A 72,089-nucleotide genomic window follows, 5' to 3' on the forward strand; every position below is an offset into this window, starting at 1 on the left:
CAAAAGATCCCAAAGAGCCAAAGCACTGTTGAAAAAGGAAAATGGAACTGGAAGAATCAGGCTTCCTGACTCTCACTTTTTCAAAGGCATAGTCATCCAAACCATATGGTAATAGCACAAAAACAGAAATATAGATCAATGGGACAGGATGGAAAGCCCAGAAATAAACCCAGGCACCCATGGTCAACTAATCTTTGAGAAAGGAGGTGGGAACATACGGTGGAAGACAAATAATCCTTTTAATAAGTGGTGCTGTAAAAACCAGACAGCTACATGTAAAAGGATGAAATTAGAACACTCTCTCACACCACACACACACACACACACACACATACACAAATAAAAAACCTTAAGTATGACATGATATTTTGTCATACTCTGTGCCAGGACCCAGTCTTATTAGAGGAATAATACACGTTAGGAGTTCCTGTTGTTGCTCAGCTGGTTAAGAACATGACTAGTATCCATGAGGATGTGGGTTTGATCCCTGGCCTCACTCAGTGGGTTAAGGACCTGGCATTGCCACAGGCTGCGATGGAGGTCACAGATACACCTCGGATCCGTTGTTGCTGTGGCACTTGATAACACCTCAGCTGCAGCTCCAATTTGATCCCTAGCCTGAGACCTTCCATATGCTTTAGGTGTGGCTCTAAAAAAAGGGAAAAGGAAAAAATAATTCACTTTGGGAGTGGGATCTGTGCAATTTTCATAAAAGAAATTTTAAAATGGAGTGGGCATGCATCAGTCATCCCAAGCCAATAATTTCTCTCGGCTTATTATCAGGCGAGAAAGAGAGATACCCACTTACACATGCTATGCATTTGTGCTTTCAATCATTTTCATATTACACATATTTCAAAAATTCCTATTTAGGAGCTCAAGTCTGTAAGCTACTGTGCTACCTACTACAAAAGACACAAACCTTATACATTGTCATCTAAAGGAGATTATAGACCAAAATAGGACCATATTATCATACGTGGCCAAGTGGGGCCAAGAAGAATAAATAAACTGGTAAATGCTTGAAATCGGTGAGCACTCCTATCTTCTTTGAGAGGATCTGTAAATGTATCTTGGAAGTTGTAACATTGGAGAGAGAGATTGAGAAAATGATACCAGGTCAATGTTAAATGAAGATGGAGCATTTGAGTGGAGAGGATTCTCTGTGGAGGGACCTCTGTGAGCAAAAGCATGAATGGGACAGAGAGATAGGTTTGTCCAGAAGGCTTTCAGTAACTCAGTTTGGGTATAATGTAGATCCACAGGAGAATTGTGGAGGAAGGGCCTTCCAAGTTAAACTAAGTTAAATCAAGTTTTTATTTGAAAGGATTTCAAATAGCGTCAGAGGGAACAAATGCCGAGTGAAGTTTAAATCAATCAATCAATCAATCAATCAAAGGTGTAGTACATATTACATTCCTTTTTTTTTCTTTGTTCTCAGAAGAGTGAACCCATTTCCTTCCTGTTCTGCCATTTATCTTTTTCCCATGCCCATTGCTACTTAGTTCTTTGAGCTAAACTTTTGGCCCTTTTGGCCCTCAGAATTAGTGAAGATGTTGAGAATACCAGCAGCAAACAACATAGGCAGAAAGGGCCTCAGAAGGCATCACAGACAATGAGATGGAACGCTAGGCTTCTAGCTCCTCATAGAAACACAAGAGTTAAGAGCATCCTCTCATGGTTTGGCCTGACCTTCACTGTCTTAAACCCCTTGTCATGTTTTCCTCATTGCTTTCCTATTCTGTTTATTTCTCTGTTGGGTATGAGAGATGAATCTCCCAGAAAGTGGGTTCACCATGAACCAAATATAAGATCTTTGGATGGTTGGCAAAATTTCTACAATTTATGTTTGTTCACTCAACTACAAACATGCCCACTCTGTGGAGCTAAATGAGGTATGACTCTTCAGGCTGTACAGCTATATTACTATCAAGCACCTCAAACTCAAGTACTTTTCAGAGGCACAGCACTACTTTAATGCTTCCCAACTGATTAATAATTGTATTTATCAAGCCATAATGAAAAATATAAAGACAGTTAAAATATTTTCAAGTTAATTTCTGCTGAAGTTAATTTAGTGTGGCATGAACACTTGATGAAATGGCCTCTCTGTTTTGCAAAACATACACAAGTATTTTAAAGAATTTATGAGGCCCTGATATTTGAGGACATTAAAATAACAGGACAATTATGATGAAAGAAAATGTTAAGCACTAATCTACACATAACAATATGTAATCTGTTCAAGTTTGTTTTCCTTTCATGTAAAGGAACACATACTCTTCTTCCATCTAAATTTTCCCTCAAAAACTTTTCTCACTGCATCTATGACTTTCTTGTTTCTCAGGCTGTAGATGATTGGGTTTAAGAAAGGGATTATGACAGTGTAAAATAGAGAGTCAATTGCATCTTGATCATCTGCTTGTGCAGACCCAGGGCGCACATACATGAAGAGAAGAGGCCCATAGTATAAAGAGACAGATAGGAGGTGGGCTCCACAGGTGGAGAAGGCCTTCCTTATACCTTGTACAGACTTCTTTTTTAAGATTGTAAAGAGTATGCATGTATAAGAGACAAGAACAATGAGAATTGTGAACACCTGAATTGAGCCAGAGAAAATAAACATCATCAGAACATTAATAGAAGGATTTGTGCAAGAAATTTTAAATAATGGCATGATGTCACAATAAAAGTGATGTATTGTGTTAGAATTACAGAAGGTTAATCTGAAGAAAAAACCAGTATGAATTAAGGCATGAAGAAGACCACCTACAAATGATGAGACCAGCATTCTCAGGCATAGTCTGTTAGTCATAATCACTGGATAGAGTAACGGGTTGCATATGGCTACATAACGATCATATGCCATTGTTGCCAGCAGAAAACATTCTGTGGATACACTGACTCCAAAGGAAAAAAATTGTACCACGCATTCATGGAGAGATATCATCTTGTCCTTGGTAATGGTGTTGACCAGCATCTTGGGGGTCACTGTGGAGGATAACCAAGTATCCACAAATGCCAAGTTCGCAAGAAATAAATACATGGGGATGTGAAGGTGAGGGTCATTATAAATGAGAGTAATCAGACCAAGGTTCCCCATGATCGTGATGAGATACAGCATCAGGAAAAGCAGAAACAGTGGGATTTGCCAAGCTGGTGGATATGTCAGTCCTGTGAGAACAAACTCTGTCAGTTCTGTTGCATTCTTGGTTCCCATATCCTTAATGAATGGCCTCTGAAATAAAATGAAGGAAATGAAAAAGGCAATTATTAATAATTTAGCAATTAAAATTTGGTGAGGATAATTTAAATAATACCCTACACAAGCCTAAATGTCCTTTATGTTATTTATTCTTACTAAAAACATGAAGGTATTATGGAAATTGTTATATTGAAAACATGCAGTTGTTGTATTTCAAAATATGTGTAGGAATGGACAAATGTAGAAGAGAAGCAAGCCATTCTGAACATGAGCAAATGTATGGGGAAATTTTTTCATGACGTAGAGAAACCCTGTTTAGTTCATGGAAGTAGCATTGAAAGTGGATTTTAGAAGGGCCTGGATTTTTAAGTGAATTGAATTATATGTAAAAGAACTTGAATTTTATTCTTCATGAAATAGGAAAACCCTGAAAACTTCTAAGATGGGAATCGGTACTTGCTTTTTTAAGTAAATAATTGGTCGTAGAATAGAGGCTGCCAGGTGAAGAACTTGGGGTCAAAAATACTAATCAAGAAGATGGGACCATGTTCCATTTATTCCAAAAACCAGATTACACATCATAGTTTTCTGAGTGGGTTTTGGTACAAAATGCAGATTCTGATGTATTGCTATAGAAATAGATTCAGTAGGTCATAAGTGGTATCTAGTAATATGTGTTTTATAAATAATTCCCAGGTAGTTAACATGCATGTGAGCTTCTTAGTCCACGTGTGATAGGACATTAGGAGTTCTGAGGAAGGCAAAGAGATAGATCAAAATAAATCAGAATATAGACCCCTTAGGACTTGGTGACATCTTAGATGTGAAGGGTTGGTTCCTAAAGGTGAAACATTCTCTTGGTGTCTGGGCAGATTATCAAGAAAAATTGGGATTGAGAACTCAGAGGCAGCAACCACTTTTTGCAAAGAATACCTTGTAAACATCAAATTGAGAGAAACTTAGCAATATTATCCTACAAATACTTAATAGAAATAATGGCTTGGAAGTCACTGAAGTGTCTGAAAGCATAGTATGTATGACCTATCCAGTGGACAATGTGCATGAGGTTAAAAATAACATAATGAAAATAAGTGAGAGACAGTGATATTAAATTAAAATGTATGCACATCATTTATTAGATAACTTCCACTACTCTTTTCTGCCACCTTATTCTTGGTGGTAGACATGCACTGTGATTCACTCTAGAACCAAAATTCTGAAAACTGACTTTCTTACTCCTCTTAAACCTCGAGTGAGGGGACCAGATCTAGGGTTAGCCAAGCAAACTCACCTACACTGGATTTGGAATATGAAGAGGGGGGAAAAATTCAAATGTGGACCGGAGATATTTTGGTTACAAGAGATTTTTGGTTGCAAGCAAGAAGTATCATGACACCAAAATGCATGCTCTTCCCACAAAATTAGCCTGATCAGTGTGAGCTGTAGCATTTAAATTTAGCAGTAATAACAGCAACTCATAATGAGCCAGAGCTGGGACATGCTTTTGGCTGTTTAAATAGATTTTTTCTATGTGTTTCAGTACATTTCTCCAATGAATTTCTCTAACTTATTTAGCATTAATTTTTTAGAGACATTTCCCTTCAGTTAATTCTTTGTCTCTTCTACCCAGAAATCTCTTCTACCCAGGATCACATAGAAAGAAGGGAAGGAAGGAAGGAAGAAAGAGAGAGAGAAAGAAAGCGAGAAAGAGAGAAAGAAAGAAAGAAAAGAACAAACGAACCAGAAAAAAGGTACTGAGCAGAATGATCAAAGAAGAGGGAGGGAACTGGAAGCCTCAGTGTTGGGAACTCAAAGAAAGGAAAATAATCTGAAGGACAAAGAGAATGCCATGCTTAAAGGAAAACAAATGCTCTGACAGGTTACACAGTGAACAAATATCACTGAGAGTAGGATTTAGGAGACTTTTAGTGGCTTTACTAAGAGCAGTTTTCAATTTGTATTAGAGATGAGTCAGCGAATAATGAAAAGTGAATGGGAAGCCAGTGGCACAGCAGGGTGGAGAATGAAACAGAGCATCTGAGATGTGGAGAACAGAGGTGAATTTCTTGTCTTGCGGAACAATGTCATGAAAGTTGTTGAAAGAGAGGGGGGCAGGTGTTGATAGGAAAGAGGATAAGCAGTGAAATGGGAAATTGAGGGAGGAAGGGAGAAATCAAGAAGCAGGAAGAGATGAAAGGACATTGATGGATACTTGCAGGAAAGAGAAGGCATTGAAGAGGGAGGGTGGGAGGTACCAGAGAAATGGTTAGATGAAATAAGGAGAAACACTTAGAAGTAGGGCTCAAATATTCATCTTAACTCTGGTTTTCATTGGATCTGGCATTGCTGTGGCTGTGGCATTGGACAGCAGTTATTGCTCTGATTACACCCCTAGCATGGGAACCTCCATATGCCACAGATGTGGCCCTAAAAGACAAAAAAAGACAAAAAGAAAAAAAGGTTGTCAGCACTGGGAATCCTTTCTTTTTCTTTTATTCAAAATTCTCAATTTATTTTCCCATGGAATTTATATATGAAATGGAGACATTCATTTTAATTTTACTTAATAAATTTGTATTGTTATTAAATATACTACCACTGCCTCCTTTCTTTGCTATTCTGTGATGAGAGCTGACTCTCCCTAGAAATCCTACTGAATTTACTGGACAGATTTTGCCTTTCCAGCAGTTTGACAGCAGAAAATAATTGAGCCAAAGACTGCAACTGAATACAAGCAGTTTAAGTAAACAATATCAATAATTGCACTGTTAAATTTAAATTTATTTGAAATGGGCTTTCTTTCATGCACTCCCAAAACTAAACAGTCAAATTTTTCAATTCAATGTGTGAGTACTTACTAAGTCATAATGGTGCAAAGAGCACTGGAGAAACATTTTCTGATATTTTCCATATAGGTACTTTTTTCAATGACCTTATGGTTGGAAGTGGGTGAAAGGAGAGAGAGGGGTACTATTTAAGTAAACTAATTTAAAATTTTATCATAGAATGTGAGTAAATCAATGGAATAAGAATTTCAAAGATTTCTAATGTAGGAAATATAATGCCCTATTTCTGTAAAATTTTTAATGTGTTTGACATTCTAATACACCAAAATGTATCCTATGGAATCATTTTAATTATTCTAATGAGGTCATTGTATATCATTAGAGAGTAGGGTATAGTCTTAGAGCTATTTTTCTTATCCAGATTTCATTCACAATAATAAAATATACACATTATTCAATATTTTCCATTTTCAACTGGCTATTTTGATATTATATAAAACAAATCAAATTTGTTATACATTTACTAGTATTTTACTATTACAATAATGAATATTATAGAATAATTCTCTCTTACCAATGTTTGTTAAGAAATTGTTGAGATCCTTTCAGTGTTCTGTGTACTGAAGTAGAAAACAGTATAATGGCACAGCAATGACAATAACACAAGCTACAGTATTTTGCACACTGATTTGTCTTAGAAGCTTTATTTTCCATGCTCAGGAAAATGTTGTTTATATGAACTTGTTTTGAATACAAAGTCATCCAGTTGTACAACTGTTTGTTTTTGCCAGGAGAATGGAGAAGAACTGAAATTCCCCTGATAATGCCTATGGATTCCCTTTAGGACAAATCTAAGCTTTTCTACTGGGCATTATGCACCTGGACATATAAGAGGAATTCAGGTTATTCCATAAGGCATCAGACTCTGAAATTACAAACATCAAGTCATTGTTGACAGGGCCAGTTTTAACAAGTGAAATTCCAGTCTTTCCACCACAGATGATATTTCTGACAGGTTGATGCAAACTCCAAATTTATCTATGAATTGTGATGCTCTGAGTGCTTTGTTCAGGATGGTCTGCCTTAGCTATTCATGCTTGATTTTCATGACATCAAAGTTCTAAATTCTCCTCAGGAGCCAGCCCCAAGAAGGTTGTCCTCCTCATGGAAACTGTAGCTCACATCCAGATTTATACTTAACTCCCCACTTTACACTGAAAATTGTTGAGGAATCTTATTATGTATCAATTAAGGGAAGCTACAAAGGAAAAAAAAAAAGGAAAGAACACAATAGGAGGTAGCCTAGATGAATGCTCCTCAGACTTCAGTTCCTGTGAATCTCCTGGTGATTTTCTTAAAATTTGCATTCTGTTTCACTAGGTCAGGGTGGGGCCTGAAGCTCTTCATTTCCAACAAGATGATGCCTCTGGACATTTGCCATCCTCTGGGTCTTCCTTCATTTGCAAGCCAGCTTAGTAAGAGCTAAATTATTTCAGAAAAACAACAAGAAATGGAAAATGCAGCTGGTGTGCAAAGAGAGAGGCAAAGTGGAGACAGAACAGACAAGGAAGGCCAGCATGGGTGGGATCTCAGAAGAGCTAGAGGCTAAATCAGAGACTTTGTTCTTTTTCCCAATGTAAAGGGAAACTACTGAGGGATTTTAAACCTAGTGGCCACAGGTTCCTATTTGACTTTAATTATCAGCAGAGACTTTGCCATTGAACTTTCATTAAGAAATACAATGACATTATTTGTGTCAAAATAGTATAATACAAAAATGGTAATATTTTGTTTTGATTCTGAAAATGGGAAAATATTTAATCTGTACTTGGAACTATATTGCCCGATGGGGGAAAGCAAAGGACATCAACCTTAGTAAACTCATTAATTCATTATCCTGTGTTCTTAGAAGTGTGCTAGTGAAAACTAAAAAATGTAAGAAAAAAACTCTGTTGATCAAAAACAAGTTACTGAAACCTCAGCAGATGGGTGGCATAAATAATGGAATGTCTATCAGTAGCTTCAAAATAACCCATACCTGACGTAAATTTACTATCCCTGTCAGTTTTGTGTCATTATCTTTTAACTCATTTTCCTGCCTTTGGATTAATACAAAGGTCTTCACTGCAGTTTTCAGTAGGACTAGTCTTTTCAATTATAGTTATTTTAATAGGTGGGTCGTGTTGTCACATTATGCTCTTCCTTTGCCTTTCCCTGGTATTATTACATTGAGCATAGTTTTAAGTTATTTAACATATATGATATATCTTATTTTGTGAAATCTGTTCAAAGGTTTTGCCCATTTTTAATCAAGTTGTATAGTTTCTTGTTATAGTCTTTTGAGAATTTTCTATATATCCCGGATACAAGGCTTTTATAAAAATTTATAAGTTGCAAAATATATGAGTTTTCTCTAGGATCTCGATTTATTTCCCTGGTGTAAATATCACACTGGTTCACCATGCTGATTGGACCTAGTGAGCAAGAAATAGCAACTCCTGTAGACTTATTGGTAGACATTTGCAGCAAGAAGGTGAAACATGCATCTATCAAAAATCCAGGGTCATTTAACTCAGTGACATTTCTAGGGGTTCACTAGTTTGGGTCATGGGGAGATATACCTTCTATGGGGAAGGATAAGGTTTTGCATCTGCCACATCTTACAACCACAAAGAGGCACAATACCTAGTGACCATCTGTGGATTATTGGGCAACACCATCTGCCTCTGGGCGTGCTATTCCAACGCATTTACCAAGTATCCAGAAAAGCTGCTAGGTTTAAGTGGGGCTCAAAATAGAAGAAGGATTTGCCAAAGATATGGGCTGCAGTGCAAGCAGTTCTGCCACTTGAGCCACATGACCCAGCACAGAGTGGTAGTAGCAGCTAGCGATGCTGCTTAGAGCCTTGGGGATGTCTGTAGGTTAAAATCTATACAGACTTATGTTTGGAGCAAAGCCCTGCCATCCACTGCCAGTAACTATTCCCTGTGTGAGAAACAACTATTGGTCTGCTATTGGGCCTTATTAAGGACTGAATGCTTAACCATGGGCCACGAGTTTTCTATGGGATCAGAGCTGCATTTCATGAACTTGGTGTTACATGGCCCACCAAGCTATAAAATGGGCAGGACTGGGTTTTCCTTTATCAAGTGGAAGTGGTACATTCACTCTGGTCTGAGCAAGCCCCGAGGGCACCAGTAAATTTCTCTATCCCAGGTTGCACTATGGCCTCATGATGGTGTGGACAGTGTTCTCTGTAATAAATAGAGAAATATATTACCTGGACCTGATTTTCCAATGAATCTGTACCACATGCCAACACCTTTTGAGAGTGGACAGCTGAAGCACTATCAACATTCTCTGTGACATCCATGTAGGACTGTCATGATGGAATATCCTCATACTGGGCAAAACTTTGAGTGTTCTACCTAGAAGGAGAAGATTTATGATGATATAATGATCATGGGCTTTAGCCAGTGGTTTAGCTGGAGGGTAAGGGACTTTGAAGAATGATATTGGAAAATTATGCCAAGGAAACCTGTGAAAGAAATTTATGGATAGATCCTTCCAAATGCATAAACCCTTGATATTTTTGTCCCACATGAATGTTCACTAAAGGGTGACTTCAGCAAAGAAAGACCTTAAAAATCAAATGGCTAGGATAACTCAGTCTCTGGACAACAATTAACATCATTCTTCAGGAACCCCTTCCTCCTTAAATGGGCCTGTTAAGAAATGGGCCATGGTAGCAGAAATGGAAGTTATGCTTTGGCTCAGCAACATGGACTTCCATTCAGCATGGCCAGCTTTGCAAGACCATTTCTGAGTGCCCCATCTGCCAGCACAGAAAGCAATACTAAGTCTCTTATAATGCACTAGTCTTGGGGTGATTATCCTGCTATCTTGTGACAGATTGATTACTTTGGACAATTTTCCATCCTGAAAGGATCAGTGTTTTGTTCTCATGAGAATAGACACTCTAGATACAGATTTTCCTTCCTTCCTTGTCATCAGTGCTTCTGCCAAAACACCTATCTGTGGACCTAGAGAATTTTCATCCACTGTCATGATATTTCATACAGCATTGCTTCTGATCAAGGAATTCACTTCATAGCAAATGAAGTGTGGTAATGATTCTATTTTTATGAAATTAGCTTATTTACTGTGTTCCCTAGAAATCCTGCAGCAGCTAGTTCAAGAGAATGATTGAATGGACATTTAGAACTTAGTTATAGCACTTCTTGGATGACAATACCATGAAAACTCAAGGTTCTTCAGAAAACTGTAATATTTTAAATCAGCATTCAATACATAGTATTGGAATCAAGGGTAGAAACAGAAGTGGTGCCTCACCCTCTGAGCTTTCTTTGCTGTTCCACTGATCTATGTGTCTGTTTTCATGCCAGTACCATACGGTTTTGATTAGTGTAGCTTTGTCATATTGTCTGAAATGAGGGCATATGTTACCACAGCTTTGTTCTTTCTTAAGATTTTTTAGCTATTTCAGCTCTTTTGTATTTCCATACAAATTTTTAAATTATTTGTTCTGATTCTGTGACAATTGTCATTGGTATTTCATCAGAATTGTCTTGATTATAGAAATTGCTTTGGATATCATGATTAGTTTAACAATATTCATTCTCAGTCTGAGAGTAGACCGGGCCTTGCCCTGGAGTTCCCTAGGGCTGGTGCCTGTTCACTGGTGAATGGAGCTGGGGCCTGGGCTCTCTGACTGCAGAGGTCTGGGGCTCTCCATATTTAGTGCCTGTGTGCTGGTGTGTGGGTCCAGGTTCTGAGCCCCCTGGTGAACATTCCTGTGTGATATTTTGTATGGAACTTTTAAGAATGGAATCTTTATAGCCCAGTCTGGATCATCCAAAAGTGATCCTGGTGGCCTTCAGAGTCAAGCATTCTGGGAACTCATTTTCCTGATGTAAAATGCCCAGGGTGGGGAGCCTAGTGTGGGACTCACCCTTCACTCTTTGGAGAGAACCTCTGCAGTTGTAATTATTCTCCCAGTTGTGGATCACTCACTGAGGAGCATGTGTCTTGACTATACAGCTGCTCGTTCCCCCTTCTGTCTTGTGGGGATTCCTTCTTTTTATCTTTAGTTGTAGAAGATCTATCCTGGTTGATTCTGGTCTTTCTCATTAATGGTTGTTCCCTAAAGAGTTTTAATGTTTGTGTGTCCATGAGAGAGCATGAGCTCACAGTCTTCCTGCTTTGCCACCTTGGCCTATGTGTGCTATTGTCTTCACTTAAAGTTTATTTACAGTTTAAGGAATTGTGTATGGGCACCAAGTCGGCAACAGGGAGACTGGAAATACTTTATGTGTCAAGTTGATATGGCCTAGGGATGCCTATATATCTGGTTAGACATTATTTTTATTTGTGTCTTTGAGGATAATTCTATTAAAGTTTAGTAAAGTTGATGGCCAGCCCTTTGTTGGCCTTCATCTACCCTATTGTGGGCCTGAGTGGAACAAAAAGGTAGAGGAAGACTGATTAATTAGAATTATGAATCTTATTTTGCCCTCAGTGCTCTTCATTCTCAGGTTTTCAGACATGAACAGTAATCTATACCATTAGCCCTCCTATTCTCTAGCTTTATAACTACCATCAGCTTCCCTGAGTTTCTGTCTTGCTGATACCAGATGATGGGACTTCTTAGCATCAGTAAATATGTAACACAGTATCTTATAACAAATGTGTATATATATAGATAGATAGATAGATATAATAGAGATATAAATTGATCTAGATTAATCTATATATTGTGGGGGTCTGTTATTTTTATTACTCTGGACAATCCTGACTAATACCAAGACTCACTGTAGATTTAGTGAATGTTTTTATATTAAAAAACAGAGAGAAATATAATGGACTTGCTAGCCATTATCCTTAAATAAGGCTGATTTAGAACCTTCTCAAACAAGATATCATCATATTGTCATAACATAAGGAATAACTCACAAATGAAATTTCTTTAAGAATGAAGGTCCAAGTTCCAGCCATGTTGCTGCAAATGGCATTATTTGGTTCTTTTTTATGGCTGAGTAGTATTCTATTGTGTATATATATCACATCTTTCTAATCCAATCGTCTGTCAATGGACATTTGGGTTGTTTCCGTGTTTTGACTATACTGAGTGAGTGGAGTAAGTCAGACAGAGAAAGAAAAATACCATATGATGTCATTTATATCTGGAGTCTAAGATACTACACAAATGAACTTTTCCACAACAAAGAAAGTCATGGTCTTGGAGCACAGGCTTGTTGTTGCCAGGGAGGAGGGGGAGGGATTGGGATGCACTGGGAGTCTCGGGTTAATAGATGCAAGCCATTGCCTTTGGAATGGATGGGCAATGAGATCCTACTGTATAGCACTGGGAACTATGTCTAATTACTTCTGATGTGTATATACATGTATATGTAACCGGGTCAACATGCTGTATAGTAGAAAATGGACAGAACACGTAAACCATTATTTTATCTTATAATGAAAAGATAAAAATAAAAATAAAGAAAAAGAAAAGAATAAAGGTCCAGAGGTTTATATAGCCTGACAACTAATTTTTCTGGTTAACAGATATATCTCCCATTAGCTTTATCAACATGATACAATGGGATTTGGATTGGCTATCAATAGTGTCAGTCAGGTTCCCCAAGAAAAGTTTATAAAAAGGTCCACCTACTTCATTCTTTGGAAAATATGCCCCATTAAAATCTGTATGCAGGGGGTTCCCATTCTAGCTCAGTGGTTAACAAACCCAACTTGCATCCATAAGGATGCAGGTTCAATCCCTGGCCTTTCTCAGTGGGTTAAGGATCCAGCATTGCCATGATCTGTGGTGTAGATCATAGGTGGGGATAAGAACTGCATTGCTCTATCTGTGGTACAGGCCTGCAGCTACAGCTCCTATTCGACCCCTAGCCTGGGAACCTCCATGTGCATGGGTGTGGCCCTAAAAAAAAAAAAAAAAAAAAAAAAAGACAAAAAAAATCGTTAGCCAGCTGCCTAAAATTGGAAGGAAAGTATAAAACCTAGAGTGGAAATCTTTAGGATATTTACACAGTGCTTTTTTAAGTAGGGAATAGAAACCCCATTTTGACTTGTCTCTAACATTTTGATTTTAAAATATTTACTTCACTGAATATTAAAAAGAGTAGTTATTTCATACAGTCCCAAAACAAGAACAATAACATTTAGACAGAAATTCTCATGACAGAGCCTGCTAGTGTTTGTTTCCACAAGCTGCCCAGGTGATTCCAAGGCACACTAAACTTTAAGAACCACTCTATCAGAAAAAAACAACAACAAAAAAGGAAGCCTGGACTACAGGGGGATTCATATATGCTTAATATATAGCCTATACCCTGTAAATTATGCTACAGCTAGTTCACAATTCTGAATGAGAAATACTGTTATAATCTGATGGTGTTTGTTTCTACCTAATTTTAAGTATATTGGCTCATTAAAGACAGCCTAGCATAATGTTGTCAGGAATTCTCAACTGCCCAAGGTATTATAAAATGATGAGAAAAAATGTTTCTACATATACATAGAGAGGAACTATGAACTCTTTTAACTCTCCAGGTTATGAAAAATCTGTATATTTTGATTATAAAGAGTATTTCTATTATATTATTAGTATTTACAGAGGGTGGTTTTGTTAAATATTATCAGTGTTCCAGGCAGTGTATGAACTTAGCATTGTAATGCTATATTTTTCATTTAAAGACCATTAAGTAATACATATATCACATTCATTTCTTTTTATGGAAATATGCAAAATATGCAACATGCTGTATAGTAGAAAATTGACAGAACACTGTAAACAAAATACGGTATTCATATAGGTTTATATTTTAAATCTTTCCAAACATGCCACTGAAATGACATATATGATACACAAAATGAAAATATACATATATATATAAAACCAAAGTGTAAACAGGAACATATCAGTGAAGAGATTTTGGTAAATTTTTGGAAGGCATAAATTAGTTGGGATTTTTATGAAAAACATGTAAAAGCAGTAGAATCTCTACATTAAACAGACAAGTTCAAAAGAAAGCTGCATAGGAGACTGGATTTCTGAGACCCCCAATTTAATATCCACCTAACCATTTCTTTAGTATCCACCTAACTTAAAAAAAAAGAACTTGGCAGATAAGCACACCATGCTCATATACTAAACTTGCTGTCACCCTTTTCATTCAAACACAAGGCCAATTAGTGAAGCATTTCTATAAATTTCAAAGAAATACACACCAGTTGCTTATATTAGCAATGTAGTTTTTGGGTCATGACAATGCAGAAACAAATGATTAGACAATTTACAGGATAAAAGGCAGAACCATGGGAATGTTATACAGCAACAGAAATGGGCAAGCTAAGAACAAATTCAATATCATGGATTCTCTACTAAAGAATAACAAAAGCTTTTGTACTGGATGTACCTATTTCTTTCTGTGGTTTGGGAATATCCCTCAGGTTGCAAAAAGAAATCAGATGACCTAATCGGTATTGTGACCTGCACCTCCAGAAATATGTAATAATGCTATTTTCTGTAAATACTTATATAGTTTGTTTCTTTAATTCAGACATCTAACTAATGGTCTTTGAATATGTCCATGAGTTAATCTTCATGATAAGAACAAGATTAATTCACTTTAGGTATATGATCCTTGTGATGGTCTTGAAAGAAACTTAAGAAGGTGATCTGGCATATAGTAGCCATCACAGGACCAGTAATCCCCCTGGGCTTCATACACGATTGAAAACAAGTGAACAAGTGACAGAGTCCTTCTTCATTTGCTATATTTGTGTTATCAGATTCATTTCATTTTTATATTTCATAAATACTTGCATAGAACCTCATGAATGTAAGCAACTGTGCTATGAGCTACAAAAGACTGAAAGAATATTATGTCTTCTAAATTGCAGTGTAAATTTTCAGGCCAAAAATGAATATTATGCAAACTTATTTTTGGCCTAAAATAACAAATAAACTACTCAAAGGTACAAACGAGGAAGCATTCCTATTCTATTTGAGGTAATATGGAAATGCATTCTGGAAGCTGTGACATTTAGGTAGACCTTGAAGAAAGGAACATTACAATCTCAGATGAAGACAGATCCATCTAAGGGGAGCACCTGTATGCAGACACCTGAATGAACAAAAACATGTACATGAGAGGAAGGTGTTTCAGAATGGCTTTATTAATTCATTTTGGATACAACATAGAGTCTATTAGGACAGTTTTAGAAGAATATACTTCAGAGTTAAATCAAGACTGGGGGGAAGGACTTCAAATAATGTCAACATAAGCAAATATAGGGCAGTACATCTACATATAGACGGAGCTATATCTATATACATGGTTATATATCTTGTAATCTATAAATATGTGAGCAAATTACATATATGAAATTCTGAATATGTATACCATATATACACATATTATATGGTAGAAATTATAATCCACTAAGCATGATTGAAGATGCTTATTATTTACTCAGAATTCTGTTCATAAAATAACTTGCAATGTTTGAGAAGAGAATAGAAACAGGATATAGGAGAAGTAAGAAGATAATTGTAAATTACAGATGTGAGTAGTTTTAGGATGAGTGTGTTATCAGTAGTATATAAAACAGTGATAAGGTTGAAAAAGTCAGAGATGAGCCTAAAGATGAATCACTTATTCATAGAGTATATGGTAGACAAAAGGTGATATTTAAGTTTTTGGGAGCACAAAACACTCAAACTCTTGCTCATTTTCATGTCTTTCTCGGGTACCCACTGACTGTTCTGATATCATGTGGTCTTAACATTACCTGAAGACTTTTGCTCTCAACAGCATAGTCCAGTAAACTTTACATATTCCTTCTTTTTTTCTTCTTTTAAAATCAGTTTCATGATTTTAAAATAGTTAGATAATAGAAACCATTTCCTCCCTAATCTGTCACTTTTTCCTCCCAGGTCCATCCTAATTAAATCCACCATCTCATCTCTTAGCTTTCTGAATCAGTGAGAGAGAAGTTTCCGTCTCACTGTCTTAGTGATTTCAGGGAGACAGCAAGGAGTGATGGCGTGAAATGGAATCTTAATTATCTGCTCAGAAGTTGAACCTGTGCAGCCTGGGTGAGAAAAGGGAATACCAGCCACCAGAGTAGCTAGAGGCTAAAAGCAGAATTGTCCTGATTCTTGCCTCCTATAGAAAGCAAGAATGTTTCAAGGTGGCAAAGGCTCCTAATAGAAGGTACCAATTCTATTCTTAAAATCCCATTACAACATGTGGGAGAGCACACAAAGAAGTAGTCTATTTTTCTAAGGCAGAAGCAAAGCAGTAATACACACCCAAAGGAAAAGTGTGGTTGTGGGTATTCCCTTGAAAGAGAATCATGCCAGAGAGGTGATTTAATTCACTCAGGCAGGACAGTTCTTCCAGGTCTTTCTTTTCCTTTGGCTAATTATCTTGTTTTATTTCTCATAGCTGACCAGACGCAGGGCCCTCCACAATATGCATGAACTTTTTTGGGACGAGATTGATTCCAGAGTGAAGGATTATGGGATGGTGTCAGGACTTATTATGATCTGATATCCCCTCCCTTTTTGACCCTAGGAATCTTTCTGCACATGTCTCAGTGTCCTTAACCCCAAGGATAGGAAGTATGTGATCTTTTGCCCAAGCAGGACTTAACCTTCTCTCTGCCCCTGACATTACCATTGTTTAAAGTATCCATCGAAGACAAATTCTGGTTATTTATCTTGGTCCTGTTGTTATTTCTATCTCGAAGTATAATTAGGTGGCTGGTCATAAATGTCTATACCAGAGACCACCTATCTCCTGCCTCAAGAAGTATAAACAAGAGGCAAGTTGTAAATGTCTATTCAGAAGCCCATATATCTCCTGCCTCATTGGGACAGACTTCTGTTCTCTCAAATAAAATCCTGGCTCCACTGTGGTATATAGTATGAGTAATAGGTAGTATGCTTCTCCAGGTTGCACGGTTCTACTACTCTCAAATACATCATATGTATATTTATTTTCAAGGTAATTTTACTAGCATGGGCTTAGTGCATATATCAAGTCACATTGATAACATATGCATAAAATATTTTAACAATTATTTATTCTCTTCACTTATTGTAGTATGAGATGTGTACTTGGTTAAAAATTATTCTGTGTTTTCTAAGTTTTTAATAGCATATGCATGTACTGTAAGATGTTTACTAATACTTCCACCTTAAGGCATTAAAACTATAAGGCAATAGTAAATGGAAAAAACTTTGAACACTAATCAACACATAGCAACATCTAATCTCCACAGGTTATGTGACTGATTAAATGAAGTAAGACTGGTATTAGTATGAGTTCTAAGCATTTCTCTTCAACATTTTTGTCAATGAATCTATAACTTTCTTATTTCTCAAGCTATAGATAACTGGATTTAATACAGGAATTATGATGCTGTAAAATATAGAGTCCACCATATCTTGAGCATCTGCTTGTAAAGATGCTGGGCACACATACATGAAGAGAAGAGGCCCATAGTATAAAGAGACAGATAGGAGGTGGGCTCCACAGGTGGAGAAGGCCTTCTTTATGCCTTGCATGGACTTCTTTTTTAATATTGTAAAGAGGACAAGTGTGTAAGAGACAAGAACAACTAAAATGGTAAACACCTGTATTGACCCAGAGAAAATAAATACCATCAAAAAATTAATGGATGGATCAGTACACGAAATCTTAAACAATGGTATGAGGTCACAGTAAAATTGATGTACTATGATGGAATTACAGAAGGTTAATCTGAATAAAAAAGCATTATGAATTATGGCATGGAAAAGGCCACCTAAAAATGACCAAATTAACATCCAAATGCATAGTCTATTGTTCATAATTACTGGATACAGTAATGGTTTGCATATGGCCACATAGTGATCATATGCCATTGTTGCCAGCAAAAAACATTCTGTGGTTCTACAGACTGCAAAGGAAAAAAAATTGTACCTGGCATTCAGTGAAAGAGATCATTTTGTTCTTGGTGAAGAAGTTGACCAGCATGTTGGGGGTCACTGTGGATGATAACCAAGCATCAACAAAGGCCAAGTCCCCAAGGAATAAGTACATGGGGATGTGAAGGTGAGGGTCATTGCAGATGAGAGCAATCAGACCAAGGTTTCCCATGATGGTGATGAGGTATATCATCAAGAACAGCAGGAACAGGGGGATTTGCCACTCCGGTTGATATGTAAGTCCTGTGAGAATAAATTCTGTCAGCAATGTTGTATTTCCCTTTTCCATCTCCTCACTAGGTGTTGCCTGAAATAAATGGGGTAAATCAAAGGAAAAGTCACTAAGAAATTATAATATAAACATATTGGAGAACAGAGTCAAAGTGCATATCATAATTCCCTCTTAAGTTTGTTTATTATATACATAATATGGAATGTATTTGGGGGGGGTGGACTTAAATGATTGTTGAAATCCAAAAACCGTGAAAGAGTCAACAGATTTAAAAATGAAAGACATTCTAAATATCTTCCAAATTTATGGGAATATTATGGAGTGTTATAGGGAATTCTGTGTCTGGGAAAGGACTATCTGATCAAAGAAAAGTAAGTTCGAAAGGCTTGGGTAATACGATGAATTGAAGGGCATGCAAAGGATCTTGAACAATAATAAATCAGAATGTAAGTATGCACTGAAAATGAGAGATAGGAATGGCACTGTAAGGATTTAAAAAAAATACATTATGGTAGTATAGAAACTAGGCTGCAGGGTATGGAAATTATAGTCAGGAATACTGGTCAGGGATCTGTTACTCTTGTATACTGGTTTCTAAACCAGTTTACACATCAGAATTGTCTAAGCAAATTTTTGTGCAAAATATAGATTGTGAGGTTTTACTGTCAAGATTGGTTTAGTGTGTAAAGAATTAAATCTAATAATTTACATTTTTAATTGTTCCTGAAGAAATTCAAAATCCTGTGAAGTACCTAGTGTATAGGGGAAATGATATTGACAGCGATGAGAATGATGAGGAGATAGATGCAAAGGAATTAAGAATGTACAGTCACTCCATTGGTGACATGTTGGATGTGAAAGAGGCAGTCAGTGGAGTTCCCATCGTGGTGCAGTAGAAATGAATCCGACTAGGAACCATGAGGTTGCAGGTTCAATCCCTGGCCTCGCTCAATGGATTAAGGATCCTGTGTTGGTGTAGGTCACAGAAGATGCTCTGATCTGGCATTGCCATGGCTGTGGTGTAAGCTGGAAGCTATAGCTCTGAATAGACCCCTAACCTGGGAAACTCCATATGTCGTGGGTGCATCACTAAAAAGAAAAAAGACCAAAAAAAAAGGTGGTAGTAAGTGAAGGATAGATGAGGCATTTGGTGACCAGATAGGTTTTCATCAAAAATTGATTGAGAACTCAGAGGCAGTGGACAGTTTGTGGAGATTATGCCCTCTGAACATCTAGGGGATACATGATTTGTGGTATGAGTCTAGTAGAGCTTAATAGAAATAGTGACTTGGGAGTGATTGAGAGTGTCTTAAGCCATACTTAATTGTAACCTATCAATTGAAGAGTGTGCATGAAGTAAAAAGAATAATGAGGAACAAAACCTAAGAAAGCATATTAAAGTGGCCATAGAGGATGTATGTCTTTTCAAGACTGCCAAATCTGACCATCTTTTCTAACCCATACTCTGCTGGCAGTTTACCACCTACTCTAGGAGGCAAAAAAAGCCAGAAACTGACTTCCCCATTGCCCTTGCACGTAGAGTTAGAGAATTTGATGTAGGTTTGACAAATCAAACCCACCCATGCTGGATTTCGAATTTGGAGAGACCGTGACAAAAAAGAGAATTTTGTTTGCTAAAGTAGCCAAAGCAGCAACAGGACAAATACAGCAAATGCATCCTTCATCCACACCAGTGGCACTCAGCATGAGCCATGGTGTCCAATACAGCAGCAGAGACCTCATGGGGCAAAGGCTGTGACATGATTTCTGCTATTGACTGACTGCCATGTTTGTTTTTATTGCTGCCCATTTTTGTCTAGCTGATTCCTCTAATCTCACTGCCATTTCCATGTTAGAGAAAATTTCATTCAAAAAAGCATTTCATATTGCATCCAGTATCCCTGGATGGCAGTGACAAAGACAAGGTAAGACCATAAGATCATAATGATCAGAAAAGCAGGGGTAACTGAAGAGCAGAGTGTTACGAACATAAAGAGAAGAAATATACTCAAGAAGAACAAAGAAAATCACAGGGCAGTGGCCAAAATAGATGCTGTGATGGGTCAAGGAATGAACAGAATATCAGTGAGCATGAAAATTGAGAGATATTTTAGTGGCTTTGGTGAGAGCAATTTGCATTATGTGAGAGAAATGGGACCAGAGAATAATGAGAAATGAAAGGCAAACAAGTGGTACAACCGTGAGGAGAATGAAATGGAGAATTCAAGTTATTAACGTTCACTGCCTGTAGAGAGAGTGAAAATTTTCATTTTAAGAAAAGTTTTCAAAAGAAAGGAGAGAAGAGGAAGGAATTAGGAAGAGAAAGGAGGCATTCATAGAGAAATGGAAAGAAATTTTAAGTGGATAAAAAACATCATAAAAATAGAGGGAGAGAAATAGGAAGAAAATAATAGAATCCAAGATGGATAAGTGTAGGAACGACAAGCCACAGAAGAGGAGTAAGGGGTCTGGGTCAGAGAAAGTCTGAAGTTGTTAAAAAAGGCATGGCTGTGATGTAGAGTGTACGTATTTATCCTAATCCTAGTTTTCATTAAAATTTGTCAATACTGGAAATCATTTCTTTTTCCTTTATTGAAAATCTCAAGTTTATTTTCCTGTGGAATTTGTATATGAAAGAAATTTTTGATTTAAATTTTTCCTTTGGAAGTTCCCATCATGGCTCAGTGATAATGAACCTGACTAGTATCCATGAGGACATAGGTTCGACCCCTGACCTTGCCCGGTGGGTTAAGGATCTGGCATTGCTATGAGCTTCAGTATAGGTTGCAGACATGGCTCAGATCTGGCATTGCTGTGGCTGTGGCATAGGCCAACAACTGCAGCTCCAATTGGACCCCTAGCCTGGGAACTTCCATATGCTACAGGTGCAGCCCTATAATCAAATAACAATAATAAAATTTACCCTTGAAACTTTGTACTGTTCATAAATATGGTATCACTGTGGAAAGTTCTTTCCAAATTTGAGAGGTGCTTTATCTTTGTTATCACAATGGTTAGAACTGAATTTCTGTAGAAATCTTACTCATTTTACTGAGAGCAAGTTTTATCCCCCAAATTTGATTTAGCTGAGTAAAATTGAGCTAACTACTAGAATATAATTCGGGCTCCATAAGTAACCACCAACAATAATTGCAGTAGTTAAGTGTATTTTTATTTGGAAGTGGCTTCCTTCTATACAATCCCAAATCACTTAGGTAATTGAAAATTCCCAAATTCCATATATATGTGGCCCCTTAAGTCTTACAATCCTGGAAAAAATAACAGAGAGACATCGTGTGCCTATTTCCTACTGCATGAATATAATATAATGAATGAAATTACTATAAGAAGTGGGAAAAGGACAGAGGAGTTAATATTAAAATGATTTACCTTAGAAATTTTATTAAGGGAATGTGATAAAATTTAATGGAGAAATTTCATACCTAGAACAAAATAATAACTGATTTAACAACAGTTTTAATTGTTTAATGTTTAGTTCACCAAAATTTACCTTATAAAGTCATAACTATGGAAACTTAATAAAACATTTCAAAGGGAAAATTCAGTCCTAAGGCTATTTTCTTATTTATATTATAGTCATTAAAATAAAATATGTAGATTATTCAGTTCCCTTATTCACCTGGCTTTACTGGAATCTTGTAAAGCAAATATAAACTTATAACAAATTACACAGTATTTTAACTATATATATATATATGGATAAATATTATCAATTAATTTCTCTTACCTGTAACTTTTAAGAAAATGAGAAAATCCATCAAAGGGTAAGTCTTTCTAAAGTGGAAAAAGAAATTCATACCACAAGAGTGATGATAACACAGGTAGCAATTCTTTGCATACAGATTAATCTTGGAGTATAGAGTTCCCAAAATCAGAAAAAAAAACTGTATGTATAAATTTGTTTTGAAACCAAGAGTCAGACAGTTGAACTACTCTGCTTTTGCCAGAAGGGGAGGGAAGTAAAGAATGAAAATTCCCCTAATAGCACCCATGTATTCCCTTTAGGATAAAATTAGGCTCTTCTACTGGGCATTATAAATTTGGACATGTAGGAGAAGTCTACAGTGTCCCTCAGAGCATTATAGACGCTGAAATCGTAAGCATCAAGTCATTGTAGACAGTTCCAGTTTTAACAATTGAAATTGCATTTTATGCCACTCTTTTCTACCACAGGTGAAATTTCTGACATGTTTAGTCAAAGATCTCTTTTATCTATAAATAGTTACTCTAGGTGCTTAATTGGTATGGTCTGATCTTAGCTAATCAAACATGATTTTTCAAAAGAATAACGATTTTACTTTTATATACAAATACATTCATCTTTTTTCTTAACTTTTTTGTTCTTTTTTATTTTTATTTATTTTATTTATTTTTATTATAGTTGATTTACAATGTTCTGTCAATTTCTACAGTACAGCAAAGTGACCCAGTCATGCATATATACACATTATATTTCTCACATTATCCTCCATCATGTTCCATCACAAATGACTAGATATAGTTTCCTGTGCTACACAGCAGGATGCCCTTGCCCATCCACTCCAAAAGCAACAGTTTTCATGTACTAACTCCAGACTCCCAATCCATCCAACTCCCTCCTACTCCCCCTGGCAAACACAAATCTGTCCTCCATGACCATGATCTGTTTCTCTTTCATAGATAGGTCATTTGAGGCATATTTTAGACTCCACATATAAGTGATATCATGGCATTATTTTGTCCGTTTTTATGAGCAAGTAGTATTCCATTGCATATATGTAGCATATCTTCTTAATCCATTCACCTGCCACTGGACATTTAAGTTGTTTCCATGTCTTGGCTATTGTGAATAATGCTGCGATGAACTGCAGGTGCATATATCTTTTTCAATGAAAGTTCTGTCCAGATATATGCATAGGAGTGGAATTGCTGGGTCAAATGGTACTTCTGTATTTAGTTTTCTGAGGTATTTCCATACTGTTTTTCATAGTGGTTGTATCAGTCTACATTTGCACCAACAGAGAGGAAAAGTTCCCTATTTTCCACACTGTTGCCACCATTGGTTGTTTGACTTCTTAATGATGGCCACTATGGTGTTAAATGCTACCTCATTGTTGTTTGATCTGCATTTCTTTAATAATTAGGGATATTGAGCATTTTTTTTGTGCCTGCTAGCCATCTATATATCTTCTTTGGAGAAATGTCTATGTACATCTTCCAGCTGCTTTCCAATTGGATTGTTTGTTTTTTTGTTTTGAAGTTGTATGAGTTATTTGTATATTTTGGAGATTAAACAGCGCACTGTCAGTTTTCTGCGGTGCAGAAAGGTAACCCAGCCACACACACATATATAAATTCTTTTTTCTGATATTATCATGCTCCACCATAGGTGACTAGATATAGTTCCCAGTTTCTATACAGCAGGATCTCATTGCTTATCCACTCCAAAGGCAATAGTTTGCATCTATTAACCCCAAATTCCCAGTCCATCCTCCTCCCCCACCTCCCCCTTGGCAACCACAAGTCTGTTCTCCATGTCCATGATTTTCTTTTCTGCAGAAAGATTCATTTGTGCCATATATTTTATTCCAGATGTAAGTGATATCATAACAGTATTTCTCTTTCTGACTTACTTCACTTAGTATGAGGGTCTTCTGGTTCCATCTGTGTTGCTGCAGATGGCATTATTTTGTTCTTTTTATGGCTGAGTAGTATGCCATTGTGGATATGCACCAGATCTTCTTAATCCATTCATCTCTTGATGGACATTTAGGATGTATCTTGGCTATTGTGAATAGTGCTGCAATGAACATGCAGGTGCATGTGTCTTTTTCAAGGAAATTTTGCTGGATACATGCCCAAGAGTGGGATTTCTGGGTCATATGGTGGTTCTACATATAGTTTTCTAAGGTACCTCCATAGTGTTTTCCATAGTGGTTGTACCAATTTACATTTTCACCAAGAGTGCTGGAGGGTTCCCTTTTCTCCACACTCTCTCCAGCATTTGTTATTTGTGGGCTTATCAATGATGGCCTTTCTAACTGATGTAAGGAGGTGCCTCATAGTAGTTTTGATTTGCATTTCATAATAATCAGGGATGTTGAGCGTTTTTTCATGTGCTTGTTGGCCATCTGTATATCTTCCTTGGAAAAGTGTCTATTCAGGTCTTTTGACCATTTTTTGATTGGGTTGTTGTCTTTTTTGCTGTTGAGTTGTATAACTTGTTTGTGTATTCTAGAGATTAAGCCCTTGTTAGTTGCATCATTTGAAACTATTTTCTCCCATTCCCTAGGTAGTCTTTATTTTTCTGGTTTCCTTTGCTGAGCAAAAGCTTGTCCATTCGATTAGGTCCCATTGGTTTATTTTTGCTTTTATTTCTGTTGCTTTGGGAGACTGACCTGAGAAAACATTTGTAAGGTTGATGGCAGAGAATGCTTTGCCTATATTCTCTTCTAGGAGTTTTATGGTGTCTTGGCTTATGCTGAAGTCTTTAAGACTTTTTAACTTTATTTTTGTGCATGGTGTGAGGGTGTGTTCTACTTTTATTGATTTACATGTGGCTATCCAGTTTCCCACCACCACTTGCTGAAAAGCCTGTCTTTTTCCCATTTTATATTCTTGCCTCCTTTGTCAAAGATTAATTGCCTGTAGGTGTCTGGGTTTATTTATGGGTTATCTACTCTGTTCCATTGGTCTATATGTCTGTTTTGGTACCAGTACCACACTGTCTTGTTTGCTGTGGCTTTATAATAGTGCCTGAAGTATGGGGGAGTTATGCCTCCTGCTTGGTTTTTGTTCTTCAGGATGGCTTTGGCAATTCTGGGTCTTTTGTGGTTCCATATAAATTTTTGGATTGTTCTTGTTCTGTGAAAAATGTCATGAGTAATTTTATAGGGATTGCATTGAATCTGTAGATTGCTTTGGTTCCAACCCATGAGCATGGTATATCATTCCATTTCTTTACATCTTCTTTAATTTCCTTGATTAATGTTTTATAGTTCTCAGCATATAAGCCTTTCACCTCCTTAGTCAGGTTTATTCCCAGATATTTGGTGTCTTGGGAGTGCAGTTTTAAAATGTATTTTCATATTCCTTTTCTAATATTTCATTTTTAGTATACATAAATGTGACTGATTTCTGGATATTAATCTTATATCCTGCTACTTTGCTGAATTTATTAATCAGCTCAAGTAATTTTTGGTTTGAGGCCTTAGGGTTTCTTATAAGTAGTATTATGTCATCTTCATGCAATGACAATTTTACCTCTTCTCTTTCAATTTTCATACCTTTTCTTTCTTTTGTTTATCTGATTGCTGTGAATAGGACTTCCAATACTACATTGAATAACAGTGGTGAGAGTGAGAAACCTTGTCTTGTTCTAAGTTTTAGTGGGAAGGCTTTTGCCATTGAGAGTTATATTTGCTGTGGTTTTGTCATAAATGGCTTTGATTACGATAAGGTATGTTCTCACTCTATACCCACTTTGGTAAGACTTTTTACCATGGATGGATGTTGGACTTTGTCAGATCCTTTTTCTGTATCTATTGAGATGATAATGTGGTTTTTGATTTTTCTTTTGTTATGTGGTATATGACGTTCTTTGATTTGTACACGTTGAACCATCCTTGTGCCCATGGGATGAATCCCACCTGGTCTTGGTGTACAATCTTTTTGATATGTTGCTGGATTCGGATGGCTATATTTTGTTAATAATTTTTGCGTCTATATTCATCAAAGATATTGACCTATAGTTTTCTTTTTTGGTGGTGTCTTTGTCTGGTTTTGGAATTAGGGTGACCGTGGCACCATAGAATGTCTTTGGGGGTATGCCTTCTTCAACCTTTTGAAAAAGTTTAAGGAGGATGGATATAAGTTCCTCTTTGTATGTTTGGCAGAATTTGCCTGTGAAGCCATCTGGTCATGGACTTTTATTTGTTGCACCCTATCCTACCTATCCCGTGCAGAAGGTAATGCACAGGCTGCTTCTAGTTTTAGGGTGCTGGGAAGGGACACTGATAAAATGTCTGTATGTTGCCCAGAGCATTTGACAGTGTCAGAAGCAGCAGCAGGGTGGGTGTGTTCCCATGGGAATGAGAGCAACAACAGCTGGTGCTCTGTAGCAATGCCTTCATTTTTGTGACCTCTGAGGTGACTAGGGATGCAGGTAGAGCCCGTTCACAGACCCCTACTGGTGGCAGGCTACACCTCCCTCTGGTTTCTGAGATGATTGCTGTGGTTTGTCCCTGCCATCTGTAGATCACCTAAGGGGCACCACTTCAGATTTAGCCCCCCACTGCCTATAGCCCTAGTAAGAGATGCCCAGCCACCTGTAGCCCATACAATTGTCTGGTCTACTGTAGCTTAAGCAAGTGGCCTCTGCCACTCATAGCCTATGCCAGAGGTACCCCACCCTCTGAAAGCATACACAGGGAGATTCCTATGTCAGTCTGCTCCTCCTGTTCTCACCTTCCCCAACAATGGTGGCTTACTTCTCCTGCAGGCCCAGACCTCCTCCTGGGTTCCCTCTGCTGTGGCATTCACTCCCCAGCCCATAGCACACCTTACCCCAGTCTGTGGCACACTGCTCCATAGCTCCTCAGGCTGTCTCCCCACACCCAATCCTAGTCCTCTCCCTGGCACTGATCTATGGAGCCTGATTCTCTGCCCAGCCTCCACCAGAACACATCAGACTGTGGTATCCAGGTCGGTGGTGCAGATGATCTGTATGTTTCTCATTCTGCTTTGCCATCCTCAGTCCAGCTGCTGTACATTTCTTGGTGATGTTGAGGTTCTTCCATCTTGGCTGGCCTCCCTGCTGGTTAGGTGGCTTCCCAGTGTGTGGGTTCCTCTTCTCTTTCACAGCTCCCTCTCATGAATGCTGGCCCAGTCCTGATTCCTTTCTCTCTCTCTCTTCTATCTTTTTTTTGGTTTGTTCTACCCAGTTATGTCGAGGGTTTCTTGCCCTTTTGGAGGTTTAAGTTTTTCTGAATATTGAAGAATCCTTGCATCCCTTGAATAAATCCTACTTGATCATGGTATATGATATTTTAATGTATATTTGTGTGCAGTTTGCTAAATTTTTGTGGATTTTTTCATCTATGTCCATCAGTGATATTGTCCTGTAATTTTCTTTTTTGTGGTATCTTTGTCTGGTTTTGGTATCAGAGTAATCGTGGGTTCATAAAATGAGCTTAGGGGTGTTTTTTCCTCTTCAATTTTCTGGATAAGTTTCAGAAGAAGAGGTGTTAACTCTTCTCTGAATGTTTGGTAAAATTCAGTAGTGAAGCCATCAGGTCCTGGACTTGTGTTTGGGGGAAGTTTTTTAATCATAGTTTCAATTTCAGCACTTGTGATGAGTCTATTCATATATTCTATTTCTTTCTGGTTCAGTCTCGGTAGGTTGCACCTTTGTAAGAATTTGCCCATTTCTTCTAGGTCATCAATTTTATTGTCATGCAGTTGCTCACAGTAGTCTCTCATGATCCTTTTTATTTCTGCAGTGTCCATTGTAATTTCTCCTTTTTCATTTCTAATTTTACCAATTTGAACTCTCTCCCTTTTCTTCGTGATGAGTCTGGCTAAAGGTTTATCAATTTTGTTGATCTTTTCACAGAATCAACATCTGGTTTCATTGATCTTCTCAATTGTTTTCTTTGTCTCTATGTTATAAATATCTGCTCTAATCTTTATGATTTCTTTCTTTCTACTAATTTTGGGCTTTGTCTCTTCTTCCTTATCTAGATGTTTAAGGTGTAATTTAGACTATTTATTTGAGGTTTTTTTTTACTTTCCTGAGATAAGATTGTATTGACATAAACTTCCCTCTCAGAACTGCTTTTGCTGCATCTTATCTTCATTGTCATTTTATGTCTGTGTATTTTATTTTATGTGTTTTTATTACTTTATATATTTTATGTATTAATTTATGTATTATGTATTATGCCTATGTTTTGATTTTATGTATGTCATTTTATGTCTATGTATCTTTTAATTTCCTCTTTGATTTCTTCAGTGATCCTTTCATTATTAGTAAATTACTCAGCTTCCAAGGGTTTGTGTTTTTTGCTGTATTTTTCTTGCAGTTGACCTCTAGTCTCATAGCATTGTGATCACAGAAAATGCTTGAAATAATTTCAATTTTGTAAATTTACCAAGGCTTGATCTATGGCCCAAGATGTGATCTATCATGGAGAATATTACATGTGCCCTTGAGAGAAAAGTATATTCTGCTGCTTTAGGGTGAAAAGTTCTATAGCTATCAGTTTGATCTCATGTACCATTTAAGGCCTGTGTTTCCTTGTTGATTTTCTGTCTTGATGATCTGTTCATTGCTTTAATTTGGGTGTTAACGTCTACCACTAGTATTGTGTTACTGTTAATTTCCTGTTTTATGGCTGTTAGCAGTTGCCTTATATGTTGTGCTGTTCCTATGTTGCGTGTAGATATATTTAAAATCATCATTTCTTCTTGCTGTCTCGATCCTTTGATCATTATGCAATTTCCTTCTTTGTCACTTCTGACCTTCTTTATTATAAAATCTATTTTGTCTAATATGAGTAATGCTACTCCTGCTTTTCTATAATTGCCATTTGCATGCAACATATACTTCCATCCCCTCAGTTTAAATTTGTATGTGTCCTTAGATTTCAAGTGGGTCTCCTCTAGACAACATATATATAGGTCTTATTTTTGAATCCGTTCAGCCAGTTTTTTTTTTTTTTTCAATTGGAGTGTTTAATCCATTTATGTTATTTTGGATAAATATGTATTTATTGTCATTTACTTAATTTTTGGGGGGACATTGCTATATTGGGTCTTTTTTCTTCCCTTTTTTCTTGTCTTTTCTTTTGGTTTGCTGACCATCTTTAGTGTTATGTTTAGCTTCTTTCTTCTTTTTTATGTGTACTTCCAGCATAGTTATTTGATTTGTGGTTCCCATTACATTTTTATATTCCCACCTATATGTGTGCAGAATGTTTCCGCTTGCTGGTCTCTTAATTTCAAATGTATTTTAAATGGTCTGCATTTGTCCTCTCTTCTTCTCATGCTTGCTAGTTTATATACCATATTTGTCAATGGGGCATTTCCTACTTTTATATTATCTTTGCCTTTACTGGTGAGCTTTTTCGTTTGTAATATTCTTGTTTCTATTTGTGGCTTTTCCTTTTTTGCTTAGAGAAGTTCCTTTAGTCGTTGATGTAGAGCTCCTTTGGAGGTGCAGAATTTTCTTAGTTTTGGCTTGTCAGTAAAGCTTTTGATCTCTCCATCAAATCTGAATGAGAGCTTTATTCTTTAGAGTATTCTTGGTTCTAGGTTCCTCCTCATCATCACCTCAAATATATTTTGCCACTCCCTTCTGCCTTGTAGAGGTTCTGCTGTAAGATCAGCTTTTGTCCTCATGGAGATTCCCTTATATATGATTTATTGCTTTTCCCTGTGACCCCAATATTTTTTCCTTGAACTTAATTTTTATTAGTTTGATTAGTATGTGCCTTGCTCTATTTCTTTGGATTAGTTTTGTATGGAATTCTCTGTGCTTCTTCCACTTGAGTGAGTGTTTCCTTTCCCATATTTGGGAAAATTTTGGTTATAATCTCTTCAAATATTTTCTCTGGCCCTTTCTCTCTCTCTTCTTCTTGAACCTCTGTGATACGGAATGTTGGTACATATAATGTTATCCCACAGGACTCAGACTCTCCTCATATTTTTCATTCTTTTTTTCTTTATTCTTTTCTGTAGCAGTCATTTCCACCACTCTGTAATCAACCTCACTTATTTGTTCTGCCCCCATGAACCTGCTATTGGTTTCATCCAGATTGATTTTCATTTTATATATTGCACTATTCATCTTGTTCTTTAATCCTCTAGCTCTTTGATAAACATTTCTTTTAAGATTTCCATCTGTGTCTCCATTCTTTTTCCAAGATCTTTGATCATCTTTACAATCATCACTCTGAACTCTTTTTCAGGTAAGTTGCCTATGTCCTCATCATTTAGTGTTTTTTGTTTCTTGTCCCTTTGCCTTAAAGCTGGTTCTTTGTCCTCTTACAGTGTCCTCCTTTGTGTTTATTGTTCCCTTGTCATTTAGTATATAGAAGTCAAAGCAGGTGCCCAGTCCTGGTGTTCTCAGGAGTGGTAACCATTCACATGTACCCAGAGAATGTGCCAGGAGCATCAGTATCACATTTCTCCTATAGCTGGGTAGTTGCAAGGGATTGAGTCAGGGGGCAGTGTTTCACCATTCACAGGATTGCTTTTGTAGCTCACAGGGGTTTCAGTGTCTCTCCCTACTAGCAGGTAGCTTTGAGGGCTATTTTTCATAGCTTGCAATGTCAGCAGTTTCTCATGCTGCCCCTCCCTTTGCTGAGAATGGGCTAGGGACTGTTCTCTGTAGGTAGGAGCAGGTGATGCTGTTCTGTCAGTATTCCACTTGCTTGGCCACTCTAGTAATCTCTCTCTAAAGGCACAAGTGTGGGAGGCTTCTCCATAATGTTGCTAAAAGGCTTTCTCTGTAGCTGGAGAATGTGTATTTCTGGCATTCCTTTCCCTGTCTTGCTGTTGCTAGGAGTGCCCTCCATAGCCCTGCTGACTGGAAAGTGTGTTAATGGACCTCACCCAGCTTCCGTGCTGTGGAACAAGTGCCACTGACATGGGCCTTCACATGGCCACTGGCAAGGGTACTATAGCTTGTACTTTTCCCCAGGTGGGCCGCCCACAGTTCTGTCGGGGGTGCGCACTGGCATCCCTCTTGTGGGAATGGTCGCCACCACCAGCAGCTCTTCTGACGCTGATCGGTCACTCCTGGCATGAGCCTCTGCAGATTCTCTGGGTGGAGCTGAGACACCTGTGTTTTCCCTGATCTCTTGGGGAATGGACATCACCACTGGGAGCTCTCCTGGTACAGATTGGTCTCCACTAGCATGGGGGCCACCAGCAGGCACCAGGAATGTGTGTTATTCCCCTAGGTAGTTATTCCACCTGCTCCAAGAAGTCTGTAGCCCTCTGGATGCGGCTGCTTCCCATCTATTGCTAGGCAGCTCTACTGCCAAGTGGTTCCCCAAGCTGAAGCAGAGATTATCCTGCAGCTTGAGAAAGTGAGTGTAGGGAACAAGGTTGCAGTGGTGGATCCCACCCCTTCCATCTAACACCCCCAAACAATGCCATCTAGTCTCTAAGCCCAACTAGGTTTCCTCTACTTGGATGCTCTCCATTGTGGTTTCCATATGCTCCAGTCCTCCAAGCTGTTTCCAGACAACCCTGTTTTTTTCCCCACATAGCTGGCCCCACTTCCCTTTCTGGGTCTGATATCTAAGGCCAAAGTTTCAGTTCCAAACACCTGCTGGCACCGACCTATGGTTGTACATTGCCCATAGCAGTGACCATTTGTGGAGAACTGTCTCCTTTTTAACTGCTTCACACCATTTGTCTAGAGTTCCTCCTCAATTCTTGGCTGATCTCACTGGAGGGAGAACTCCTTGGGGTACAGGAGCTATTTCTCCTTCCAGCTCCCTCCTGGAAGAGCAAGTAAGTCCCATCTCATTTCCTTTCACTTCTTTTTCTCTAGTTCTTCTCCTTTCTTATGTCCTATCTGGTTTTGTAATGTTTTTCTTGTTCTATCATAATCTTGAGGTCTTTTGTCAATTTTTCACAAATGTTCCCTGTGAATAGTTCCACATGTAGCTGTATTTTCAGTGTATTTGTAGGAGTAGGTGAGCCTTATGTCCTATTGCTCCTCCAACTTAGAGCCCCCTCCTCTAATCATACATGATTTTAATGAGGCCAAAAATTCTAGATTCTCTTAAGGATCCAATCCCAATAAAATTTTCCTTCTTATGCACTCTTCAGCTCACATTCAAAACTTATATCAAACTTCCCACTTTAAGCTAAAAATTGATGAGAAATCTTACTAAACAAAGATCAGGGATGAAGCAAAGGGAAAAAAGACCACAGACATCAATGATAGGTGTCCAAGATGAATGCTTTCCTCTCTTTGTCTTCAACTTTTGACATTTTTATTATGATATGTCTTTGGTGGGCATGCTTAGGTTCAACTTGTTTGGGACCCTCTGTACTTCCTGTATCTTGATATCACTATCCTTTAGATTTGGAACATTTTCAGCCATAATGTCTTCAACTATATTTTCTATCCCCTTATCTTTTTATTCTCCTTCTGTAAATCCTATTATGCATACATTGGTCCACTTTATATTATCCCATAAGTTTCTGATATTGCTTTCATGTTTTTTCATTGGGTTTTCTGTCTGATGACCTGTTTGGGTGATTTCCATTATTCTATCTTCCACATCACTAATTCATTCCTATGCATTATTCATTCTGGTCTTAATTGCCTTTAGCTCAGTATGTACCTCTGCAAATGAATTTTATAGTTTTTCATGGCTCCTCCTTATATTTTCTAGTTCCTTTCTGAGAGAGTCTGTATTACTGTGCATATCTTCTCTTCATTCCATCAGTATTTTCACTATCTCCCTTTTGAACTCAAAGTCTGTCAGACTGCAGAGGCCTGTTTCTTTGTTGACAGTTTTAGGTGAATTTTCCTGTTGCTTTAACTGGGAATGGTTTCTGAGCTTCTTCATCTTCCTCATCTTCTTCTATTTCCATGAATTTGGGAAAGCCAAACTAGTTTGGCACAGTCCAGGGCTGGCCAGCAAGGCCTTCCCACAGGTGGGCGGGGGTGGCAGGCATGGTGTGCCACTGAGGCACTCCCTGCAGGAGGGCGGTTTAGGCCAGGCACAGCGTGCCACTGGGATACCCCCCCCCAGCTGTCAGGGGTGGCTGGGATGCACCACGCCACCAGACTGCTTCCCATGGGTGGTGGGGATGGTCTGCCATGGAAGGCAGGTGGCTTCTAGATGCAGGGGTGGGGGGTGCAATGGGAATGTTCTGTTCTCTGCTAGCCGGTGGGTAAGCATGCACACTGGGGTGCAAGGAGTTTTCTGTGGCAGCCTTCCTATTCTCTTCTCCCCTCCCCAACAATGGTGCCTTTTCTGTCCTGCAGGTCCAGACCTTCTCCTGGGTTCCCTCTGTCACAGCTTCCCATTCCCCAGCCCTTAGTATATTGCTCCCTAGTCCTTTAGGCTGTCTCCACACTGCCAACCCCAGTCTGCTCCCAGCAACTGACCTCTGGAGCCTAGGTTTCAGTGCTCAGCCCCCTCCAGAGCATCTCAGGCTGTGGTGTCTGTGCCAGTGGTTCAGATGATCTGTGTGTCTCTCACTCTGCTTTTGGGTTCTCAGACCTGCTGCTGTGCTTTTCTTGGTGTCTTGGAAATCCCTCCAACTCAGCTGATCTTTCTGTCAGCTAGGTGGCTTCCCAGGGTATGGTTTCCCTTTCTCCTTCACAGCCCCCTCTTGGGAATGCTAGTCCCATCCTGATTCCCCTTCTCTCCCTCTCCTCTTTTCTGTTGTTTTAGCCAGTTATGTCAAGAGTTTCTTACCATTTTTGGAGATTTAATTTCTTCTGCCAGCATTCAGTTGATGTTCTGTGCAAGTCGTTTTACACGTAGATGTGTTTTTTTAATGTGTTTGTGGGAGAGGGTGAGTGTGTCCTCTCACTCTTATGCCATCTTGCCTTCCAAATTCCTCAATGATTATTTTAGAATGTTAGTTCTCTACATGTGGTCCCACCTCAACAGTGTCCACGTTGATGAATCAGAAACTCTAAATATGGAGCTATCAACTTATGTTTTCATGATCCCAATGCCCACTTAAGTTTGAGAACACAATTTTAACAGAATAGCTTCTACACAGATAAGAAGAACAACAAAAGAAAGCCTGGATCAGAGAGATTTTGACATATGCCTAAGACATATCCTGATGAGATTTTATCATAGCTCATATAAAAGTCAGTCTTTGAGAAATACTATTCTAGTTTTAGCTGACATTTATTTGGTTTTGCCTAATCCTAATAGAGCTGTTTCTTTGAACATAATCTAAGATAATTTTGTCAGCAATCTTCTAAACAGTAGAAAGTATTGTAGAGTGGTAAGGATAAAATGATTATACATGTATATAAAGAGACAGGGTCTATGATTTTTTTTAAGTCTCCAAGTTGAGATAATACACCATCACAAGAAAGATTGTTTCAGATATATTATTTGTATTTCTGTGAGATGTTTAATCCATCATCACCAGCATTCTAGGTAAAACTACTATTGTGATATCATCCTTTATATCTATATATCCAATAAATAATGCAGGTATATTTGAATAGCTCCTTTTTAAGGTAATAGACAGATTTTATCTTGTCCAAAATGTGTACTTTGCACAGTATATTTTACCACTTTCCCAACACATACTAAAATGGCAAAATAACGTACAAAATGGATAAATCTATGACATAAGTGAGAGTGGGATCATATTAATGGACAAGTGATTTTGGTGGATTTCTGGAAGGCATAAAGTAGTTAGAATTATACTAAAGTGCAAACCAGAGCATAAGAATCAGACATGCAAGGGAGTAGGCTGCACAGGAATTCTGAGAGTCTGGGAGGCCCCAAACTGGGGCCCATCCTTCCCAAAATAAGACTTGACAAGTGATATCACACTTATGTACTCAAAGCTTGATATCAACCTTATTAGTAAAAGGAAAAGCCAATTGAATGTTTAGACTTTATGACTGCAGAAGAAATACACACACAAAGTTCATAATATCACTCTATATTTTACTTCATAACAATAAATGGATAATAAACATCTGGTTAAATGACAGGAAACTATCAGAACAATGGGACTATTACATAGCAACAAAAGGTAACAAACTCTGGACATATGTAGTAACATGAATTCTCTGGGTTGAAAGACTAAAAGCAGCTGGACTCCATTTACCAGAGCTTGGGTTATCTCTCAGGGAAACCAAAAGAGGGCAGATGATCTGATCTAATCGTGTGTCCTACAAATTCAGAAATGCATAATAATGACATTTATTTCAATAACTATGTTTTATCTTTAAACCAAACATCCAATTAAAAGGCTTCTCCCTAAAAGTTTGTCACATTCTATCCCAGGAGTTAATCATAGTGTTCAGAACAATAGTAATTCACTTGAAATGTATGGTACTTGTGATTGTCATAAAAGAATCCTAAGAAGGTGAGCTGCGTGCAACAACGATCTCAAGCCAAGGAATCTCACTGGGCTTATGATCATGTAGAAAATAAGTGATGCACGCTAACTGAATTCTCTATATTTATACTGTGAGATTTTGATTTTCATAAATATTTCACCAGTTATTATTTAGAACTTCATGTGTGTAAGCCACACTGCTATGTACTGCAAAAAATAGCAAGAATTTAGGACTCCAAAATTACAACCTAAAAGAATGTGTTAGGAAAAAATAAGTAACATGCAAGTCTAAATGTTGTCAAAGGAGAACATATAAACTGACAATGTTTCCAGTGAGTGCACATTTCCCTCCCTTTAGGGTAATCTGGAAATGCATCAGTGAGAGTTTAACATAGGATAGACCTTGAAGAAAGGACATCTTTGAAATTATGAGAGGGAGCTAGGAAGGTGGATTCTCTGTGGAGAGACACAAAAGACCAAAAGAATGTACATGGGGAGTGAAACATATCCAGAATCTCTTAGTAACAGATCTTGGATATAACACAGAGTTCATTAGGACAATCGTGAAGAAAGGAATTGGGAAGTAAGAGTTCAACTGTGGTATAATTGAAAAGACCTCAAATTATGCCAGAGAGAACAAATTATAGTGAGGAAGGTTGATATAGATACATAAATATAGATGTCTGTGTGTGTATATATATATATTTATGATGTGTGTGTGTGTGTGTGTGTATATATATATATATACATATATACACACATATGATATTGTCTGAACATACCGAATGAATAAATATAGCCAAAGCATGTAATATTGATAAATAGATAGATAGGCAGACAGACAGGCAGACTGACCTGGATTTCCTATCATGGCTCATTGGTTAACAAATCCAACTACGAACCATGAGGTGCAAGTTTGATCCCTGGCCTCACTCAGTGGGTTAAGGATCTGGTGTTGCCATGAACTGTGTTGCAGGTTGCAGAAACAGCTCAGATGCCACATTGCTGTGGCTCTGGAATAGGCTGGGGGTACAGCTAAAATTTGACCCCTAGCCTGGAAACCTCCATTTGCCATGGGTACAGGCATAAAAAGACAAAAAAAAAAAAGACCAAGCTGTACCCTGGTAGTAATGACATTCCATTAAAAAGCCTTGAAGAGTGATATGATTTCACCTGAGTTCTTTTTAGAAAGAATAATCTGGTGGCTATATTTGGGGAGTAAGAGGGAATCAGCATAATGGCGGGAATAAGTAGGATTTTGCAGATCACAGACATAGGCAGTTATGAGGTTGAGGGTTTAAGTGGTAAGAGAAGGGATGGACACTGAGGTGAATCACTCATTATGGAGTATAATGAAAATGAATATTTAATGACTTTGGGGTACAAAAACCAAACTCTTGTTCATTGTCATGTCTTTCTACCGACTGGGCAATATGAAAGATCATCTTAACATTATTTGAACTATGGTAATATGCATTTAACACTTCTTGCTGTCCACCACATGATCCAGTGCCCTTTACATGTTACTTTTTCTTTCACTAATTTTGCTTTTTAAAGCAATTCTAGAATACTGATCATTGTTCCCCATTGTGCCACTTCTTTCTTATCCAAAGTAAATCTTCAGTCTACTAGCTTTCTTAGTTAATGAAGCTTTGCAGATTGAGCAACAGCACAGAGATACAGATACAAAGGTCCTTAAAAGGGTATCATAGGCAGTGAGACAACTTGCCTCTGTCTTTCTCTAAGAAGCATGCTAAACTAAGAGCATCTGTTACACTGTAGCTCTGTCTTCATTGTCTTAGATCTCTTGTCCTTTTCCCTCACTGCTTTCCCATTTCTCTGAGTGATAGGAGTGTTGATCCCCACAAGAAGTGAAATTTACCATGCCCCAAGTAAAGTGAAATACATGACCTTTTGATGGCAGGTGGAATTCCTGGTATTTATAGCTGTTCACTCAAATATCAACCTGCTTCCATTGCAGAGGTAAATGTGTTTAAGGTCTCTAACTATATGGTTTATAAATGTCAAAGACATCATAAACAAGTCCCCTACAGAGGAACAGCATTATTTTAGTACTTAATGCATTTTTAAAGTTACATTGAAGAGCATACAAGCATATGAAATGTTTTTGTTTTGTTTTTTATTTTAGTAGTCTATAAAGAGTTAATTAAAATTTTATGTTTTTGAAGAACATATAAAGGTATTTTAAGGAATTTATTAGGTACTAACATCTTGTCCTTAAAATAATAAGAAAATTATATATGCAAAAAACTTTGAACACTAATCATCACATAGTAACATGTAAACTATACAGTCACGTTAGTGTTTTAATAGAAAGGAGAACAGGTATTAGTTTGACACATACCCATATTTCTTTAACACTTTTTTCAGTGTGTCTATGACTTTCTTATTTCTGAGGCTGTAGATAATTGGATTTAAGAAAGGAATTATGACAGTGTAAAATAAGGAGTCCATCATATCTTGATCATCTCCTTGTGCAGATCCAGGGCGCACATACATGAAGAGAAGTGGCCCGTAGTATAAAGAGACAGATACAAGGTGGGCTCCACATGTGGAGAAGGCCTTCCTTATGCTTTGTACAGACTTGTTTTTTAAAATTGTAAAAAGAACAAGTGTATAAGAGATAAGAACTGTCAGTATGGTGAACACCTGAATTGAGCCAGAGAAAATGAATATCATCAGAACATTAATAGAAGGATCAGTACAGGAAATTTTAATTAATGGCATGACATCACAATAAAAGTGGTGTACTATGTTAGAATTACAGAAGGTTAATCTGAATAAAAAACCTGTATGAATTAAGGCATGAAGAAGGCCACCTATATATGATGAGACTAACATTCTCATGCATAGCCTATTGCTTATAATCACTGGATAAAGTAATGGGTTGCAAATGGCCACATAGCGATCATAGGCCATTGTTGCCAGCAGGAAACATTCTGTGGTTACACTGATTGCAAAGGAAAAGAATTGTACCACACATTCAGAGAAAGAGATCATTTTACTCTTAGTGAAAAAGTTGATCAGCATCTTGGGAGTCACTGTGGATGACAACCAAGTATCCACAAAGGCCAAATGCCCAAGGAAAAAGTACATAGGAATGTGAAGTTGAGGGTTATTGCAGATGAGAGCAATCAGACCAAGGTTTCCCATGAGGGTGATGAGGTATATCATTAGGAACAGCAGGAACAGAGGGATTTGCCACTCGGCCTGATACTTAAGTCCTGAGAGAACAAACTCTGTCAATTCTGTTACATTTTTTGTTTCCATATTCTTAATAGATGATCTCTGAAATAAAATACAGTAAATGTGAAAAAAGTCATTCACAAATTTTAAACAGTAAGTTTCTTGAGGTTAACTTAAATAAAACCATGCATTAACCATTAACTTGAATGAGTTCTGTTTTATTTACTTTTACTATGATACATGAAAAGTATTTGTAGAAAATGTTATGTTAGAACAATGCAGTTATATCATTGAAAATTATGTACAGAGATGAGATTTAGAAGATAAGAAAAGCATTCTCAAGATGTGCAAATTTAGGGGATACTATAGAACAAGGTCAAAAATTCTATGTGTGGGACATGGATGCAGCAACAAAGTAAAGATGATAGAAGGGCCCTGTGTATAAAATTAAAATTATGACTTGAATGCTACATTAAGATATTTAACTTCATTATTCAAGCAGTTGGCAAGAAATGAAAATTTATTAGACAGGGTGTGGAAACATCACTTAATCTTGAAATTAAAAACATTGCAAGGAGAAGAAACTCAAGTCATAAACAGTAATCAGGAAACTGGATATTTCCAGTAGTTCCCAAACCAGATTACACAGTCAGAATTGTTTTGGGGAGGTTTTGGTGCAAAACACAGATTCTGAAGTATTACTATAGAAATTGGATCATTAGATCATGAATGGAGTTTAATAATATGCATTTAATAATTGCTCCCCCAGTGACTTAAAGTATATGAAGTTCTCAATCCACATGATGCATGTGGAATTAGGAGTGCTGAGGAAGACAAAGAAATAGATCAGAATAAGTCAGAATGAAGAGTCACCTGTATTGCCAAATGCAAGGTCCTGGCTCCAATGCACAGTGAGGCCAAACAAATCAAAAATGTGGGAGTTTGGAGCATGACTCCTGCTGCTACACAAAAACTGTCATCCACTCTAGAAGCCAAAATTCTATAAACTGACTTTCCCATTCCTCTTAAATCTAGAGTGAGGGTGCGTGATCTAGTGTTAGCCACTCAAACTCATCTATAGTGGATATAGAATAAAAAAACCCAGGATAAATTGTGTGCAAAAGAAAATTCTGCTTGCCAGGTCAACCAAAGGAACAACATCATGGTCCGAGAAAATGCATCCTGTACCCACAACAATGGCCTTGTCGGTGTGAGTTGTGGCATTCAAGTTTAGCAGCAATGGCAGTAGCACTTATTGAGCTACAGCTGAAATATGATTTGGGGTGTTGGCCCTCTGACTTCTTTCTTTGTGTCCTGATCATTTCTCCAATGGGTTTCCCCAACTTCCATTTCTTTGTTGGAATCATTTTCCATTCAATTAACACATTTCTTCTTGCAGCCAAGAGCTCTGGCTGAAACAAGAGGAGAAAAGGAAAGACCAGAAAAGGCTAGTGAGCAGAGTGATCAGGAGGAAAGATCCTCCTTTCTTGAGAAGAAGGAGGACAATGGAAAGCTGAGTGTTGGGAACATAAAGAGAGGAAATAATCAAAAAGGCAAAGGAGAGTACAGAGTAACGGAAAAAAAAAATATATATATATATATATTAGGGGGGATATACATATAGATCTTTAAAAACAAATCTGTATCTATATAAAAATTTTTATTATATGATAATGGCTTTTGCAGTTCTGAGGCTGAGAATCTTCCTTCTGTAAGCAGGAGACCCAGGGCAGGAGGTGTCACATGCAAAGGCCAGAGCCAATAGAGACAATAGTATAGATTTCTGACTGAGTCTGAAGTCTTGAGAACCAAAATCACCAAGAGCATGAGAATACTGTGTCTATGACCCAAGCAGAAAGCAAGTTCAACCATCCACTGTTTCTTGTTGTTGTTGTTGCTATTGTTGTTCAGGTCAGCCTCTCAGCACATTGCATGATGCCCCCTCACATTGAAGAGAGCCATAGGCTTTACTCAGTCTACCCATTCCATGCTAGTCACTCTGGAAACACCCTCACAGACCCAGAAATGATGTTTTTCAACATTTCTGGACATGTTTTTTCCCCAGCCAAATTTGACACATTAAAATGAATCATCATAAATCCAACCTTGTCAACTTGGCACCCATACACAATTCCTAATTCAGGGCTAATCTCCAAATAATGACAATAGCAAGCTCACAGCTCCATCTAACATGTGACATATATGCTGTGCTCACAAGGAAATGCATTAAATTCTTCCAAGATTAGGAGGTAAGAGAGAGAGGAAGTATCAGAGAAAGGCTGAAGTGGAAATAAGGGGAAAGTCTCAGAGTTTGGGGGGAAGGGAAATATTTGTTTTAACTCTGGTTTCACCAAAAGTTTTCAAGGCAGGAAAATCTTGCTTTTTCCTTTATTCAAAATTCAAAGTTTATTTTTGCACTGGATTGGTGTATGAATTAGAGTCTTTAAATTTAAATTTACATTAAAATTATATTGTGTTTAAATATACTAGCATTGCCTCACTCATATTTAAAGGATGTTTCTCTCCTTGTTTTTACTGTGATTAGAGCTGACTTTCTCTACAAATCCTTCAAGTATTTTTAATGGCATTTGCTTCTCTACAAGTTTCCTTTGCAGAATAAAATTGATCCAAATATGGACCTTAATAAAGGCAGTATAAATATCCAATGCCAATAAGTGCAGTTGTTAAATGTGAATTTGTTAAGAATGGGCTTTACTTCCATGCAATCTCAAAACAGTAAATAATCAAAAATCTGCAGTTCATTGTGTGGTACTTATTAGGTAGAAAGGTGAAAAGAACACTGGATGGATATTTTCACTATTTTGGCATATAGTTTTTTAATGAAATAACTTAAGATGTGGATGTAAAAATAGAAAAGTGTGGTTAATTTAATGAAGTAAATATTTTGAGCACAATTACCAAAAAGATTTCTTACACAATAAAGTTTTGACCTAAATACTTTAACCTACTTTTAATTTGTTTACTTTTCCAGTTCACAGAAATGCATCTTTTGGAGTAATTATAATTATTAAAAATGGATAATTAAACATTATAAAAATTACAGTGCAGTCTCAAAGCTCTTTTTCTTATCTAAATTTACTCACAATAATAAAATATACAGATTATTCGCTATTTGTTTCCATTTTCACCCAGCTACTTCAGCATCTTGTAAACCAAATGAAATTATTATACATTTTATTACAACATTTTAACTTTCTGTAAAAACATAATGAATGTTATACAAATCATTCCCTCTTACCAATAGCTGTTAAAAAAATGTTGAGATCCTTTCAGTGTTTGGTTTTCTGAAACAGAAAATAATATATGAGCACTGGAATGACAAAGCCACAGGTAGCAATTCTTTACACATTGGTTCATTTCTGAGGCTTCATTTTGCAAGCTCAGGAAAATGCTGTTTATATGAATTTGATTTTGAACACAGAGTTAACCAATTGTACAACTGGGTACATTTGTTGAAAGGGGAAGGGCTGAAGAACTGTACTTCCCCTGATAGGATTCCCTTTATGACAAACCTAAGCTGTTCTACTGGGCTTTGTGGACTTGGACCTGTAAATAGAAATCCAGGTCTCACAGGGCCTTATAGACCAAAGTCACAAACATCAAGTCATTGCAGACAGTTCCAGTTTATCAATTGAAGTTATACTTCGAGCCACCACTTCCCATCAGAGGCACTTCTATGTTAAAGCAAACTCCGGTTTATCTACAAACTTGATATTCTGAGTTCTTTGATGAATATAGTCTTGTCTGAGCCAATCACACATGGTTCTAATAAGGCCAACATCCTCAATTCTTTTCAGGATCCAATCTCCAGAAAGTTATCCTTCTCATGGAAACTGTAGCTCACATTTGAAACCTACACCTAATGTCCCTCTTTAAGCTGAAAACTGATGAGAAATCTTAGGCAAAATTCAGTGGGAGGAGAAAAGGAAAAAAGAAAACCAAGGACCACTGTGGGAAGATCTTTGCTTCTCAAACTCTAATCTTTGTGAATATCCTGGAGATTTTCTTTAAATGCGGATTCTGTTTCAGTGGTGGTGACTGAGGGTCAACATGTCTAACATGTTGATGCTTCTAGACATTTGCCTTCCTCTGTGTCTTCTGTCATCTGCAGGCATAGCTTATCAGAGAGCTAGTTAATTAGACAAACAAAGAAAAACATTGCAAACGTAGCAGGAATATAAAGAGAGAAACAAAGAGGAGTGAGAATGGGCAAGGGAGGCCAGCGTTTGTGGTATCACATCAGATATGAGGGTAGATGGGGCTTTGTTCATTATTCCAACCTAAAGGAGAACTGTGGAGAGATTTCTTTTAACATAGTGGCCACATGTCAATTTACCTTTACATATTAACAGAGAAGTTGACATTAAACATTCATTGAGAAAAATAATGACATTAGTAAGTGTAATATGAAAATTTTGACATTTTGTATTGATATCTTTTTTTTTTTTGGCTTTTTAGGGCCACACATGCGGCATATGGAGGCTCCCAAGGCAGGGTTGAAATAGGAGCTTTAGCTGCTGGTCTACACCACAGGCCCAACAATACTGGATCCAAGCCATGTCTGCCATCTACATCCCACCTCACAGCATGCCGGATCCTTAACCAACTGAGCAAGGCCAGGGATCAAATCTGCATCCTCATGGATGCTAGTCCTCCATTTGGGATTTGATTGGAAGCTAGGGGAAAAGCAACGGATATATTATTAGTCATTAATCAATTATTTTTGCACTTAGAAGTTTGCTAGTGAAATCTTAAAAAATGTGAAATATATATATATGAGAACTCACTGTGAAAACTCAGCAGGAGGGAGTAAGCAGTATAATGTGCATCAGTAACTTCAACATAATCAACACTTGTTTTAAATATACTGCCTACTGCAATTTTATGTAATTATCTTTTTAACTCTTTTTTTAGCCTATCTCTGAGTAAAGATATCTGCATTTTTTAATTTTTATTCTTTTTTATTTCTTTATGTATATATATATATATATATATATATTTCTATTGTACAGCATGGTGACCCATTTACACATACATGTATATATTCTTTTTTGTCACATTACATGTTCCATAATAAGTGACTAGACAGAGTTCCCAATGCTTCATAGCAGATCCCGTTGCTAATCCATCCTGAAGGCAAAATTCTGTATCTACTTACCCCAAGATCCTAGTCCCTCCTACTCCTTCCCCTTCCCCCTTGGCAACCACAAGTCTATGCTCCAAATCCATGATTTTCGTTTCTGTGGAAAGGTTCCTTTGTGCCATATATTAGATACCAGATATAAGTGATATCATATGGTATTTGTCTTTCTGACTTAGCTCACATAGTATGAGAGTCTCTAATTCCATCCATGTTGTTGCAAATGGCATTATTTTGTACTTTTTTATGGCTGGGTAGTATTCCATCGAGTATATATACCACATCTCCTGATCCAATCATATCAGTGGACATTTGGGCTGTGAATAGAGCTGCAATGAACATGCATGTGCATGTGTCATTTTTAAGTCAAGTTTTGTCTGGATATATGCCCAAGAGTGGGATTGCTGGGTCATATGGTAGTTCTATGTAAAATTTTCAAAAGTACCTCCATACTGTTGTCCATAGTGGTTGTACTGGCTTACATTTCCACCAACAGTGCTGGAGGGTTCCCTTTTCTCCACACCCCCTCCAGAATTTGTGTTTTGCAGACTTATAATTGATGGCCATTCTGAGTGGTGTGAGGTGGTATCTCACGGTAGTTTTGATTTGCATTTCTCTAATAATTTTGCTGTTGAGCATTGTTTCAAGTGCTTGTTGACCATTTGTATATCTTCCTTGGAGAAGTGTCTGTTCAGGTCCTTTGCCTTTTTCCACTGGGTTGTGGGCTTTTTTACTGTTGAATTGTACAAGTTGTTTGCATATTTTCGAGATTAGGCCCTTATCAGTTGCATCAGTTGAAACTACTTTCTCCCATTCTGTAAGTTGTCTTTTTGTTTTCTCTTTGGTTTCCTTTGCTGTGCAAAAGCTTTTCAGTTTGATTAGGTCCCATTGGTTTATTTTTGCTTTATTTCTGTTGCCTTGGGAGACTGACCTGAGAAAATATTCATAAGGTTGATGTCAGAGAATGTTTCCCAAAGTTCTCTTCCAGGAGTTTAATGGTGTCTTGTCTTGTATTTAAGTCTTTCAGCCATTTTGAGTTTATTTTTGTGCATGGTGTGAGGGTGTGTTCCAGCTTCATTGATTATATGTGGCCATCCTGTTTTCCCAGCACTACTTGCTGAAAAGACTGTGTTTATCCCATTTTATGTTTTTGTCTCCTTTGTCAAAGGTTAATTGACCATAGGTGTCTGGGTTTATTTCTGGGCTCTCTATTCTGTTCCATTGGTCTGTCTGTCTGTTTTGGTACTAGTACCACACTGTCCTGATGACTGTGGCTTTGGAATATTGCCTGAAGTCTGGAAGAGTTATGCCTCCTGCTTGGTTTTTGTTTCTCAGGATTGCTTTGGCAATTCTGGGTCTTTCATGGTTCCATATAAATTTTTGCATTGTTTGTGCTAGTTCTGTGAAAAATGTCATGGGTAATTTGATAGGGATTGCATTGAATCTGTAGATTGCTTAGGGTAGTTTGGCCATTTTTACAATATTATTTTTTCCAATCCAGAAACATGGAATATCTTTCCATTTCTTTACATCTTCATTAATTTCCTTGATTAATGTTTTATAGTTCCTGACATATAAGTCCTTTACCTCCTTGGTCGGGTGTATTCCCTGGTATTTTATTTTTTGATGTGAAATTTTGTTTTATTTTATTTCTTTTTAATTTTATTGAAGTACAGTTGATTTATGATGTTGTATTAATTTCTGCTGTACAGCAAAGTGACTCAGTCAAACATATATATACATTCTTTTTCATATTTTTTTCCATTATGGCTTATCAGAGGCTATTGAATAAAGCCCCCAGTGCTATACAGTAGGACCTTGTTGTTTTCCCATTCTGTGTATACTAGTTTGCATCTACTAATCCCAAACTCCCAACCCATCCTTCTCCTATATTCCCTCCTACTCAGCAATGAAAAGTCAGTTCGCTATGTCTGTGAGTCTGTTTCTGTTTCATAGATAAGTTCATTTGTGTCATATTTTACATTCTATGTATGTGATATATGGTATTTGTCTATTTCTGACTTACTTAGTATGATAATCTCTAGGTCCATCCATGTTGTTTCAAATGGCATTATTTAATTCTTTCATATGACTGAGTAGTATTCCATTGTGTATACAAACCACATCTTTATCCATTCATCTTTTTTGCATATGAATTTTATTTTTATTTTTTTCCACTGTGAAACATGGGGACCAAGTTACTCTTACATGTATACATTTTTTCCTATCCTTTGTTCCGTTGTAGTATAAGTATCTAGACATAGTTCTCGATGCTACTCAGCAGGATCTCCTTGCAAATCGATTTCAAGTTGTATCTGATAACCCCAAGGTCCCAATCCCTCCCTGTTCCCCCAGGCAGCCACAAGTCTCCAAGTCCATGATTTTCTTTCTGTGGAGATGTTCATTTGTGCTGGATATTAGATTCCAGTTATAAGTGATATCATATGGTATTTGTCTTTGTCTTTCTGACTCATTTCACTCAGTATGAGATTCTCTAGTTCCAGCCATGTTGCTGCAAATGGCATTATGTCATTCTTTTTTATGGCTGAGTAGTATTCCATTGTGTATATATACCACATCTTCCGAATCCAATCATCTGTCGATGGACATTTGGGTTGTTTCCATATCCAGGCTGTTGTGAATAGTGCTGCAATGAACATGCAGGTGCATGTGTCTCTTTTAAGTAGAGATTTGTCTGGATATAGGCCCAAGAGTGGGATTGCAAGTTCATATATATGGAAATTCTATGTATAGATTTCTAAGGTGTCTCCAAATTGTTCTCCATAGTGGCTGTACCAGTTTACATTCCCACCAACAGTGTAGGAGGGTTCCCTTTTCTCCACAACCCCTACAACAGTTGTTATTTGTGGACTTCTTAATGATGGCCATTCTGACTGGTGTGAGGTGGTATCTCATGGTAGTTTTGATTTGCATTTCTCTAATAATCAGCAATGTTGAACATTTTTTCATGTGTGCGCTGGGCATCTGTATATCTTATTTGGAGAACAGTCTATTTAGGTCTCTTGCCCATTTTTCCATTGATTGACTGGCTTTTTTGCTTTCAGTTGTATAAGTTTCTTATATATTCTGGAGATTAAGCCCTGTACATTGCATCATTCGAAACTACTTTCTCCCATTCTGTAAGTTATCTTTTTGTTTTCTCTTTGGTTTCCTTTGCTGTACAAAAGCTTCTCAGTTTGATTAGCACCCATTGGTTTATTTTTGCTCTTATTTCTGTTGCTTTGAGAGACTGACCTGAGAAAATATTCATGAGGTTGATGTCAGAGAGTGTTTTGCCTATGTTTTCTTCCAGGACTTTGATGGTGTCCTGTCGTATCTTTAAGTCTTTCAGCCATTTTGAGTTTATTTTCATGCATGGTGCGAGGTGTGTTCTAATTTCATTCTTTACATGCAGATGTTCAGGTTTCCCAGCAATGCTTGCTGAATAGACTTTCTTTTTCCCATTTGATGTTCTTGCCTCCTTTGTCAAAGATTAATTGACCATATGTGTCAGGGTTTATTTCCGGGTTCTCTATTTTGTTCCATTGGTCTGTCTGTCTGTTTTGGTATGAGTACCACACTGTTTTGATGACTGTGGCTTTGTAATATTGCTTCAAGTCTGAGAGAGTTTTGCCCCCTGCTTGGTTTTTGTTTCTCAGGTTTTCCTTTGCAATTCTGGGTCTTTTGTGGTTCCATATAAATGTTTGGATTGTTTGTTCTACTTCTGTGAAAAATGTCCTGGGTAATTTGATAGGGATTGCCTTGAATGTGTAGATTGCTTTGGGTAGTATGGCCATTTTTACAATATTGATTTTTCCAGTCCATGAACATGGAATATCTTTCCATTTCCTTACATCTTCTTTGATTTCTTTGATTAAAGTTTTATAGTTCTCAGCATATAAGTCCTTTACCTCTTTGGTCAGGTGTATTCTCAGGTACTTGATTTTGTGAGGTGCAATTTTAAAAGGTATTGTATTTTTGTATTCCTTTTCCAATATTTCATTGCTGGTATACAGAAATGCCACTGACTTCTAAATGTTAATCTTATATCCTGCTGCTTTGCTGAATTTCTTAGTCAGTTCAAGTAGTTTTGGGGTTGAGTCCTTAGGTTTCGTATGTATAGTGTCATGTTGTCTGCATACAGTGACAGTTTTATCTCTTCTCTTCCTATTTGAATGACTTTTATTTGTTTTGTTTGTCAAATTGCTGTGGCTAGGACTTCCAAAACTATGTTGAAGAGCAGTAGTGAGAGTGGGCATCCCTGTCTTGTTCCAGATTGGAGTGAGAAGGCTTTCAGTTTTTCCCCATTGAGGATTATATTTGCTGTGGGTTTAGCATAAATGGTTTTGATTATGTTAAGGAATGTTCCCTCTCTACCCACTTTGGCGAGGGTCTTGATCATGAATGGATGTTGGACTTTGTCAAATGCTTTTTCTGCGTCTATTGAGATGATCATATGATTTTTGACTTTTCTTTTGTTAATGTGGTGTATGATGCTGATTGATTTGCATATGTTGAACCATCCTTGTGAACCTGGGATGAATCCTACCTGGTCATGGTGTATAATTTTTTTGATATGTTGTTGGATTTGGTTGGCTAAGATTTTGTTGAGAATTTTCATCTGTATTCATCATAGATATTGGCCAATAGTTTTCTTTTTTGGTGTTATCTCTGTCTGGTTTTGCAATTAGGGCAGTGGTGGCATCATAGAATGTCTTTGGCAGTGTTCCTTCTTCTTCAACCTTTTGGAAAAATTTAAGGAGGATGATTATATGTTCCTCTTTATATGTTTGGTCGAATTCACCTGTGAAGTCATCTGGTCCTGGGCTTTTATTTGTAGGGAGTGTTTTTATGACTTCTTCAATTTCATTTCTAGTGATCGGTCTGTTCACTTGGTCTGTTTCTCCTTGATTCAGTTTTGGCAAGCTGTAAGAGTCTAGAAAATTGTCCATTTCTTCCAGATTGTCATATTTGTTGGCATATAGTTGTTCATAGCATTCTCTTATGTTTTTTTTTATTTCTGCAGTATCCATTGTGATTTCTCCTTTTTCATTTCTAATTTTGCTTATTTGAGTTCTTTCTCTCCTCTTCTTAGTGAGTCTAGCCAGGGTTTTCTCAATATTGTTTACCTTTTCAAAGAACTAGCTCTTGGTTTTATTAATTTTCTCTATTTTTTTGAATCTCTATTTTATTGATTTCCTCTTTACCTTTTTAATTTCCTTCCTTCTGCTGACTTTAGGTCTTTTTTGTTCTTCTTTTTCTACTTTGTTTAGGCGGAGGGTTAATTGTCAATTTGGTATCTTTCTTCTTTTTTGAGGAAGGCCTGTATTACTATGAATTTCCCTCTGAGCACTGCTTTTGCAGCATCCCATAGATTTTGAGAGGTTGTGTCTTCATTTTCATTTGTCTCCAGGTATTTTTTAGTTTCCTTCTTGATTTCCTCACTGACACAACGGTTCTTTAGTAGCATGTTGTTTAGTCTCCATGTAGTAGGTTTTTTTCTCATTTGTTTTCCTGTGGTTGATTTCTAGTTTCATGGCATTGTGGTCAGAGAAGATAGTTGAAATAATTGCTATGCTCTTAAATTCATTGAGGTTAGCTTCGTGTCCCAATATTTGGTTGATTCCTGTGAATGTTTCATGTGCACTTGAGAAAAATGTGTATTCTGATTTTTTTGGATGTAGTGTCCTGAAGATGTCAGTTAAGTCTAACTTTTCTATTGTTTCCTTAGGATCTCTGTTGCTTTATTGGTTTTCTGTCTAGAGAATCTGTCCATTGGTGTAAGTGGGGTATTAAAGTCTCCTACTATGATTGTAGTCCCATCAATTTCTCCTTTTATGTCTGTTAATATTTGTTGTATGTATCTGGGTGCTCCTGTATCTGGGGCCTATATGTTGATGATAGTAATATCCTCTTCTTGGATGGATCCCTTAATCATTAAATAGTGTCCTTCTTTGTCTTTCTTTATGGACTTCATTTTAAAGTCTATTTTGTCTGATATGAGTATTGCAACTCCTGCTTTCCCGTCATGTCTATTGGCATGAAATATTTATTCCCAACCCTTCACTTTCAATCTATATGTGTCCTTTGCCCTAAGGTGAGTTTCTTGTAGGCAGCATGTTGAAGGTTTTGTCTTTTTATCCACTCAGCCCCTCTGTGTCTTTTGATTGGAGCATTCAGTCCATTGACATTTAAGGTGATAATTGATGATTATTTATTGCCATTTTAAACCTCGTCTTGTGGTTGATTCTATGGTTCTCCATTCTTCCTTTCTTTTTTGGTTTGATGGTCTCTGATTATTTTCTGCTTGAGTGTTTTTTTTTCTTTCATTTTTTGTGAATGCAATGTTTGGTTTTGGTTTGTGTGTGCCCTATTTTTAAGTATGCTAACCCCTTCCTATCATTGTGTGTTGTAGCCTGATAGTCCTGTAGGTTCAAACACTTCATTACTATACTAAAATTAAGAAAATAAACAAAAAAAAATTTAAGTCTATTTATTTCCTTACTTCCCTTGCCCACAGTTTATGATTTTTATGACTCTTTTTTTTTCTTTTTAATTTTATTTTGTTTTAAACATGTCCATGATTTAATCTGTATGCTGGCTTACTTGAGTGACTGCTGTCTGATTGTGGTTTCCTCAATCCTAGTTCTTCCTCTTTTTTTTTTCCTTTTCCTCCTTTTCTTTCCTTCTTTTCTTTTTGGTTTCAAGAAGTCCTTTCATATTTTGTTTAGACTGGGTTTTGTATTGCTGGATTCGAGGTGCAATTTTAAAAGGTATTGTATTTTTGTATTCCTTTGCTAATATTTCATTGTTGGCATACAGAAATGCAACTGATTTCTGAATGTTAATCTGATATCCTGCTACTTTGCTGAGTTTATTAATCAGTTCAAGTTGTTTTTAGGTTGAGTCCTTAGGGTTTTGTATGTATAGTATCATGTCGTCTGCATACAGTGACTATGTTACCTCTTCTCTTCCTATTTCGATGCTTTTTATTTCTTTTGTTTGTCTGATTGCTGCGACTAGGACTTCCAATACTATGTTGAATAACGTGGTGAGACTGTACATCCTTGTCTTGTTCCAGTATTTAGCTGGGAGGCTTTCAGCTTTTCTCCATTGAATATTATATTTGCTCTAGTGTTTGTCATAAATGGCTTTGATTATGTTAAGGTTTGTTCTCTTATACTCACTTTCGTAAGAATTTGATCATGGATGGATGTTGGACTTTGTCAAATGCTTTTTCTGCCTCTATTGAGATGATCATGTGGTTTTTTACTTTTTTTAGTGTGGTGTATGACATTGTTGCTTCCAGTATAAGTAGTATTTTCTTTTTTTATTGTTATTTTACCTCAACATACTTTTTTTTCCCCACTGTACAGCAAGGGGACTCAGTTGCATATACATGTATACATAGTTTTTTCTCCCATTGCCATGCTCTGTTGTAAGTATCTAGACATAGTTTCAGTGCTACACATCAGTGTCTCATTGTTAATCCATTCCAAAAGCATTAGTTTGCATCTGTTAACCCAAAGATCCCAATCCCTCCCCCTCCCCTGGGCAACCATAAGTCTATTCTCCAAGTCCATGATTTTCTTTTCTGTGGAAAGATTCATTTGTGCTTTATATTAGATTCCAGATGTGAGTGAGTGATATCACATGGTAGTGGTCTTTCTCTTTCTGACTTACTTCACTCATTATGAGAGTCTCTAGTTCCATCCATGTTGCAGCAAATGGCATTATTTTCAGTTTTAGTTTTTTCAATAAGTAGGTCATGACATCTCATTGTGTTTTTAATTTGCATTTCCCCAATAAAAATTTATATTTAGCATATATGTGTGCCCTTATATGACATAGGTATTTATTATGAAGTGTCTGTCAAATTTTCTATTTTCTTATTGAGTGTTTTATTTTCTCATTATAGAATTTTGAGAATTTTCCATATATCCCAGATATAAGGCCTTTTAGTCACATATATGATTCTCAAACATTTTCTGTAGGATCTTGATTTCTTCCTCCCCCACAAGGTATCACAGTGCCACATTATGCTGATTGGACCTAGTGAGCAGTAATAGGAATGCCTATAGACTTATTGGTAGACATTTGCAGACAGAGGTGATAAATATATCTATCCAAAATTCAAGACCCATTTAGCTCAGTGAAATTACTAGAAGGTCACTTTGGTGGGTCATGGGGAGATATACCTTGTAAGGTATATCTAGGTTGTTGTATCTGGCCCCTCTTACAACCAAAAAGAAGCACAGCACCTTATGACACCATCCAAAACTGGACAAGTATGTCACTACTTCCATTTCTGGGACATCCCTGAAGGACAGTGATGATGGAAAAATCCTCCCAAAGGGCAGAACTTGGAGGAGTCCACCTGGTAGTTAACTTGCCTCAAAGGCAAAATGGCCAGACATATGATTATATAATGATTCATGAGCTTGAGCCAATGGTTTACCTGGAGAGTAAGAGAATGTGAAGCAATAATAGTGGAAAATTGATGACAAGGAAATTTGTGGAAGTATGTGGATAGATCATTTTAAATACACATAAACCTGAAGTTATTTGTGTGCCATTAGAATGCTAGCTGAAGGATAACTTCAGCAGTGGAGGATTAATAATGAAGTGGATACGATGACCCCTTCTGTGTACCGTAGTCCATCTCTTTCTCCAGGTAACACTGTCATACCTAATAGCCTCAAGAGAAAAAGGAGCCATGGGAGCAGAAAGTTATGCTTGGGCTCAGCAGCAAGGGCTTCTCTCACCATTCCCAGATTGGTTAAGGCCATTTCTGAGTGCCAGTCTCTCAGCACAAAGGCACAGATAACAACATTGAGTCCCTAATATTGAACCATTCATTGGGATAATTCGCCACCAACCTGGTGACAGGTTGATTATACTGCACAATTTCCATTATGGAAGGATCAGTGTGTATAAATATACACACACACGCACACACACACACACATATATATATATACAGTTTATATATATATATGTATTTAAACCAATGTTTGTAATGGCGTCATTTGCAATAGCAAAACAACAACCACCACAAGTGGGAATGTTACTGAGTCCAAGATCCTACTACTTGCTGTAAAACAGACCAATAAATTGAGAGAAGAATTGTCAGGCCAAGGAATAGCAACTTTATCTGGCAAACCATCAGACCAAGAAGATAATGGACTAGTATTCCAAAGAACTGTCTTACTTATGAAAGAATTCTGGCTTTTTTTATACTAAAAGAGAAAGGGGTGGGGCTGGTCATTTGCAAACTTCTTGGAGCAGGAATCCTTTGCTCTTGCAACTGTCCACCTAGGACTGGTCATGTTCCTATAAACCTACAATAAGACAAAAGTTAGTCTTGCATCTGGTGCTGCCATCTCAGGGGCATAGGCCAACAGCTTCAACTCTGATTCAACCCTTGGCTAGGGAACTTCCATGTGCTGCAGGTGGGGCACCTAAAAAATAGTAACAGTTATGAACTTGTATTAGTTTCTATATTTTATTGAAATAAAATATGAAAGAAATATTTTAGTAATTTATTTTTAAAGTTGAGTATTTACTCATAATGAGCTAGAAACATTGCCTCAGCACAGGAAGAAGAGGCAGGAACAAAAGTGTAGTCCCTGCCTCCAAGAGATTACAATATGTATAGAGAAGGAAAGGGCAATTATCCAGATTAAAAATATCTCTACATTTATAACTGATACAGTGAATCATGGCAAGACCTGGGCAAGAGTATCAACCACTATGGGATATTGAGGGAAAATCATGGCAAGGAAGTGACATTTCAATGGAGACCTGAAGGGAGCCCAGGAAGGAGAGTGTTGCAAGCAAAGGATTCGTGTACTGAGCATTGCAGAGCACTACATAAAATCTTCCTGCAAATCTGTGAGTTGAAATACTCATATCAGACAAAATAGACTTTAAAATGAAGGCTATAAAGAAAGACAAAGAAGGACACTATTCCACGGTAAAAGGATCCATTCAAGAAGAGGATATTACAATTGTCTATATATATATATATATATATATATATATATATATATATATGCCCCTAACATAGGAGCACCCATATACTAACAGACAAATACTATAAAACAAATAGAAATAGACATAAAAGGAGAAATTGGTGAGAATACAGTCATAGTAGGAGATGTTAAAACCCCACTCACATCAATGGACAGACCTCTAGACAGAAAATAAATCAGGCAATAGAGATCATAAAGGATGCAATAGACAAGTTAGAATTAATTGACATTTTCAGGACATTACATCCAAAAAAATCTGAGTACACAGTCTTCTCAAGTACACATCAAACGTTCTCAAGGATGGATCACATATTGGGACACAAATCTAACCTCAAGAAATTTCAGAGTATAGCAATTATTTCAAGTATCTCTCTGACCACAATGGCATGAAACTAGAAATCAACCACAGGAAAAGAAATGAGAAAAAACCTACTATATGGAGACTAAACAACCTGCTACTAAAAAACCAATGGGTCAATAGGAAATCAAGAAGGAAATTTAAAAATACCTCAAGACAAATGATAATGAAGACACAACCACTCCGAATCTATGGGATGCTGCAAAAGCCAATATCTGTGATGAATATAGACACAAAAATTCTTTTTTTTTTTTTACCCTTTCACTATTTCTTTGGGCTGCTCCCACGGCATATGGAGGTTCCTAGGCTAGGGGATGAATTGGAGCTGTAGCCCCTGACCTATGCCAGAGCCACAGCAACGCGGGATCCAAGCCGCGTCTGCAACCTACACCACAGCTCATGGCAACACCGGATCATTAACCCACTGAGCAAGGCCAGGACCAAATCTGCAACCTCATGGTTCCTAGTCGGATTCGTTAACCACTGCACCAAGATGGGAACTCCCCAAGACACAAAAATTCTCAACAAAATTTTAGCCAGCTGAATCCAACAACATATAAAAAGATCATACAGCATGACCAGGTGGGACTCATCCCAAGATCACAAGGATGATTCAACATAATGGAAATTAATCAACATCATACACCACATTAACAAAAGAACAGTCAAAAACCACATAATCAACTCAATAGATGCAGAAAAAGTATTTGAAAAAGTCTTACATTCATTCATGATCAAAACTCTCACCAAAGTAGGTATATAGGAAACATACCTTAACATAATTAAAGCCATTTCTGACAAACCCACAGCAAATATAATACTCAATGGAGAAAGGCTGAAAGCCTTCCCACTAAATACTGGAACAAGACAAAGATGTCCACTCACACCATGATATTCAACATAGTATTGGAAGTCCTAGCCACAGCAATCAGACAAACAAAAGAAATAAAAGGCAACCACAAAGGAAGAGAAGGGGTAACACTATCCCTGTATGCAGATTGCAAGATCCTGTATGTAGAAAACCCTAAGGACTCAACCCCAAAACAACTTGAACTGATCAAGAAACTCAGTAAAGTAGCAGGATATAAGATTAACATTCAGAAATCAGTCACATTTCTGTATACTAACAATGAAATATTAGAAAAGGAATATGGAAATACAATACCTCTTAGAATTGAACCCAAAAAAATCAAATACCTGGCACTAAACCTGACCAAGGATATGAAGGTCATATATGCTAAGAAGTATAAAACATTAATCAAGGAAACTAAAGAGGATTCAAAGAAATGGAAAGATATTCCATGTTCCTGGATTGGAAAAATTAATATTGTAAAAATGGCCAGACTACCCTAAGCAAGCTACAGATTCAATGTACTCCCTATCAAATTACCCATGACATTTCTCACAGAACCAGAACAAATCATCCAAAAATTTATATGGAACCACAAAAGACCTACATTGCCAACGCAATTCTGAGGAAAAAAAAAAAAAAACAAGCAGGAGGCATAACTCTCCCAGACTTGAGGTAATATTACAAAGCCACAGTCATCAAGACAGTGTGGTACTGGTACCAAAACAGACAGACAGACGAATGGAACAGAGTAGAGAACCCAGAAATAACGCAGACACCTATAGGCAATTAATCTTTGATAAAGGAGACAAGAACATAAAATGCAGATAAGACAGTCTTTTCAGCAAGTGGTGTGGGGATACCTCAACAGCTGCATGCAAATCGATGAAACTAGAGGACACCCTCACACCATGCACAAAAATAAACTCAAAAATGGCTGAAAGACTTAAACGTAAGACAAGACACCATTAAACTCCTGGAAGAGAACACTGGGAAACATTCTCTGACATCACCCTCATGGATATTTTCTCAGGTCAGTCTCCCAAAGCAACAGAAATAAAAGCAAAAATAAACCAATGGGACCTAATCAAACTGATAATGCTTTTGCACAGCAAAGGAAAGCATTAAAAAAAAAGTCAACTTACAGAATGGGTGAAAAAATTTCAATGATGCAACAGACCAGGGTTTAATCTCTAAAATATACAAACTTATGTAGCTCAACAGCAAAAAAAAAAAAAAAAAAAAAGCCAAAAACCCAATGGAAAAATGGACAAAAGACCTGAATATATATTTCTCCAAAGAAGATACACAGATGGCCAACAAGCACACGAAAAAATGCTCAACATCCCTGATTATTAGAGAAACACAAATCAAAGCTACCATGAGGTGCCACCTCACACCAGTCAGAATGACCATCATTAATAAGTCCACAAATAACAAATGTTAGAGGGGGTGTGGAGAAAAGGGAACCCTCCTACACTGTTGGTTGGAATGTAAATTGGTACAACCACTATGGAGAACAGTATGGAGGTACCTTATAAAACTATACATAGGACTAACATATGACTCAGCAATCCCATTCTTGGGTATATATCCAGATAAAACATTCCTTAAAAAAGACACATGCACCTGCATGTTCATTGCAGCTCTATTCACAATAGCCAAGACATGGAAACAACCTAAATGTCCATCAACATATGATTAGATTAAGAAGATACGTTATATATACACAATGGGATACTACTCAGCCAAAAAAAAAAGCACAAATTAATGCCATTTGCAGCAACAGGGATGGAACTAGAGACTCATGCTAAGCGAAGTAAGTCAGAAAGAGAAAGACAAATACCATATGATATCACTTATATCTGGTGTCTAATATATGGCACAAAGGAATCTTTCCACAGAAAAGAAAATCATGGACTTGCAGAATAGACTTGTTGTTGCCATGGAGGATGGTGAGGGAGTGGTGCAAAATATTGCCTTTGAAATGGATAGGCAATGAGCTTTTGCTGTATAGCACTAGGAACTATGTCCAGTCACTTATGATGGAGCATGATAATGTGAGAAAAAGAATTATATATGTATGTGTGACTAAGTCACCTTGCTGTACAGTAGAAAATTGACAGAACACTGTAAACCAGGTATAATGGAAAAAAATAAAAATCATTATAAGTGAAAAAAAAAGTCTGCTTGTAAATTTTATTTCCTAGGATAAATGACCAGACATTAAATCACAGATCAATGGCCAGGACGGTTTTTTTAAAGTTTTGTTGAGATATGGTTGATTTACAGTGTTTGATTTTACTAGAATAGGCTTTACCATAGATACGGATTTGTCTTCCCTGCAAGTGCTGCTTCTGACAAAAAAAACATCTATGGACTTAGATAATTTGTTATTCACCTTCACAGTATTCGAAATAGCACTGCTTCTGCCCAAGGAATTCACTTCACAGCAAATGAAATACAGAAATGGCCCTATCATTATGAAATTGACTGTCTTACCCTGTTTCCTAAATTATGAAGCAGCTGGTTTGAGAGAATAATGGACTGCACTGAACTTCTACAACTCAGTTACAGCACTTCCTAGAAGACAAAACCTTTGAGGATCAAAGTTCTTCAGAAGGCTATGTGTTGTTTGATTCAACATCCAATACATAGTATTCTTTTTCATATAGCTAAGATTCATGGGTCTGGCAATCAATGTGGAAATGGAAGTGGCAACAGGCACTGTTACACCTAGTGATCCACTAGCATAATTTTAGCTTCATTTTCCCAGATGTTATGCTCTGATGGCCTAGACGACTTAGAGCCAGAAGGAGGAATGGTTCCACAGAACACACAATGATTCCATTGAGGTGGAAGTTAAGACAGCCACTTTGGGCTCCTCCTTCCCCCGATTCATCAAAGAAGTGAGTAACTGTGCTGGCTGAGGTGACTGATCCTGAAAATAGAGAATATGGACCACCATTCCACAATAAGAGGAGGAAACAATATCTGGAAATGATGACAGGATATAACTAAGGGCAGTGCTTGATGATGGGAATATGGATTGGGTAGTTGAAGAAAGTAATCATAAGTGCCATATGATCAGTTACAGAAAGGCCCCGAGTATTTCTTCTTTAGTTTGGTAAGAATGCGTGTGTGTGTGTGTGTGTGTGTGTGTGTGTGTGTGTAGCAGATATTTTGTTTTCTTTATACCATCATTCCCTTATAAAATATAGTGACTAAATATGTATAATTACACCTTGAAAATTAAATATCATAGTATTTAAGCTATCAGATATTAAAAAGAAGAGTACATATTTTGCCCTCTCTGTGGAAGGGTTTAGTGCATTCATAGAACAGAGCACATCATATCATGTTAGGTGGAATTATAACCATGATAGGGTCTTTTCTTTATTTTTCAGATATAGCTGATTTACAATATTATATTAGTTTCAGCTGTGCAACATAGTGATTCAAAATTTTAGCTATTAGTAGGACTGTCATATTGCTGTACAGCAGAAATTGGCACAACATTGTAACTTAACAGTATTTTTAAAAAGGAAAAAATATATATTATACTCTACTTAAAGTTATAATGAAAATTGTCTATAGTCCCTGTGCTGTGCAATATTTCATAGCTTTTATTCATAGTAGAATGTGCCTGTTCTACACCATCTTGCCTTTCTCCTTTCTTCTCCCCACTGGTAACTACTGTTTTTCTATATATCTCTATATCTGCTTCAGATTTCCAATTTTCATTCACTTGTTTCATTTTTTAGCTTCCACATATAAGTGGAATTTGATAACATCTGTCTTAGTCTGACATTTCACTAAGCATAATATTCATCAGGGTCATCCATGTTGTTGCAGATGACACAATGACATTCTATTTATGGCTGAGTAATATTCCATTGGGTGTATATATGCACATACACGATATATTTATGATCCAGTCATGTGTTCATGAACTTTCAGGTTACTTCTATACCTTGCCTATTGTAAATAATTATCCTAAGAACAGTGGGATTCTTTTTGAATTAGTACCTTCATTTTCCTTAGCTATATACCAGCAGTAGAATTGCTGGATCATTTAGTAGTCTATTTTTTTGGTTTTGAGGAACCTGTGTACTATATTCCACTGTGGCTGCGCCAATTTTCATTCCTACCCTAAGGCTCCCTGTTCTCCACATCTCTGCCAGCATTCACTCTTTGTGGACTTTGATGGTAGTCATTCTGTCAGATGTAAGGTGATAGCCTCATAGTGGTGGGCCAGAGGAGGGCTGGGTCACAAGGCTAGCAAGCTAGAGGGAGGATTCAAAAAGAGCACTTGCCAGCACCAGTGTCCACATGGTAGAATGAGCTCCCAAAAATGGCTGCCAACAGTGTCTTCATCGCCAGCATGAGCTCCAGTCGCTCCTGCCTCTCTAGCTGTGTCTTCAAGATAAGCAGGTCAGTCTGACAGAGGCTCCTTTCAAATTATGGTTTCTATCCTTGGTCTCAGAGCATGTGAGATTTAGTACATGTCCTTCAAGCATGGAGCATCTGTTTCCCACAGTACTCTGGGTCTCATGAAAGAAAGTACCTCTGGCCTTTGAAGTTATGAGCTGGACTTCCTGGTTCAGGAACCTCCCACCTCAGCTCAAGAGCCCAATGTGGAGTCCAGATCTTTCACTCCTTGGAGAGAACCTCTGTAATTGTAATTATTCTTGTATTTGTGGTCACCTGCCTGGGAGTGTAAATCTTAATTATACTGTTACTCTGCCTCTGCTCCTTGTATCAGTGTGGTTCCCTCTTTATACCTTCAGCTGTAGTAGATATTTTCCGATAGAATCTGGTCTTTCTCATTATGTGCTGTAAATAAATATAATTTTGATGTCTTGGTGAGAGGAAGTGAGCTCAGGTCTTTCTACTCTGCCATCTTGGCCCAGGTATCCTATTGTTTTTATCTGAAGTTTAAGTACAGTTTAAGAAATTCTATATGGTGGCCACATTGACAACAGCTAGACCTGTGATGGTTGAATTTGTGTCCAGTTGACATGGCCTAGGAATGCCCAGATATCTACTTAACAATATTTTTGTGGACTTGGGGGGGGGGCTTTTTTTGTTTTCCTGTTTTTGTTTGTGGTTGGTGTTTGCTTTTTAGAACCACACTTGTGGCATATGGAAGTTCCCAGGCTAGGGTCAAACCAGAGCTTCAGCTGCCAGCCTACACCACAGCCACAGCAACACTTGATCTGAGCCATGTCTGCAACCTACACTACAGCTCATGGCAATGCCAGATCCTTTATCCACTGGGCGAGGCTAGGGATCAAAACCACATCCTCCTGGATACTAGTCAGGTTCTTTACCACTGAGCCACAATGGGAACTCCCAATATTATTTCTCTGTGTCTATGAGGGTGATTCTAGAAGAGACTAGTATTGAATTCGTGGACTGAGTGAAGTGCATGGCACCAAGGATGACATTGGTGGATGTCATCTCATCAATTGTGGGCTTGAATGGAACAGAAAAACAGTGGAAAATGATTGATCAGGAACATCAATTTTATGTTTCCCTCAATGTTCTTGTACTCAGACTTTCAGACATGAACTGGAATCTATAATATCAGCGTTCCTGTTCTCAAGCCTTAAAATTATCATCAGCTTTCCAAGATCTCTCCCTTGCAGATAGCAGATTTTCGGTGTTCTCATCTTCCATACCAATGTGAAGCAAATCTAATAAGAAATGCTTTAGATAGAGATGCAGATACTAATTGATGTGTGTGTGTGTGTGTGTGTGTGTGTTTTATCTGTGTGTATATCCTATTGGTACTATCCTGAATTATCCTAGCTAATACAAACACTGTATATTTAGAAAGACTCTTTCTTTATATTGAAAAATAAATAGAACTATCATGATGCACTTGGTAGCTGTAACCACCAAATGATACTGACTTAGAAGGTGCCTTATCAAACTGGGAATCATCACAGTATTATAGCACAAGGAATAACTTGTATATGAAATTCCTTTGAAAATAATGGTCTAAAACTTGATTCAGCTTGACATCTATTTTCTTTCTAATGAAACCAAAGTATCTCTCTTTCACATTCTTGACCTTAAGAGGATTTTGATTGGTTATCATCACTGTTAGTCCATTTTTCACAAGAAAAAAAGTATTTTAAAAAGTCCATGGTACTTTGTCCAGACTGAGAGTGGAAATCTTTAGAATATTTACCTAGTACTGTTCAAGTAGAGATTAGAAAAGTGCAGAAACTCCATTTTGACTGTTCTCGATTTTAAAATATTTACTTAATTTATTATTAAAATACTAGTTATATATAATAGTCCTCAACCAACATCAACAGCATTTGAAACAGGAATTCATCTGACAGAATCCAACAATTTGTGCCTCCACAAGCTTTTCAGTAATTAAGAGGACCACTAAATTTTGAGAACTGCTGTATTAAAAGAAATCAATGTTAACAAAGAAAACTTGGACTACAAAGGTGTTCACACATACCCAGTATAAATACTTTTAAGATTGTGCCCTATCTACTTCAAAACTCAGACTGAGAAAAAATGTCTATATCCCCTGGTGTTTCATTGCAGCTAACTCCTAACTGTGTGGATTCCTTGAACACAGTCTAGGATGATGTTGTCAGAAACTTCTCAATAGCACAAGATATTGTAAAATGATGATTAAAAATGTTTATCTATTTACATAAAAGAGAGAGGAACTAAGAATTCTTTTCAGTCTCTAAATTAAGAAAATCTATACACATGTATAATAAAGATACTACTCTTTTTGTGTTAGTATTTCAGTGGTGGTTCCATCTAACAGCAGCAGTGTTCAAGAAAAATGGATGAACTTAGCATTGTGATATTATCTTTTACATCTACATATCATTAAATAATATGTATATAAATTCCTAGGTTATTAAAATAAATCTATAGAATATCTTTATATATTGAAAATGCCTATTTTATACCAACCCAACCTAAAAAAGGACTTGACAGGTAACACCATTTTGTATACTCATGCCTTGACGTGAACCTTTTCATTCAAATAAAAGACTAATTAGACAAACAGAATTTATGATTTTCAAAGAAATACATACTGACTTCTTATATTAGAAAGGTAGTATTTAGGTTATAAGAGTGGATAAAGGGGGAAAAATTTAGAAAACTTACAGAATATAATCAGAACAATGGGAATATTGTATAATAATAAAAATTAACAAATTAAGATCATAGGCAGTAACATGAATTCTTATTGGAGAATAATTGAAGCATGTGGATTGGGACTCATTCACTCCCTTTCTGATGCTTGGCAGTATACATCAGGGAAAAAAAGGATACAGTAGACCAGGTCTAAACCTGTGACCTATACCTCCAGAAATACGTAGTAATGACATTTGCTGTAAATACTTTAATCCAAACATTGAGCTAAAAGCTTCTCCTTATATACCCCAAGACCTAACCCTCATGATAAAAAGAGTAAGATTAATTTGCCTTAGGCATACTGTACCTGCAATTGTCCTAAAAGGACTTGGAAAGTTGAACTGACAGGCAGCAGCCATCCCAGGACAAGTAATCTCCCTGAACTCTACAAGATTGATAACTGGTGATGTACTATTACTTCCTTTGAGATATCTGTGCTGTCAGATTCATTTCAATTTTATATATATTTCATAGCTACATATTTAGAATAGTAAGGCCGGTTTGGTGGTGCTGAATTCTCTTAGCTTTGGCTTGTCTGTAAAGCTTTTGATTTTTCTGTTGAATCTGAACATTAGCCTTGCTGGGGAGGGTATACTTGGTTGTACTTTTTTCCCTTTCATCACTTCAAATGTGTTGTGCCACTCCCTTATGACCTGCAGGGTTTGGGGCTTCTGCTAAAAAAAAAAAAAAAAAAAAAAAAAAAAAAAAAAAAAGCTGATAATCTTATGAAGATTCCCTTGTGCGTTATTTGCTGTTTTTCCATTATTGATCTTCACGTTTTCTCTTTCTCCTTAATTTTTGTCAGTTTGACCACTATGTCTCTAGGGGTGTTCATCCTTGGTTTACCCTGTATAGGACTCTCTGTAATTAGGGATATGGGTGACTCTTTCCTTCCCCATGTTATGAAAGTTTCCAGCTATTGTCTCTTCAGATATTTCCTCAGGCCCTTTCTCTCTCTCTTCTCCTTCTGGGGCCACAATAATGCAAATGTTCATGCATTTAATATCCCAGAAGTCTCTTGGGCTATCCTCATTTCTTTTGGTTCCTTTTTCTTTATTCTGTTCTGAAACAGTGATTTCTACCATTAGGCGTCCCTGCTCACTTATTCATGCTTCTGCTTCATTCATTCTGCTCTTGTTCCCTCCTAGGGCATTTTCATTTCAGTTGTTGTATTATTCAACTCTACTTGTTTGTCCCTTATATCTTCTAGCTCCTTGCTAAGCATTTCTTGTATCTTCTGTTTCTGTGCCTCCGTTCTTTTCCTCAGATCTTAGATCATCTTTACTATCATTACGATGAATCATTTTTCAGGTAGGTTGCCTACCCCTACTTAGTTGTTTTTCTGTGGTTTGATCTTGTTCTTTTGTCTGGACCATATTGCTCTGCAGACTCATTTTGCCTCATTGTCTGTGTTTGTGGTCCATGTTCTGCAAGCTGCATGATTATAGTTATGCTTCCTTCTGGTGTCTTCCCCCTAGCAGGTGAGGTTGGCCCAGTGGCTTTGTGTTGGCTTCCTGGTGGTAGGAGCTGGTGCCTGCCCACTGGTGGGTGGAACTAGGTCTTGTCCCTCTGATGGGCAGGGACCATGTCAAAGGTTATGTATAAAGTCAGCTGTGGGTTCAGGAAGACTTTAAGCAGCCTACCTGATGATGGATGGGGCTGTGTTCCTACCCTCCTGGCTGTTTGGCCTGAAGTGTCCCAGCACTGGAGCCTATAGGCTACTGAGTGTGGCCAGGCTTTTTGTATCAGGTTTTCCTCCAGGAGACCTCACACTGATGAGCCCTCCCGTGTACCACCATCACCAGTGTCCTTGTCCCCACAGTGAGCCACAGCCTGTCCCCCCCCCCGCCTCCCCAAGAGACCCAGCAAGATCAGAAGGTAGGTCTGGACCTAGTTCCTATGAAGTCCCTCTCTTTCTCTGGGTCCTGGTTGCACACAGGACCTTGTGGGCACCCTCCAAGAGTATAGTTTCTATTTCTCCCTGTCCTGTGGAACTTCTGCAATCAAGTCCTACAGGCCCTCAAGGCCAAATGCTCTGGAGTCCCCTCTTCCTGCTGCCAGACCCCCAGGCTAGGGAGCCTTGTGTGGGGTTAGAACTCTCACTCCTGTGGGAGAACCTCTGCGGTATAACTATTTTTTAGTTTGTGGGTTGCCCACCTGGCAGTATGAGATTTGATGGTATTGTGAATGAGCCCCTCCTACTGTCATTGTGGCTTCTTCTTTGTCTTTGGATGTAGAAGGTCTTTTTTGGTAGGTTCTAGTCTTTTTGTCTATGGTTCTTCAGCATGTAATTCTGATTTTGGTGATTTCATGACAGGAAGTAGTCTTAGTCAACCATCTCTCCAATGCCCACTGCTTTTTTTAAATTAGTTTAGAAAGTTTTTGCATTTTATATAGTTATTGTAAGAGGATTAACTCAGAAAATCTAAGCCCTTGCCCACTACTTAAGGAAAGAAATTTAATTTAGTAAAATTTCCAAAGTATTATAAACACAAAAATAGTCAGTCATGGAACAGTAAGGCAGTCCAAAGATTACTAAGGGTAGACAGCTCCTACAGGGCTGAGTGGTGTTAACAGAACCCATGATTTCAGCCACATGAACAGTTTTCCTGTAGGAGGTGGACTCAGTGAGAGGATGCAGCTTGTGTAGGAGATATTTTCTACAGCAGAAGAAAGGGGGAGAAATAGTGTTGTCCCCCACATGGACACATTCTTTAGTTTCTTATCAGTGCTTCCCACTGTCCAAATCTAGGGAGAAGCCATTTGAAAAGAGAGTGACTATGGGAAATAACATTTACATTGGTCATTGATTATAAAACAAGACACAGAGGAGCAAATTGGAAAATAGTTTGAGAGACAAAATGCAAATGATCAGGAGAATCCCATAATCCAGTCATCTGTTTATGACTTCAAGATTTGATCTTTTGGTATAAATTCTTTCCTTTCTCAAGAGTATTTTTCCTACTATTTGTTTTCGTTATAGTTTCTTACTTTTTTAGTTCATATGAAATATCATGTGGCTTAAGATAATAGAGATCCCATCTTATTTTTCAGTGACAGGATTATTTTGCAAACACCATCATTTCTCTATTGATCTGAAACTACCCTTTTGTCATATTCTGACTTTTAAGTAGTTTTGGTTTATTTCTTCATCTATATTTAGTTTACTATATCTCTGTATACATTTTGCATTTTGCCACATTGCTTTATGTTCAATCACTCTGCATTATATTTAAAATTCGTAAAGCAGTCTTCTTCCGTATAATTTTAGAATATTTTGGTATAGTAAGGAGAAGTTATGATCATTGAAAAACTAAAAATTCTTGAGGTTCCAAATTAATTTTGGATCCAGCTGAAACTCTACTTCTTCCTTGTACTATATGAATTAACCACAGAAAACCAAATGTAATCCTTCACATCATCAGGGTAAAGAAAAAACATGATCTTACCATATGAACATAGAAAATTATATCATTTCAAAAATTCCAATATCTGTTTATAATCAAAACTACTCAAAAATTTGAGAAGCTCACAAGTATGTGAAACTTACACAAATACTTCTCAATAGTCAGTGATTCCAAGGAAAAATCATGGGGAATGTAGAAAACACTTTGAGATAAATGGAAATAAAGACAAAACATACATGAATTTATGGGATGGAGCTAAAGCAGTGCTGAGAGAGAAATATCTACTTATAAACATCTGTGTTATAAAGGGCTAAGAAGACCTGAAATAGAGAGCCTAATATTTCCTCATAAAGGAGTATTTCATGGATTTTTTTTTAAGTAAACTACACATACATCTTAGAAACTTCCAGAAAATCACCTCTTTTGTTTGCATTGGCCTCAAATAAGCCACATAATATTCCATTAACAGACATCTGGGATTCAGTGTTGCAAAGGGTTGTGGGTGGTAGTGCAGAAATGCAGAACAGAAATTGTGGAAAATGTTTCCCTTAGAATAGTGCATGCATATCAGATAACAAAAAAAAATATCCATTAACAGGAAGTGGGTTCATGATATACATCCATTTCACTCAGAGCTTCTCAAAATTTTGTATCTACATGCCTTCTTGATGTAAAATGTGGTATGACCCTAAAGAGCCCTGTTTATATGCGTTATACCTTTCAGCATTTATAATATTAGAAATTAAAAATCAAGAAATTAAGATTTGTTCAATTCTAATTCATTCACAGTAAAAAATAGTAAGCCTGTTACATAGGTACTTACATAATTATATTGAAAACTACTGAAGGAAATGTGCATTGAATGACCAGATGTATTAGGCACCATTTAAGTATTGATGACATGAAATCGGTTATGACATGTTTGAAATTTACTAGAAGAAGATAGACCTTCATTTTATTATCCAACAGCTACAACTTACTTTTTTTTCCCCAAAGTTTTGCTCATATCTGTAGCGTCCTTTCCTTTTAGAGTGTTCTGTATTTTCACTTCTCCTCATCTGATATATGAATTATTGAAGTTAGTCTCCTTTCTTTGGCTCTTTCCAATCATTTGCAAGGTCAGGTTTTTGAAAGATAAGATCATATTACTCTGCTCCAGCAAGATGTCAGTGCTTGATGGCTCTAAGATCAATTCAGATTCCTTAGGGTGGTATTTAAAGTCTTAGTACATACCTTGGGGTTCCCATTGTTCCACAGCAGAAACAAGTCTAGCTAGTATACATGGCAATGCGGCTTTGATCCCTGACCTTGCTAAGTGGGTTGGGGATTTGGAGTTGGCTTGAGCTGTGGTGTAGTTTGCAGACATGGCTCGGATCCTGCATTGTTGTGGCTGTGGCATTTGCTGGCAGCTGTAGCTCTGATTAGATCCCTCTAGCCTTGGAACTTCCATATGCATTTTCTGTGGCCCTAAGCAGAAAAATACTAATACTGGTACTAGTAATAATAAATTCTCATTAACTGGATCCACTTCTACCTTTTTCTGTATACAACACCAGTTCTCACCAGTAGTTCTGTCAGCTTTCTGGTTCTAGCCCATGGTTCACCTTCCTCATCCTGATTCCCAGTACCATACTCATTTCCATAAATATGGACTCTGGTCACACCCATTCCTGTTTTCCTTCAAGAATAAAAATATGTCCCCATTTTAAAGGCACAGTTTGCTTCTGATGCTACTTAAGACTAAATGTCCAAATTTACAAGGATCTCCATTTTTAAACTCCCAAGCATGTGCCAGAAAAGACAGTGTTAATTTGAATTCTAGCTCAGTGTGGCAACAAGGATGAACTTGGGCAAGATCCTTACTATTCAAAGTATGAGATTTTTCCTGAGGAAAAACATGAAAAATCATGTCCAATTATGGTAATATACATAAAATATCTAGTGCCTTGCACATAGTAGACACTCAGTAAATTATTTTTCTTTCATTTTTTACACATATAATGATGAATAAATGTTTTCGTTTGTATGTTTAAATTTTTTAATAGTTTTGCCTCATTTACACTTGAACAGCCCTTCCACCTTTTGGTTCAATCTATGCATATATCCATAATTTATTTGGATCAGTCCAGGTTAGTGGTATTCCTAATAACAAACAGGTCAATTAATAGTATCAGAGAGGGGTAAAAGCTTTATTTAATTAATATATTCAGGAATTACCCTGTCATATATGGTAGACTACTAATCCAAAGCAAAGTACATGGAAGTACCAAATACATAGTGATGGCAATATAAGTAGCACAATGTTCAAATAAATCATGAATGTATTCAGACACACTATTTTAGTAAACTTAATCAACAATTGACTAACAATAAAGAGGAAATTGTTTATTGATTAGAGAATACGTATCATGCATGAATCCATTTTCAAACACAGTCTCTTGAACAAATTCAGAAATGAGATTCAGATGGAAATATATAGTTTACTCCTGTCACACAGTGTGGCTTAAGGAGAATTAATTTCTTAGAATTTAAGATGTGGGGGGATTTTTTTAGATTATGACTTGGGATCCAGAAATTTTATAACAATATTCAATGAGGTGACTTTTTACACAATGAATTGTATTCCTAGAGTTTGTTGGATTTGTTGAAAATTGTAACTAATTATACTCTGAAAGAAACAGTTTGTGGTGGAACTAATTATAGCCTGAAACATTCTGTGACCTCAAGACTAACCATGTAGTTAATTCCTGGTAAAATCTTGTGGGGTGGATTTTGGAATATATTTTAACAGAATATCTCCCTTCTTAACATATTTATTGGACTCATACACTAAGCATGACTCATACACTAGTAATTTCATATTTTATATACAAAGTGGCCATTTTCCACCTTCTCAGTGTCCTTGATTTTGGAAAAAATGTTTTATCAGCTTAAAGTCAGTTACCACAGGTCTTGTTAGTTGTTTCAGAACATTATGACATCTTCATAATTTTTTTCATGACATTTATTACTTCCTTATTTCTTAAACTATAAATAAAAGGATTTAATAAAGGAATCACTAAAGTATAGAAAATAGCAATAGGTATATCTTTGTCTTCTTCTTTAACTGAATTTGGTTGAATGTACGTGAAGATAAGAGAACCATAGAATATTGAGACAGAGAGAAAGTGGGATGCACAAGTAGATAAGGCTTTCCCGCTGCCCTTGTTGGATTTCATTTTGAAAATTGTCAAAAGGATGAAAAGGTAAGAAATTATTACAGTGATAACAGTGAAAATTTGAATTAACCCTCCAAAGATAAATATCATCAGTTCATTGATATAAGGGTCAACACAGGCGAGTCGGTATAAAGGAAGCACATCACAAAAGAAGTGATTGATTTGATGAGACCCATGGAAAGTTAACCTAAACAGTAACCCAACATGAATCATAGAATTTAGGTTTCCAGCCATATACACCCCTGTGGTCATTTGAAGGCAGATGTTTCTTGGACATCATGGTGTGGTACTGCAGTGGGTTGCAGATGGCCACATAGCGATCATAGGCCATTCCTGCAAGGAGAAAGCAGTCTGCAGTTTCAGCTAGGCAGAGAAAATAAAATTGTGCCATGCATTCATACAGGGAAATCATTCTGTCCTTAGAGAAGAAGTTCTGTAGCATCTTAGGGGTGATGGCACTGGAACAACAGGAATCCATCAGAGCAAGGTTACCCAGAAAGATGTACATTGGTTTGTGAAGACGAGGCTCAGTAAATATCAGTGCCACCAGACCAAGGTTTCCCACCATGGTGATCAGATAGATAGTAAGGAACACCAGAAACAGAAGGGTCTTCAGCTCTGGGTGATTGGTAAATCCTGTGAGGATAAATTCAGTTGTCAAGGAGCAGTTGTCCTCAGTCATCTCTGTGTTATCTGTTGTGACAGGAATTATGGGGATAGAAGATTCTAATTTAGAATGTTCATAATTTTCAAATTTTTCATTTTACATCACAAGGAGGAGCTTCTCCAGCTTCTCCGTCTCTGTGATACAGGTGCACAGCCTTCTTAGGGGACAGACATTCTTCTAAGATGTCAGCCTCTGTGACCTCAAATCTGAAACTTAGGATTCAGGAGACTATTTTTCTAATTATGTGGAGAATGTCTACAGAGGAAAAGGTTTGTCTTTATGAATTTATACAAGTATAGTGTACAAATCTAGGGTATATATATTCTCTTCAGTACTCTCAAAGAAGTTTATTGTCAAGATTTATATTAATGATTTAAAAAATAAATTTAAGTATGTCTATTCACTGTTTAAAAGTGTCTTATACACTTCCACTGAAGGGCTTGTTTTAAAAAAGCATATAACATGTATGTTAATATTATAGTTTAGAATTGTATAAAGAACACTGAGATTAAGGAGAGGTCTATTCAGTTTTAAAGACAGAAATCTTGGATAGCTAAGGAAAAAAATATCCATTTAGTATTACCTCTTTTATTCCTTTTTCCAGTGTCATACACATTTTCATAAACACTGACTCTCTATGAATGTTTATTTTTGTCCATATATCTAAATCATTTCCTCCTTTGTGTAAAGCATAATTTATATATAATTCTACTTAATAACATTTCAACTAAATGCCCCAAACCTCACTGATCTCAAATTTCTCTACACTCAAGCATGTCTTAAACACTCAGCAAATTTTAGGATGCCTTATGCATAACCTACATTGCTTTTTTTTAATCTGTGAATGCAAAATTTCCTTATTATATTATAGGTATTTTGAGGTTAACTCTGACCTAGACTTCTTATAATGGCCATAAAATGCTATGGGTATTGATTCCAATCTTACCTCCAGACCGATGACCTGTGAGAAGTGAACTTGTTCTTGTTTTCCTACCAATGTTCATTAGTGACCTCTTCTGCAAATCTTGCAAAAGAATCTACAAATAAATTTATCACTAAAATTTTAGAGTCAATATTCAAAATATGTCAGAACTCATATAAATCAGTAGTAAAAGTGTAAACAATCTGATTTTAAAATGGACAGAACAACTAAAATGAAATTTTTCCAGAAGAAATTCAAATGGTCAATAGCCAAGTGAAAAGATATTGAACATCACTAATACTTAGGAAAATGCAAACCAAAACCACAATGAGATTTCACCTCACACCTGTCAGAATGTGTACCCACAAGAAGGAAAGGAATAACAAGCAATGGCAAAAGGTTCCCACTGTTGGTGGGAATGAAGTTGATTCAGGCACTATGGGTAATATGGAGATCCCTCCAAAAGTTAAGAACAGAACTACCATGACATCCCTCAGATCCAGTCCTGGGTATATAATACTCCAAGGGATTACAAACAAGTTCTCAAAAGTATGTCTGTACTCCAATGTTTATTGCAGCATTATCCACAATAGCCATGATACAGAAACATCTATCTGCCCATCATAGGATTAATGGAACAAGAAGGTATAGTGTGTGTATGTGTATATATACACACACAAATGAGTGTTCCTCAGCCATGGGAAAGAATGATAGCTCACCATTTGTGACAATATAGATGGAACTTGAACACATTATGCTAATTGTGATAAGTCAGATTGAGGAAGATAAATACTGTATAATATGGTTTGGTAATGAAAAATCCAAACATGTAAAAGCAGACTAAAATGGTAGTTACCAGGGAATAGGGAGTGGAAGAATAGAAGAGATGTTGCTTAAGGGTACAAACCTGTAACTAATAGACAAATAATTCTGGGAAAAGAAAGCACAGTATAATGAATGTAAACATACATTTTATTATAATCATCTTAATTGTTCCCACAATGAAAAAAAAATGACAATTATGTGACATGATAGAGTTCTTTCAAATGACAATTTTAATGAAAATCATGTCATATATAAATCATCAAATAAACATGTGAACATATGTTAAACTTTTAGTGTTTTATGATAAATAATACTACACATACGTATATATATATGTATACAATACATGTGATTTATTTTATTGGAGTATATTTGACTTAAAATACTGTATTTGTTTAAGGTGTACAGCAAGGCAAATCATTTGTAAATATAGATACATCCATTCTTTTTTCTCATATAGGTTACTGAAAACTGTTGACTAGATTTCCCTGTGCTGGATAGTAGGTTCTTATTAATTTCAAAAATTAGGTATCCTTCTTTCATCTGAACTGACTCATCTAATTTTTTTATTTTAAGAAAATTAAGTAATATTTTAGAAGTATATCACAGTAGATTAAAGGCAAATAAATAAAAGTAAGCTTGCCTTCATGCTTTGCTTTTTCTAATACTTAAAAAAGAGAAAACCTTTTAAATCTTAATACAATTTTTGAGAACAAATTTTGCTTTGCTTTCAAAGGCCATCTTCATAGACTATTTTCTGATCCAGTAGGACTGGTTACTGATATGTCTAATCATATAAATTATATAGTCAAAATAGTTTTATTTTTCCAGAATCAAAATGTTCAAAATACAGGCCTTGACAAATTTTTCATTTACTTGTTTGAAAATATTAAGTAGAACCAACTGAATTATTCAGCTAAGTTAGAAAAAC

At 37.0% G+C, this 72,089-nt stretch overlaps 4 protein-coding genes across 4 annotated transcripts; all 4 read right to left on the reverse strand.

Moving 5' to 3' along the window:
* Positions 1-2,260: 2,260 nt before the first annotated feature.
* LOC125111240 (olfactory receptor 5H8-like) lies at positions 2,261-3,241 on the reverse strand. Its single transcript, XM_047753132.1, has one exon. The coding sequence runs from the start codon at positions 3,218-3,220 to the stop codon at positions 2,261-2,263; it is 960 nt and encodes a 319-aa protein (XP_047609088.1). The 5' UTR covers positions 3,221-3,241.
* Positions 3,242-17,374: 14,133 nt separating this feature from the next.
* Positions 17,375-18,326, reverse strand: LOC125113395 (olfactory receptor 5H2-like). The gene is given in 2 exon segments (XM_047756066.1): positions 17,375-18,004; positions 18,006-18,326. Coding segments are annotated over 2 exon segments (930 nt in total). The 5' UTR covers positions 18,306-18,326.
* A 19,347-nt stretch (positions 18,327-37,673) lies between these two features.
* LOC125111246 (olfactory receptor 5H8-like) lies at positions 37,674-38,636 on the reverse strand. The gene has a single exon (XM_047753142.1). The coding sequence runs from the start codon at positions 38,613-38,615 to the stop codon at positions 37,674-37,676; it is 942 nt and encodes a 313-aa protein (XP_047609098.1). The 5' UTR covers positions 38,616-38,636.
* Positions 38,637-68,498: 29,862 nt separating this feature from the next.
* On the reverse strand, positions 68,499-69,426 carry LOC125113401 (olfactory receptor 5K1-like). The gene is given in 2 exon segments (XM_047756080.1): positions 68,499-69,008; positions 69,010-69,426. Coding segments are annotated over 2 exon segments (927 nt in total).
* Between the last annotated feature and the right edge of the window lie 2,663 nt (positions 69,427-72,089).

The sequence above is a fragment of the Phacochoerus africanus genome, chromosome 1 (assembly GCF_016906955.1).
Source record: "Phacochoerus africanus isolate WHEZ1 chromosome 1, ROS_Pafr_v1, whole genome shotgun sequence".
Lineage (NCBI taxonomy): Eukaryota > Metazoa > Chordata > Mammalia > Artiodactyla > Suidae > Phacochoerus > Phacochoerus africanus.

Bases quoted from the DNA above. Each gene is read 5' to 3' on its own strand.
- LOC125111246 (XM_047753142.1), bottom strand. From the start codon at position 38,615: ATGGAAACAAAAAATGTAACAGAATTGACAGAGTTTGTTCTCTCAGGA.
- LOC125111240 (XM_047753132.1), bottom strand. From the start codon at position 3,220: ATGGGAACCAAGAATGCAACAGAACTGACAGAGTTTGTTCTCACAGGA.